The 60,948-nt window shown below is 47.7% G+C and overlaps 4 protein-coding genes and 1 long non-coding RNA gene across 6 annotated transcripts in view; 3 read left to right on the top strand and 2 right to left on the bottom strand.

Moving 5' to 3' along the window:
* Positions 1–700: 700 nt before the first annotated feature.
* On the bottom strand, positions 701–2,376 carry LOC120658937 (myb-related protein Pp2-like). Its single transcript, XM_039937049.1, has 3 exons — positions 2,099–2,376; positions 1,881–2,010; positions 701–1,775 (listed from the first exon to the last, which is right to left on the bottom strand). The coding sequence occupies exons 1-3, from the start codon at positions 2,226–2,228 to the stop codon at positions 911–913; spliced, it is 1,125 nt and encodes a 374-aa protein (XP_039792983.1). The 5' UTR covers positions 2,229–2,376; the 3' UTR covers positions 701–910.
* A 10,671-nt stretch (positions 2,377–13,047) lies between these two features.
* Positions 13,048–16,057, top strand: LOC120661391. The gene is made up of 3 exons (XM_039940243.1): positions 13,048–13,278; positions 13,760–13,897; positions 15,752–16,057. Exons 1-3 carry the CDS (start codon positions 13,188–13,190, stop codon positions 15,763–15,765), a joined length of 243 nt encoding a protein of 80 aa, XP_039796177.1. The 5' UTR covers positions 13,048–13,187; the 3' UTR covers positions 15,766–16,057.
* Positions 16,058–16,211: 154 nt separating this feature from the next.
* Positions 16,212–20,805, bottom strand: LOC120661390 (LRR receptor-like serine/threonine-protein kinase GSO1). The gene is made up of 2 exons (XM_039940242.1): positions 16,872–20,805; positions 16,212–16,776 (listed from the first exon to the last, which is right to left on the bottom strand). Exons 1-2 carry the CDS (start codon positions 20,305–20,307, stop codon positions 16,424–16,426), a joined length of 3,789 nt encoding a protein of 1,262 aa, XP_039796176.1. The 5' UTR covers positions 20,308–20,805; the 3' UTR covers positions 16,212–16,423.
* A 23,125-nt stretch (positions 20,806–43,930) lies between these two features.
* LOC120661389 lies at positions 43,931–47,692 on the top strand. The gene is made up of 2 exons (XR_005669877.1): positions 43,931–45,426; positions 47,288–47,692. It is a non-coding gene; the product is annotated as an uncharacterized LOC120661389 (long non-coding RNA).
* An 8,238-nt stretch (positions 47,693–55,930) lies between these two features.
* Positions 55,931–60,948, top strand: part of LOC120661388 (protein trichome birefringence-like 13) — a 5,912-nt gene continuing 894 nt past the window's right edge. The window contains exons 1-5 of one of the 2 annotated variants that reach the window (XM_039940241.1): positions 55,931–56,381; positions 56,957–57,134; positions 57,398–57,538; positions 58,105–58,225; positions 58,733–58,867. In XM_039940241.1, the coding sequence (XP_039796175.1) occupies positions 56,000–56,381; positions 56,957–57,134; positions 57,398–57,538; positions 58,105–58,225; positions 58,733–58,867 (957 nt within the window). In that variant the 5' untranslated portion in view covers positions 55,931–55,999. Of the gene's footprint in view, positions 56,382–56,956; positions 57,300–57,397; positions 57,539–58,104; positions 58,226–58,732; positions 58,868–60,948 lie in introns of both variants that reach the window. The other variant, XR_005669876.1, reaches the window with a different exon arrangement.

The following is a 60,948-nucleotide window of genomic DNA, read 5'->3' as shown; positions in this document are numbered from 1 at the left end:
AATTCGTCTATCTTTAATGCAGTCCTTTTATCACCAATACATCACAATATACATAACCAGATTGACAAACTGGAGATCTTGTAATAAAATATGACTCGAGGTGACCGTCTATATTTCCATGTGCACGTTAGCCTTAGAACTTTGTTTCGTGTGCATTGGTTGCATGGTTTTGTCCACCAATTTCCAGGATAAACGGAGATGAAATGTAATTTAAGTTGAATGCAAGATTACTGCAGCAAGGTCCATGACTCTGCATGCAATGCATGCAGTGTTTCTTGTGTTCAAATGTATGCATATCCTTTGCAAGATAGAAATAAAATGTCTACAAATTTGGATGTTGTGCATACATGGAGACAAAAGGTGTCATGGCAGGCATATGCAAGGTGCATTGTTTGTTGCAGCTAGAAACTTGTGTGCCTCTGCATAAATTGACAAAATTCAACAACTTTCCTTGCACTAAAAGGCTGAAACGTATGTGCTGCTGCCAACTGGTAACTGACTTGTTCCTCTTGCATGAGTTGACTGCAGTGCAAGAAAAAACTGCAGAAAGATAAGGATCGGAGTGCGTGCTCAGAAATGTGATTTCTGCTGCATTTCATCACCTCAGTTTTTGCTTTCTGAGATAAAATGTCAGATGAATGAATCAAGAGGGAGCTGCTAGACCACACGATCGAAGAAGAAGATATCAACAAATGTCGTCTGTAAGTATCAAGATAGATTTTCAGATAACTTTATTGAATTCTGAATTAGATCGAGTTCGTCACTCAGCTCAGCATGCATTTCTTGCTTGAAAAGGACGATCTGAATCAAGAACCCAGGAAATCGAACATCAAATAGGAAAGAAAGCATCGAATTAAAGCATTTAAGACAGCAACTACTTAGGGCCTTAGGGGTGAGGACGATAGTGAGCTTAGCAGTCCCATTGCAGCTGCTCCATGGCGTTGCCGGCGCCGCCCCCGCCTCCGCAGAACAACCCGCACGACTCCATCAGCTCCAGATCGAACGCCGTTGCGCCGGCGCCACCGTACACCGAGGAGACGTCCATCATGTCCATGCCCTTATCATGAGCTGCACCACCGTTCACCACCGTCGGCCGGCCGACCACTTCCCCCTGCACCAGCCCTTGTGGTGGCAGCAGCGGCTGCTGCTGCTGCTGGCCCACCTCTATCCCTGCACACATGCCGGACTCGACGGCGGTGGTCCACATTCCCGCCGTCACGTCCACGAAGGCGACACCCATGCCTTGGCTAAAGCCGTTGCCATTAGTCATGCCGGCGGCGTGATCCATGGAGGACGACGAAGAGGAGCCGTTCATGAAGTCCATGGAGGTGTGGAGACCTGCGGCATTCTGATCCCTGAAGCTCATCAGCACGCCACCGCCGTTGTCGGGGTAGGGGTATCCCGGAATCCCCGCGGCTGCCACCTGGTCAAGCCCCATGAGCACGCCGGCCGAGTTAGGGACGTCGTCGTACATTGCCGGCGCCATCTCCGGCGGCGGCGGGGCCGTGACGGTGTCGTAGGCGGCCTTGGTCGGGGAGCTAATGGTGAACGGCGTGGTTGCGCCGCCGTTGGTGATGGCACCATTGGAGTGGAACTGGGCAGGATTGCTAGGGTTTGCCCCGTTGCCGTGGAGGAGAGACCTGGAGGCCGGCAGGAGGTTGTGGGTCTTGGGGTCCAGGCCCTGCGCGATGAGCTTTTTCTTGATGCACGAGTTCCAGAAGTTCTTGACCTCGTTGTCCGTGCGCCCGGGCAGGTGCTTGGCGATCTGGGCCCACCTGTGAGCATGCGCGCAGAGACCAGCCATGGCGGCCGCAGATGAGTTCCATGCATCAACCAGTTCGCCGGACCGGAGCCAAGAGAGACGGCGAGCATGCCCTTACCGGTTGCCGAGGATGCGGTGGACGTCGATGATGGTGCGCTCCTCCTGCTCGGAGAAGGTGCCGCGCTTGAGGTCCGGCCGGAGGTAGTTGATCCATCGGAGCCGGCAGCTCTTGCCGCACCGCTGCAGCCCTGGTCGATTTGGCAAGAACACGACGCGCATCAGGGACACCGAGCAAATCCAATATTCCTCCCATGGATCACAGAAGGACGGGCCTACCGGCGTGCTTGGGGACGGCGCTCCAGCAGCTGTGGCCGTGGGCGGTGATGTACTTGACCAGCTTCTCGTCCTCCTCCGGTGACCACAGCCCGCGCTTCACCTTCTGCTTGCTGCAGCAGTGGTGCCCCATGGCCGCCCGACCGCTCCCCTCTCTCTCCTCTCCCTAGCAGTTTCCTCTTCTCTCTCTATCCCCTCTCCTCTCCTAACAGTGTATGTAAAGCCTGAAGCACACGCACAACAGCACACCCCTTTTGCTGGTGAATTGACCTTTATGCGTCTCTATGTGTCTCTATGTGTGGGAGAAGGAAACACCAAATAAAGTCTTGTGATCCCCGCAAAAAAAAAAAAAGTCTTGTAATCTGTCTCAAAAGGGCACTTAATTGTAATTAGGCAACTAAGCAAGCAGTATACTCCTCTAGTTCCTTTATTTTTAACCGAGAGGTACGTCGTCACTGTACTCTCTCTGTGTGGCCATAAGCCATTTTTCTCCTCATCAAAATCTTAATTGGGCACATGCATGAGTCGTATATAGTATACACAGATGCACAGTATGCCTCCATATATAAATTTATTTTGTTTGGTTTTGTAAATATATATAGAATGCTAAAATTATTGAGTGATCAAAGTGGCGACTTGGAGATTGCGTCAATGTCTACTGTACAGTTAAAGGGCATTTATTTGCCACTCAAAAAAGGGCATTTATTTGTAACCGGAGGGAGAGGAAGTTGACGACCGTAGTGACATCTTCTCGCTATTAATCTTGTTTTGTCTTCTCGCTCGCTTCTATATTGACAACCTAACAAACAAGAAAATTCAGAGGAATATCATCAAAATAATTGACATTATACATTCAAATTAAATCACCTGCATCTTGCAGTTAATTTCCGGTACTATATATTGACCACCTAGCGAACAAGAAAACTCGGTGTCGATCACATGTTCAAATAATCACTACTGGAAAACGGAATTCCCCTGTCGGTACGAAACCATTAGGGAAATAACAAATGCTATTGCCTAGGCAATCCTCTCAACAAATTAAGATCCATTTGAAGAACCAGCAAACTAACTGAAGTCTGAGAGACTTCTTGGAGCAACTTATTAGGAAATTCTAATTGCGTTCGACTATCTTAGAATGCCTTTTATACAAGAAAAAAACATTTTTATGAGACACAATTAATAAAATGTGGGAGCTTGCCGCTATGTTTGTACTCAAGAATTGTTTATTTCAACTTCTTTGTAAGTGGAAAATGATATTGGGTCTCAGTTAGGCAGTTACTGTAAAAGCCTAAATTAAGACCATACATGTTTTGCCGCGAGAATTGGAGGAAGCGAGGATGATCGATGAAGATCGAATTAGCAGCTAGGTATCATTGGCGTTGTTTGTACTCAAGAGCCAGCAGGAATCTTCCAATTCTTGTATCTTTGCAGCCCCTAGCTAGCGAGCTATAAGAGTACCAAACGGTCAGTGTTAATTGCAGTCTAGTAGCTAATCAGTTGCTAAAACTTGTGAGAGTCCAGTAGTCCCCAGTGGGGAGGATGCGTTGCAGGGAAGCTGCCGGCCGGCCTGGACTCTTGAAGCACAAGAGAGCGCTGTCTCACGGAAGCTTCTGATGTTCAGGTACTCATCGATCACTGTCGGTGCCGCGCCATTCGTGCAACTGGGTCGTTGTTGCTGCAGGTGCTACCGTTTCATGACAGTAGGGTGTAGGTGTCCTTGTTCCTTAACTGCTCTGTTCGTTGACGAGGTTTCACAAAACGTGATTCAGATGTGAACGTGTATGGCAGGCAGTTTCGGATTTTTCTCTGAAAGCTCGGAAATAATAGCTTTTCCCACGGGTTCTACGTTTCAGTATTTGGGCTCTGAGACAGAGATAGAGCCACGCAAAATTCAGAATTATTCCAGATATATTTGGTGCCTGATGAGACACTGCCTGTTTCCGCAGCTGGTACTAATAATACCATGCATAAAAGTCACTTAATTAATTAAACGTTTCCAATCCAGGCTTTAGTTCCTGGTTCCTCCATGAATCCTGGTATCATGAAGTCCGTGAAATTCCTGTAATTTTCTGCATCCAGCAAGTCGTCTGGAGACGCATCGATCGAGTATGGTGAAAAGGAAAGGAGAAGGTGGAATTTCCTATAACTGGACCGTGTGGATGTCTGCAAATGCTCGTATATATTATAGGGTGATCGACTCAGTAAGTCAGTAGTAAATCCGTGTCTCTAAAGTTACTTGCTTCTTCCAGCATTCCTCGTATATGACTTGTAAGAAACGAAAAAGGTGTATGAGTGGGTGGCAGCAACGGAGCAGCAGGTGTCGAATGCAACACTACATTGATCCGGTCAGACAACAATCTTGTCGAGCTTATGAATTTCTGTCACAATGACTTGGGTCTACTTTGATGGCTACATAACACATTGTTAATTTAGGTACCAGCTGCTATCAATGTAACTAAGGGTAGTAACAATCTTCATTTTCTTGTCATCAAGAACTAGAAATAGTAGTGGTAGTTATGCTGCATGAATTAGATTAGTATTACTGGTAGTTATGCAGATCATTACTCCTATGTGGCATATCCATCAGCATGCATGCTACTTTTATTCAAGTCTTTTTCGATAAGGGTTTTATTCAAGTCTGTACCTTACGGTAACATTTACCTGGATTTGATTTGAGGGGCAACATAAGCAAATATCAAGGAAGGCCTCTCACATAACTTATTATATTCCCTCCATTCCAAATTATATCTTTTTAGCTTTTCTAGATACATAATGAAAGCAATGCACCTAGAAAAAGTTAAATGATGACCTATAATTTGGGACTAAGGGAGTAATTCCACGAGTTGTCTGGGGAAAAATAAAGATGAAATAATGTTAAATACTCCCTCTGCATCCAAATATAGCTATGTTTAGGTTTGTTCAAAGATTTCTAACTTTGACCAACAATATTTCTAAATAATTTATTTAAATATAAAATGTTACATATTATGATATTTGTTTCGTGATGACTATGTCAATATCATTTTCATGCCATCAATCTTTATGATATGTTTTTTTTGCTATTCATAGTCAGTTAAAAATGATAGACTTAAGATAAATCTAAATATTTTGGGTCTTTGCCGAGTGCCGAGGCTTTGCCGAGTGTTTTGGATCTGGCACTCGGCAAAGGGTCTCTTTTCAGTGCCCAAGAAAAAACACTCGGCAAAGCGTGCGGCACTCGGCAAAGCGTGGGTTTCCGGCAGTGATAGCTATATTTTGGGTTGGAGGATGTAAGTACCAGGATTTTGCCTCTATTTACCAATTTCGATGAAGTAGAACAAACTCCACCATCTTCAAGAACTCTTTTTTTTTCTTTATGAAAAATTTACAAGTAGTGTAGTCCTCACAAAAAAGGCAAAATAGTATGGGAATACGTATTATATTTTGTTTGAAGTGTAATAATTCGGGGAAAACTAAATTAAATATGGATGTTCCTTATAAAATTAATTGACATTCGGACCCCCCCCCCCAACCTCACTCCACCTTCTTCAATCCAAACATTCTCCGTCTCTGCGAACTTCAATCATGTTTTGCATCTATCTAGTGAACACTAGCTCCATATATGTTAGTGTTTATTAGGTTTAGGTTAGAGAAGCCCACGGCGACTTCCTTCCAGCAAAGGAGGTGGGCAACAAGGTGGCGAGGGCACCACTAGCTAGGTGATGGAGGACGGTCGGTGGAATAGGTCATGGCATGGGCAACAAATCAACTACATGTTGAAGATTTCTATTATTAGCTTGAGGAGATTTGGTGGTCATAGATCTGGCGGTGAGAGCCGTCAAAGATGTGCAAGAGAGTGGATTGGGAGCGGCGGTGAGGTGGGCGAGCATTGTCACCAGAGCAATTGAGAAATGTAGGAAAAACAACAGAGGGATATATTGCAGTAAGAATAAAGAATGGGAAGTGTTGACGATGAAGGTCACCATTCATTCCTGTGGCGGTCAAGTTCAAACGTATTACGATATACCCAATAATATTGCGAGTATTTTAGCTTAAAAATATTCCTGAATAAATAAGGAGAAATCAAAAGGGCTTAAGTGTTTGACTCAACACCAAGAACAGGAAGAAAAACCCACAAACATCCAGATAACATGGTCCAATACCTGCCATGCCAAGTAGGCAAGTAGCCGATGTTCTCCCTTTAGTCTCACTCTCTGTCTCTCTCTCTATCCTCCTTTTTCCAAGTACCTTTCTCAATGTGTACCTTTCTTTGCTCGGGATCCTGCAACAGTGTGTGCACACAGCACACGAAACCTCTTGCGCCCGGCCGCAGCCCTATATCTTGCTGTCCCAGCCTTGCTAATAAACAAAGGCAGAAGCACAAATCTTGTGGTTTAAGCTGCCAGCGCGAGGAGAAAAGGGTTCCCTTTCTTCTCCCCATCAGCGTCACTAAAAGGGCATTGCTACGGTACTCCTATTACCTCCTAAGAGGTAAGAGGTTGAATAAATCTGGACCTTTAAATTTTAGAGGAAAGAAGCCAATTAATTAAATGTAAAAATGATTTTACATGCCGTTTCAGTTAGCATGCATGCATGGAGGGAATCTAGCGTGGGCTGGGACCCTTTTTACTCGGAGGTGGTTCATTTTCAATCTACTGCACGCATGTTACATTTAGTTGTTGTCACGTTAGAATAAAAAAAAAGTGTAAAAAACATGTCGTATTTTAATTAGATCTATTTTTTCTGATGACTTGGAGAAAAATTAGATAGACTGATTCCATCATATATGTACCCTTTCAAAAAGAAACAAATCACGCATATCTTTCAAAACAATTGCCATGTATATAACAAAAAGATGACATCCATGTGACATGCATATCACCTATCTATTATTTTCATTGGAAATAAAAAATGCACCTTTTGCTAATTACAAAATATTTCGCCTATAATAGATCTTAATTGTAAGATGACATGTTGCGACAGGCAAAATCAGCAAATGGGTGTATGACGTGATTTGAGCTAGGGATATGACTGGCTAGGTGAATTCTTTTCTACCTAATCCATGTCATGAGATAGGGTTTGCAAATGTCGTGTGATTAGAGGGGAAAAGAGCAAACGTGTGATGTGATTTGAGCTAGGAGATGATTGGTCAGGTGATGGGAAAAAATAGAAATATTAGATCTCAACTAATCATGCATGGAAGTTGGATCTAATTCTCTACTTTGGATTTAAAATAAAATTATAACTATTACCTCATAGGAGGTAATATAACCTTAGATCAACGGTCCACAGTCATTTCGGTGTACCGTAGCAAACCCCTCACTAAAAACGTCTCATCTTGCTGCAGGCATGCAGCGCCCGAGGGCCCCTACGCGATTTAATTTGCAGCTTTGTCGTGACGCACGCGCGCGCGTCTTGTGTGGGGTGCGACACCACGCATCACACTCAAAACATAACTGAAGGGTGGTGCAGCATGTGTGAGATATGTCGTGGAGGCCGCGGCCGCATACGCTGCAAGCCAGTCTTTATCCACCGAGTGATTTTGATCCAGTGGGCGAGGAAATTGAGCGTGTTGGGCCTCACCACAACATATCCATTTGGAAACACAACATGAGGTTGAGGCTCCAAGGAGTTTAGTGAATAAACCTATATAAGAGCAATCTCCAAGAGTTTTTGTAAATTTATTTGAATTTGTAAAAATAGAAAACTATAGAAAAAGCTCAATCCAACAGTATCTCCATCCACCTCTCTTCTGTATCTGGTTTTGTATCCGCTCCTCTCCGCTGGGCATTTTTGCAGTGCAGCATCGCTAGCCATCTTCCTCATCGCGCATTGCTCCTCTTTTCCCGTGGCCCTTCCTCCTCCCGCGCGCCTGGGAGTGCTGACGCCGCGCCTTGGGGGTACCGTGGCTGCGGGGCGAGTGCCACCGCCACCCTCATTCGCGCGCGAGCGCTGAGCCGCGTCGGGGAGCACTGCCGCCGGGCACGATAGAGCTCACCCGCTGCCTTGGGTCACCGTGCGCAGAGAGCTCTGCGGGCGCGAGCGAGCGCCGCTGCGGCCACGCCTGGGGAGCTCCGCCGCCGGCCACGTTCGCGGGCGTGCTAGAGACGGAGTCGAGCTCGGCGCGGCGGGCATGCTAGAGACGGAGTCGAGCTCGGCGCGGCGGGCGTGCTAGAGACGGAGTCGAGCTCGGCGCGGAGGTGTTGGGAGGTGGGCGGTGCTGGAGGCGGGGCCGAGCTCTCGCGGCAGTGTTGGAGGTCGATTTGGCGGCGGAATCACTCGATTCGCCGGCGGGGAGAGCTGGATTCACCGACGGGAGAACTCGATTCGCCGCCGCTGCCCCTCACCTTGTCCGCCGCCGCTGGCTGCTGCGACTGCGGATGGACGCGCCGTGAAGCAAGGGAGGGGATGAGGTCGCGAGGGGCCGGGCGGTTGCGGCAAGGGTTCCGCTCCCAGCCGTGGTGGTGGCGCTGCCGGCCCTGTCTGCTCCGGCTTCCACTTCTGTCGTGGTGTGTGGCTAGTTGTCATCGGAGGCATGGGCAAGCGGAGGAAGATGAAACGAGGGGGCATTTTACCTAGATTGTTGGATTACTCTATAAAATTAGGTGGTTTTCTACTTTTACAAAGAGGTACAATTTGTAAATTTAGCTAACAAAATATAAAAACTCTTGAAAATGCTTTAAAAGTAGTCCTTTCAAATTGACCTCTATATATCTCTATCACCCTAGTCAATTAGTCATGCCGATGCGCAATAACAATGTGTGATGTGCTAATTAAGCAGTAAAAAAAGGGGATGGCTGATTATTATGTGTGACATCCCGAAAAATCTACCAAGTTAAAACACGCGCTAAAGATAATCTTTCATCGTTGAGCTCAATCAACCCTAAACCCTATTTCAAGTGTTGTTCCATCTTTTCTCCTTTTTCCGCCGACCGTCCCATCCCGCGCCGCTCGGGGGCTGTCGCCCACGCGCGACCGCCGACCGCGAATATCGCCGGCACGCTCTTGCTCTCTTTCTCTCTCTTTCTTTCTCTCTCTCTCCTTTTCTTTTCTTTTTCTTTTTCCTTTTCCCTTTTCCTTCCTTTTCCTTTTTCCTCCTCCTCCTCCCTTCCTTCTCTCTCCTTCCTCCCTCTCCTCCCGCGCGCTCCCGAGCGCTGCTTGGCCCGCGCACGCCCAGCCCCGGCTCCCCGACCTCGCCCTCCCGCGCGCAGCCACAGCAGCTCGCCGCCGCCCACTCCCCGCGCGCGGCACGCGCCTGCTCCCCACGCGCGCCCACGCGTGCGCACGCGCGCGCATGCACGCGCTCACCGCGTCGCGGCGCACCGAGCCGCGCACGCCGCGACACCGGTTCGCCCGCGCGCGCGTCCGTGCCACGCCGCCCGCCCACGCGTGCCCGCGCGCCTGCTCCGCCCGCCCGCCGCCTTCCCCTCCACGCGCCCCATGCGTTGCACGCGTGCACTCTGAGCTCGCCGCGCCGCCCGGCACAGCGCCACCGCCTCGCCGCGCGAGCCCCGCTGCTCGCGAGCAGTGCTCGGCGTCGCTTAGCCACGCCGGCCCCTCCTCCACGTGCCCGCCGACGCCCTCGACGCCCTAGCTCCCACATCCGCTAGTGAGCAGGGCCACGTGCGCGCCGCGTCTTCGCCGCCGGCCGTCCCCACGCACTCCGCAGAGCTCGCTGCGCCCTCGCTCGCCACCACCGCCTCGCTCCCTCTCCACCACCTCTTCCGGCCTATAAGTAGCACCCCCACGCAGCTCACCTCCCCCACGAGCTCCACCGCCACCCCTAGCCCCTTCCCCGGCCTTGCAACGCCGCCGCCGCAACCGTCTCCGCCTGCCGCCGCCGGCCCTCGTGGTCCCGCCGCCTCGCTCCACCCCAGCTCGAGCTAGGTGGGGGAATCAAACCACCACCTCCTCCTCCTCTCCCTTTCCCCTATTCCGGGCCGCCACCGAGCCCCGGGCAGCCGGAATCGGCCGGCGCAGAGGCTCCCCCTCCCCCTCCTCTGTTTCCCGTGGAGGGGAGAGGAAGAGGGTGGCTTTTTGCCACAAAACCCTTGTTTAACCCCTAAACCTCTCCGTAGCCTATCATTGTATGCGCCAAGTAATCTCCAATCGACCTGAAACTTTACCACGCTATTCCTATTATAGTTTTGGCCATGCCATTAGGAAACCGTCCAGAAATATTACTCCTATCTTCATATCGTAATTGTTTCCGATTCGAGCTCAACGATAAAACTTTTATTTCTTTTTCTTGATTATGTGTTTGTTTGTACGCGTCGTAGATCACGGTGTGAACGAGGGAGAACCCGTCGACGAGCAGTACTGCGAGCAAGCGAACGAGGACCAGTTCTGCGACCCCGAACCCGAAGGACAGTGCCTCGATCAGGACCTCCCAGAAGGCTTCGAAGACGGCAAGTTCAATCCCGCCCTTTGATGCATGTTTTGTCCTAGTTTTTATAAACACAACATATTGGCTTGTTTTATAAAACTGCATATGTTTTGCCTGCTGAAAACATGATTGGATAGCCACTCCTTGATTTGTTATAACTATTCTTTGACCACCTAGATTAATGTCTGAATGCGTTTGGACGTTAATCGCTGCTAGAATGCTTAGGACCTTAAACACAATACAACCTGTTTTATAAAAGAAAAGTGTGTGAGTGTGTGGGAAGGGAAAAATGTGGGATTTCGAAATATGAGATTAGACGAGATGGATGTCACTTCTGTGTGAATTGCCGAATGATGTGCTCGTGCCTGTGTGGCAGAGCAAGGAAGGGAGATATCCATCTTGTCACAATTAAGGACCGAGTTGGTGTGTCATCTCACCTAACTCCACTATCGTGCAAACCACTCGACCGTTGTATGGGCAACGGCATAGCATAAACCCCACTAGTTAGTCTGATAGCCATCAGGAGAGCTGAGAGCAACGGGTGATCAAGGAGAAGGGATTAGCTCTGTGTGACTTATGCCCCGGTTACAACCTCTGTGATAGGTCAATGACCCCTTGGTGGATCCCGTGATGGCTAGTCAGGTCTAACTAAGGTGGGTAATGGCTTTGTTGGGATCTGCACCGACACTACGATGATCGAGCTGTGGTACCCCGCTTGTGGGTAAAGTTGCACACCTCTGCAGAGTTAAAATCTATTCGAATAGCCGTGCCCACGGTACTGGGCGAGTTACGGTGTGGTCACATAACTAGTGTTTCTTCTGGGAATGGACGGGTTGGCGTGAGTTGTTTTGGAAAAGTGTCCGGCAGTTGTGTTGTGTGCTACGGCGGATGAGGAGTCCGGTAGCAACTTAAAACTGGGATCCTGTGTGGATCAACTCTACGTGTTACTCGGTACCAGAAAACTTGTTTTGAAAATCCTTTCTTTCAAATGAACCCCTACATAAAAATTCGCTTTCCGCAAATTAAACCCTTGCCTTATCCTTGGTTTACCTTGTGCATTATATTCTGTTTATACACCCTCCGTGGGTGTGGTTGGACTTGCTGAGTACGTTTGTACTCACCCCATTTCTTAATTTTTACAGAGGAAGATCCAGACTTCGTTCCCGAAGACGTTGAGTAGAGGTTCCGTCGTGCACCCAACCTTGCCTGTGGATAGGGTCACCCGCAGGAAGTTCCGTATGGCGCAAGACTCTGATGACCCCCTCTTCGTAGTTAATATCGTTGTGTGGGTGTTAGTTATTATCCTCGCGATAGTGGCGCTTCACTGCCCACTTTCCGCGTAGAGTTGTACGGTGATGTACCATCTGATGTAATAAAAATATTATCAGCTTCCTGCGACTGATATTGTATCACTTTTAAGTCTTCTCTGATGAGGGAATGGTTCATTGTGACAGCTAGCTGCTGTGTCAAGAACTCAACATGTGTATCGAGCCGCTGTCACGATTTCTTGATTCCATTTTACCGGCACTGAAATGGAAGCGGGGTGTATTATCGAATGCCCCACGCTAAGCCACACACGTTACGATCACGAAGCCATGGTTTGTTGGTTGAGTAAGAATATAATGTAGTTAACACATGACACCTGTTCCCATTTTCTATTTAACTTGCACGTCGATATCTCATTGGTCTCTGCTGTTTGGACTCTGGTGCTCTACATCCAATCCAAGGGTCCAAATAATAAAAAAAAAGAGGCGCATTGGACATCAATTGTGCACAACTACTTTTTGTTTCCGGGACAATATATGTTCAAAACTTAATAAAAATATTTTAATTTTCTATATTCCTAGATAATTGTGTACAAATTAAGGTTTACCCGGATGTAGTTGGATTTTTTTTTTTTGGAGAAGGGGGAGCAGCTCCCAGGACTGAATTACACCAAACTACCATACCACAGGAATGCCCAATAATCGATCCATTTCTATTTTCTAATATACTTTTGGTGTGTTTCCCGAGATTTGTGCTATAGTAAAATTTTTATTTTGGGGAGTAGTAAACTAATAATATAACTAGTTGAGAAATGGTAGGGAAGTTGCAAAACAAAGGAAAGCTGTTGTGAATGCCACAAAATGATTTCAAATCGGGGTAACATGTACTTAGGCCCATGGGCTTCTTTCTTTCCGCCCGCATCTCTGTCAATCCCCGCGCGCACCGGCAGCCCACTGCAGGAGCTTGAAGGGTCTTGTTTGGTTTGACAACAAAACTAATGCATGTTTTCTGAAAAGAGAATCTCGCATGCATAAAGTACTAAATTATGTTTATTTGTAAAATCTTTTTATGAATGGGTGTAATTTTTCGTGACGAATCTAATTACGGTAATTAATTGATGATTAGCTACATTGATGCTACAGTACGATTCTCTAGTCGTGCGGTCAAAAATCTTATTAGATTCTTCGAGGTCACTAATATAGAGGTTCTAAAATTAGTTTTATAAACTGATTTTGTTTAACACTGTAATTAATGATCAAATTATTACTATTTCTACCGCGCAACAATCGTAGCGCGGACCAAACAAGCCAAGGTCCAGCAGGTAAGGCAAGGCCCTCTCCGCTCACGCATTCGCCACAGCACTCTCTCTCTCTCGCTCTCTCCGACCCTCGCCGTCCACTCCTCTCCCCCCGAGTCCCCGCAGCCGCGCCGTCCGTCCCGACAGGACCGGAGAGCAGAAGGATGCCGGCGACGCCGACGATCATCGGCGCCCTCCTGGGGCTGGGCACCCAGATGTACTCCAACGCCCTCCGCAAGCTCCCCTACATGCGCCGTATAGCCCCCTTCCCCTTCCCTCCCCTCTCCCCATCGCCCGTTCATTTCTCCGTTTCGTGATCTGTCTCCGCATTGCGTGCCGCGCTCCGTGCGCCATCCGGACGCTTGGTTCCGTCTGATCTGCGGTGGCTCCACCTACCCCGTGGTATTTCGGTTGGTTTGGGGGCCTTCCTTGGTCCTTGGAGTCCTAGATGCGATTTAGGTCTGTGGGTTGTAGATTTGACCTAGATGTTGGCTTCTCCTGACGTAGGCGAAATATATCTTGTTTGGAACTTTTGCAATTTCGGGTCTTAGTTCAGTTTATGAAGCTAATGAGATATCATTTCACTTGATTTAGCGGGTCAAACTGTCAACGTGATAGTCCGTTTGATTTCCAATTCCCCCTTAACATTGATGATTGTTTTATGTTGCTTTACATCAGCATCTGTTTATGTATGAGGATTCATTCTCATGCGGTTGTCATTCATAAATTGTTTTAGATCCCTGGGAGCATGTTTTGGGTATGGGTATTGGTGCGGTGTTCGTGAACCAGCTGGTAAAGTTTGATGAGAAGCTCAAGGAGGACCTTGACAAGATGCTTGAGCGCGCCAGGGAAGCCAATGAGCGGCGCTACATTGGTACTGTGCTTACTTGCTCTGATATTTCATGGTTGCAATTTTTGTGTTCTTTGTTTTGCCACACTGTTGCCAGTTTTTCTCACAATAAAAAAAATACTTTACACTCCCGCTCCTTGTTATGCGATGCTATTAGAAGAGTTGGTAGTGTTTCCTGATCTGGATACTGATGCTATTAGAAGAGTTGGTAGTGTTTCCTGATCTGGATACTAGTATATTCCTACAGTTGATTTTTGAATCCTTTCAAACACTCTTAGACATGCTATTTTATAATTTAGCTTTCCTAGTGGCAGACAAACTAATGCATCATCCAGGAGCTACGTTAGCAAACTTCCCTTTCAGCTTTGTTTGAAACAGAGGAAAAGCATATGAATTTCATGCATTTTTTTTTTGGAAAACCTTCATTGATGGTAGCAAGGATGAAGGGTGAACTTAAAACACTTCCCCCACAAAAATCTAGATTCATCTTCATCCTGGAACGTGTAGAGCTATGCTGTTTTCTGATTTGACTCAAACTGCTAAACTGTCGCTTGTTGTGTCTGAAATTGGATGCCTGAAGAATTTCATGATGGTATATATGAAGTAAGAGCATGATTGAATTTCCTTCCATTTTTTTGTGATGTGGATGTCCACATTTCTCCTAGCAAAAGTAGCACAAACAAGTTAGATTGGCAATTTACTCTTATTTGTCTTTACTGTGTTTTGCACAGTATCTCTTCAAACAAGAAATATCTTTCAAACCAATGGACTCAACAAATCTGTATTTTTCTTTGGCAAATTGTTTGAAATACATGTACTGTAGATGTAACCTTGCTTCTCAAGTAGCATGCTCAGTGGCCACACCATTGTGGGATCCCAAAACTTCATATTTGCTATGGGGATGGAGAGAGTTCATTGCTACCTTTGGCCTTATATATTATTAAATACAGTACCTGGATTAGGCGACATTCCTTAACTTGCAAATGCATTCTCTTGGTCAATGCCGAAATGTAATTCCGTATCTTGTTTTAACTCTCTAGAGATTTTGCACTGCCTCATTAGTGTTTTGTTGTTGTTTTTTTAAAAAAATTCCTGTTCTTTTTTTTCTTATAAACCTCCAAAAAATCATTGCATTTATGTATTACTGTCACTATGACAAGTGTTATCAACCTTATTTGTGACGGATTCTAGCTTACTACTTTCATTCTTTTTCTTCGTATTCATTCTGATTCTATCGATGTGGAGTCCTTAATAAACCAGAATAGATCGATGTATTTGTCTCTTTTTGTTATAATGTTCTTTAATGTCTGTAAACTTGCACTACATGATCTAACTTTGCCACACTAAGATAGTCGTACATAAGTCGATTTTATGGAAACCAAGTCCGGTGGCACCATTATATATCTGACAGTTTAATTGGTAACTGATGATGTGATAGTAGCTGAAAACTATGAATGTTAAATGGATTTTGCATTACTTAGAAAATCAACAAAATATCTCATAAAGCTTATGTCCAAATCAAAATAATGGAAAACATAAATTGCTGCTAAGGGAAACCAAATGAAGCCAGAATAAAATTTCGGAGTATGATTGCAGATTGGATGGTCTTATTACCAAAAAATGTGAAGAGAAGAGTAGCTGCAACAATGGGGGAGCATGACTAACCTATATCTGGATGATACTAATTTCTTGCTGTGAAATCGTATGTTTTTGCCATTTTGGTGACTGAAATACATGTGCAGTTGACCATTTAACAGGTGCTTATTTGTGTACACAAAGCTTTGGGAACAAGAAGCTTGACCACTTTTATTTTTTGCAGTCTTCATTCTGTTTGGTAGCCATGTGGCCTAACAACTTTTCGTTCCACCTTTTGTGCAGATGACGATGAATAGGTGTTCAAATTTGTTTGCCAGTAACCTGTATTTTTGCAACTTTGTTGTCAGTACACATGGTCAGGACTGCAGACCCCCATCGTCTTAGTTGTTGTCTCAGCTTCCACATTTCAGCTGTGGCCTTGTAATAAGAGTTGTTTCGCAATGGATTCGATGGTTTGCTTCTGTAAGAAATGTCAGTCATGGCCTCAGAATCTGATGGCTTACCTTCTCGGATGCAAAATTATTCAGTTATAATATGATTGTGCTTTTGCATCTCCGCCATTCTTCCTGTCTGGTGGCATTTGTTTCATGGATCTTTTTGTTAAACATAATGATTCTCTAGATTTTTATTTGCCAATCTTTCCTATTTAAAGGTTATACAATCATGTCAGTCCTGTGAGCACTCTAGTGCCGTCTCTCTCAGTTCTCAATCACATTACTGTTACAGCTACTTGCAGAATGAGTAACATGAAAGGGATCTCGACCATTTTCAAATAATTGTACAAGCGATTTCCATGCTCAGTAAAATTTATAATTAAACTAGGGGCATTCTTGACCTGATTCAATGGCGAACCCTCGAAAACACAACCTTTGTTGCTAATTTCATGAAAAATAAGCTAATTTAGGCATTTAGTTGAATCACGAATTCACGATACATAGAAAAGGCTTCCAAATCCTAACGTTTCTCGCCGGCGCGATAGTAATCGAGCGAAACGTGAAGCAGCAGATCGGAGACCTGCCGCGCCGTCGGCCTCTCCCCCGGCGCCGTCCTCGTGCACCGGAGCGCCACCTCCAGCAACTCCGCCATCGACGACTCCTCGCGCGGCGCCAGCGGCTTCAGAGCCGGGTCGAACACCTGCTCCCCGGGCGGCAACGGCGCGTCCATCCTGGACTGCACCCACCTCACCATGTCCACGTCGCCGCCGAAGGTCTTGTCCGTCGGCAGGAGGCCGGTGACCAGCTCCATGAGCACGATGCCCATGCTGTAGACGTCGCTCCTCTCCGTCGCCTTCAGGGAGTACGCGCACTCTGCGGAGGAAACGTGACGCGCTCTACAGTGTCAGGAACTGCATCTGCTAATCTGCAATTGCGTCTGAATTTTTCATTTCGGAGGCTGAGATTACCTGGAGCGATGTAGCCGTATGATCCGGCGAAGCAGGAAGCTGATTCGGTGCAGTCCTTGCCGGAGGCAGCCTGCTGGTTCTCGGCGACGGCCTTGGCGAGGCCGAAGTCGCCGAGGTGCGCCTCCATGTCGCCGTCGAGGAGCACGTTGCTGGACTTGATGTCCCGGTGCACGATCCGCGGCACGCAGTCGTGGTGGAGGTACTCGACGCCCTGCGCCAGCCCGGCCGCGACCTTGAGCCGCGCGTCCCAGCCCAGCACCCGCTTCTTGCGGCCGTCGCCGGCGCCGGCGCCGCCGTGCAGCCAGTCGTAGAGGCTGCCGTTCTCCATGTACTCGTAGACGAGCATGCTGCCGCCGCCGCCGGCGTCGTGGGAGGTGATGAACCCGAGCAGCTTGACCAGGTGCCGGTGCCGGACGCGGCCCAGGATCTTGATCTCCCGCGCGAAGCTCTTGTCGTGCAGCAGCATGTCGCTGTCCATGTGCGCGATCCTCTTCACGGCCACCGTCTCGCCGGTGGACAGCTCCGCTTTGTACACCGTCCCCGACCCGCCGGACCCGATCGCGAACTGATCGCTCAGGTTCGCCGTGGCCTCCATGATCGCCTCCCACCGGAACTCGCGCCGCGCCGAGCCCTTGACGACGAGCTGCCGGTTCGTGTTGCCCGAGCTCGACGAGAACGCCGTGCAGTTCACCTCCCGTGACCGCCGTCCATGGCGCCGCACCACCATCAGGGCAAGCAGGATGATCAGGAGCACAATCGCCAGCGTGACCGCAGCAGACACCAGCGCGATGGTCACGGAGCTAAGCGTTGACCGGTCTCCTCCGCTGCTGCAACCTCTCAATGGGCGGCCGCAGAGCCCAGCATTGTCGGCGAACACGCCCTGCGGCCACCGGGCGAACTCTGCTCCCAGCCTCCCTTCCAGCTGGTTGCTGGACAAGTCCAGCTGCACCAGACTGCTCATTCCGGCGAGCTGCGACGGCACTGCTCCGACCAGAGCATTGTGAGAGAGGTTCAAATCTTCCAGCTTGGAGAGTGAACCGAGCGATGCAGGAATGTGGCCACTGAAGTAGTTGCTGCTCAAATCCAACAAGCTCTGCAACTCTTGCAACTTGCCAATGTCCGGAGGGATCGGACCGGACAGGTAGTTCTGCGACAAATTCAGCTCATAGAGATTACTCAATTTTGCGATCGCTGTCGGGATCAAACCTGAGAGTTGGTTGTGTGCAAGATTCAGCACGTTGAGGGACACCAAACTGCCGAGTTCAGGCGGCACTGTTCCATTGATCTGGTTGCTGTCGAGGGAGAGCTTCAGGAGCTTGGAGCAGTTGCTGAGCTGCACCGGGATTGCTCCGGTGAACTCGTTGTTGGAGAGCGTCAGCTCGCCGAGCTGCGGCAGCGAGCCCAGCCAGCCCGGGATCGGCCCTGACAGCCGGTTGTGGCTGAGGACGATGAGGCTGAGCTGCCTGCACTGCGCGAGCGTCGCCGGGATGCTGCCGGTGAGCGCGTTGTTCGACACGTCCAGCAGCGTCAGCGCGGCGATGCCGCCCAGCGACGGCGGGATGGGCCCGGAGAGCATGTTGCTCCCCAGGCGCACGCGCTGGAGCGACGACGACCGGCCGAGCTGCGCGGGGATCCCGCCATGAAAGGAGTTGTTGGTGGCGTCGAAGGACAGCAGCCTCGCCGTGCCGCAGAGCGGCAGGAGGCTGCCGGTGAGCCGGTTGTGCGCGATGTTGACCCTCGTGCTGTTCCGGCACTCGAACATGCCGTCCGGGATGGTGCCGGAGAGCGAGTTGTTGTAGAGCATGAACTGCTGCAGCGAACGGAGCTTCCCGAACGTCTCGGGAATCGGCCCGGACAGAGCATTATCGGCCAGATCAAGGACTTGAAGCTGCTGGCACTCGCCGAGCTCCGGCGGGATCACGCCGGACAGCTCGTTCTGCCTGAAGTCAATGAACATCAGCTGCGACAGGTTCCCCATGGACGCCGGTATGCTCCCGTTGAACCGGTTCCCGAAGATGTCGATCATCTGCAAGCTCGCGCAGTCCCCGATGGACCCCGGTATCTCGCCGGTGAACTGGTTCTCGTACAGGTACAGTACCTCGAGGTTCCTGAGGCGGCAGATGGCGTCCGGCAGCCTGCCGGTGAGCTGGTTGTGATACAATGCCAGAGACCGGAGCTCGGTGAGGTTGAAGAGCTCCGGCGGCAGCTCGCCGGAGAGGCTGTTGTTGTTGAGCATCAGGTCCGTCAGGTTGCCGAGCTCACCGAGCGCGGCGGGGATGGCGCCGGAGAGGCTGTTGTTCGCCAGGTCGAGCTGCGTCAGCGCCTGGCACCGCGAGAGCCCCTCCGGTATCTGGCCGGTGAAGTTGTTGGTCGACAGCATGAGGTGCTCGAGGCTACTGGACTCTGCTTCATCGCCGACGCCGACGCCGCCGCACAGGTCGCCAGGGACGCTGCCGGTGAGTTGGTTGTCGGAGAGCACCAAGAAAGTGAGCTCCGGCAGCCGGCCGAGCTCGGCGGGGAGCGCGCCGGAGAGCATGTTGCCGGACAGGTCGATCGTGCGCACCCGCGAGAGCTTGGCGAGCGCGCGCGGGACGCGGCCGGAGAGGCGGTTGTTCATGAGGTTGAGGTACTGGAGCTCGCCGAGCGCACCGAGCTCCGGCGGTATGGCGCCCACCAGCGAGTTGTTGCCCAGGTTAAGCTTCTGGAGCCCCGTGAGCCTCCCGAGATCCGGTGGTATCGCGCCCGTGAGCTTGTTGCCGGCGAGCGCGAGCGCCTGCAGGCTCGCCAGGTCGGCGAGGCCCCGCGTTATGGGCCCCGACAGCGCGTTCTGCTGCAGGTTCAGCGCCGTGAGCGCGGCGAGCCGCGCGAGGCTCGTCGGGATCGGGCCCGTGAGGTTGCAGGACGCGAGGCCGAGCACGGTGAGGTTGCCGAGCTCCCCGAGCGCGTCCGGGATGGCGCCCGACAGGCCCGGGTTGTCGCCGGCGCGGAGCACCTGGAGCGCCGCGAGCTTGCCCAGCGACGCCGGTATCTCGCCGGTGAGCTGGTTGGAGTAGAGCAGCAGCACCTGGAGGCTCGCGAGCCCGCCGAGCGCCGCCGGGATGGGGCCCGTGAGCGCGTTCGTGGACAGGTCGATCGCCTCGAGCGCGTCGAGCCGCGCCAGCGCGCGGGGCACCGGCCCGGCCAGCCCGGCGCCGGAGAGGTTGAGGCCGACCACCCTGAGCCCCGCGTCGTCGCACGCCACGCCGGCCCAGGCGCAGAACCCTGCCGCGCCGGCGCCGCTGGCGTTCCAGCCCGCCAGGACCCCCTCGGGATCGCCGACGAACGCGCGCTTCACCTCCAGCAGCACGTCGCCGTCATCCGCCTCCGCCACGGAAGAGAGCACCGCCAGCGCCACGAGAAACCATGCCGACACCAGGAACCGCCGCCCCGCCGCCATTGCCGCTTCCTCGGCGCTGCACCTCACTGGCAGCCACAGCTTCCGCTACGTGTCGACTTGTAGGGAGGCGCACGAACGCGGCGGGCAGGCGTGCGGGTGCATGGGCGCATGGGTTCCCGAGCGAGTCAGCGTCGGGAAGCGAAGAGGCAGGCCTGCAGGACGAGTTAAAGGAGGTGGCGGTGTCTGCGTCGTGTCTCTCAGAGAGCAGAGGCGCCCTCCGTCTCAGTGCAATGGCAAGGGGGCGCAGGGCAGGGGGGCATTGAATGGCGCCGACCGCGTCGGCCTCTGGAAGGAGTTGGTGTGCTTGGGGAATGGCGGAGCTGCTCGGCCGAGCTCGATAAACAGAGGAGGAGAGAGAGGGCGGATTCGGCTGGCAGTTGAGGGAGTGAGTAGAGTAGAGCGGCAGGGCAGAGTAGAATGGGGCCGGCGAGAGAGAGAGAGGACGGGTGAGGTGGAGAGAGAGAGAGGGTCGGAGGAGAGAGATGGAGTTCGTAGAAAGAGAGTGGTTGGCCTCCCTTTTATGGGTGATGGATTCAGAATCCTTCCTGCCTTCCTCCCGCCATGGTTGTGACTTGTGGCAACGAAACGAATGAAGTGGCTGGAACGATTTGATATGCTGCATGGGGCCATTGCGGCGGAGGATTTGTTCATAAGTCAGCAAGATCAGTCAGTGTACAGTTTTATAGTATTACTATCTAGATTGGAAACTAGATCAGTTTTACAGTACTGTTACAAACTAAATAACTGTGTCAGATAAGTTTCATCGTTTTATGATGATGAAACTCTTCTCACATTCCATAAAACTCAATTCTTCTTTCTCCTTGTCATGTTAGTAAAATTGATGATATTTAATGCTATAAATTCGAAACCTTCCATGAAACACCATTGGGACGGGTCTTACTACGGATCGATACACAAGTCGTTTAAGTTTTGATAGGAATTCGTACAAACAAATACTTAATTCATTTTAAAGTTTATGCATTGATTTAGTTTTGTCCTAAGGTTAGTCTCAGTAGAAAGTGTTATCACACAATTAGCAAGATTGTAAACTCGGTAGCTGATGGTGGCAGGGTTGGGCGACGGGTGGCGGACGACGCTGGAATGCTGGTGCAGAGAGAGGTGGCAGCAGAAGGTAGAAGATAAAGGAGACTCATTGGATTTTAATTTAGGGGTCCAAAAAATTGAGTGAGGAAAGGTGAGATTTCACTCGAGTGAAAGATAGACACTCACTGGGAAAAGCTATACCTCACCCGAGTGATTTGGAAGCTCTCCTCACTCGAATTTTTCTCTCCAAATTCTCTCTTTCTTCTCAAACTCCGACGAGGTTAGGGTTCGGGTTAGGATTTTGGGTTGCTAGGCGATGGACGAAGACGGTCGGGCGGTGCTATGGCAGGGATGATGTTGGCGGGAGGCGATGGAAGGAGGTGTGGACGGGAGGGTCCGGCGCGGGCGGGCTAGGGCTGGAACCGTCGTTCCCATCCTACTGTGAGGGGTGCTATCTGGACCTGATCACGGGCCACCCGACCCGATAAGCCCGACCCAACTCGATAAACCCGACCCAACACACCCGAAAAAAACCGACCCGACCTAGCCCGGCCAAGTGATGGGTCGGGTACGGGTCGAAATATTTGACCCGAAACTCAAAAATTAAAAAGCTAATCCAACCCGAAAATTACACTCAAAATTGCGGGCCAACCCGACACAACCTAAATTCGACCTGACCCGACCATGTTATGGACTGGGGCATGAGCCAACATTTTTTAACCCGAAACCCGAAGTGACCCGACCCGACCCGACAGATGATCAGTTCTAGTGCTAACACATATCCATGTTGCAAGGGAACATTCGAAAGGAGGAAGCATTTTCTAATTTATTGCATAATAAAATAGTACTAGGAAAGAAGAATCAAGTTGATGGATGCACGGATAAGCAAGAGCAGCTCCATGAAATTGGTGAGGGAGAGGGCGTGCGTGTGTGATTGTCCATACGTCCGCGAAACAGAAATGGAGGGTACGCAACTAGGCCTACGCATGCAAACGGATGTTGTGCTTGAGAGTTAATGCACGGGCAAGCATATCTTTGTCCATTTGACATGTGACATGCTCGAGCTAATTGTACTGATAAATAAAAAAGACACGGAAAATAATACTTTTTCTGATAGAAAATGTAAGGCTCTGTTTAGTTCCCAAAATTTTTCACGCACTAGTAATTTCGAATGTTTGACCACTAATTAGGAGTATTAAATTTGGATAACTAACAAAACCCATTTCACAACCCCCGACAAAATCGCGAGACGAATCTAATGAACCTAATTATGCAATGATTAGACAATGTCATGCTATAGTAAATGACCTCTAATGACGGATTAATTAGGCTTAATAGATTTGTCTCGCGATTTTTCGTCCATCCGTGTACTTAGTTTTATAATTAGTCTATGTTTAATACTCCTAATTAGTGTTGTAAAAGTTTCCAAAAAATTTTGCCCAAAATTTTTTGGAAACTAAACGCGCAAGTCAAACAGTTTTAATTTTACCGAAAATAAGATTAGCATTTTTCTAGAATCATTATTAAAAAATATTTTTATAATATATATAACTCTTTTCATGCAAGATACTAATATATTTTATGGTAGGAAGTGTATAATTTTAATTTGTCCATTTACATATAATAGGAATGTAGGATGCATCTCATATCACGGGGCCATGAACAGTCTTGTGAGTTGTTTTTTTTAAGGTTCAATGGGGAGAGAGGATCCCCACCTGGTTCATTCATCAGAGTGGCCCCTAACGGCCAGATATAAAGTTTTACAGTATTTTAAGTTTTACATTGCCGAAGAGAAAGCACTACATCAAATATTGCTAACGCCGAGGTCCCACTTTGGGAGACGACAACTCCAGGCTCTAGCCTCTAATTTACAGCTTTGTAGAAATTGTGGGAGGGTCATGCTTTCCTGCCTGAAGACGATCCTATTGCGACGTTTCCAAAGCTGCCAACAGCACAGCAGAACAAAAGGCTCTAGTCTTGTGAGTTGTGACGATAGTATGTTGCTGTACCGTATCGTGGCTGTGGCTCTCACATCACGTACACCTAGGGGCTAGGACGTCAACGTTGCCGTAGGATACTAGTAGGTCCGTGCTACCCCCCGTAGACTCAACGAGCAAGAAGTATATAGTGACGTGACAAGTTGCAAGGAGCTACTCTCATAATATCTCCTGTTTTCTTCTCCTCTAAACAAATGGCACCCAAATGGTTACTCACACAGTCACTCCGAAATTCTCAGATCACCCCTACGGTTGGCCGTGCAGCTGAGGTGAAACTTGGCCCGGATGTCATCTCTTCCTGCCGGTGAAACTCTGGCCGGTCGCCGCCTTTTTCGGTGGGCTCCCGACGCCGGAAGGTTCAAAAAGGTCTGGCTAGCCTTTTGCGTTGGCGTGGCCGCGACCAGCGACGACGTGACGAACTATGATCTCGCACAGCGGCAGCCACCATGGCTGGTTTCCCTGTGCCCGTGCCGCAACGAGGGCATGCAGAACAGGAACAGGAACTGGTTCCCATGGCCCAGCCGGCAGCAGGAGGAATCTTCTGCCTGCTCTTTTCTCGAGCAAGGTGGGGTTCGAGTTCATGCGGCGCATGCAGCGTGCTCGTGGAAATGTCTTGCTCGGGATCATCAGGGATCCGGCCGGCAGCCGACGATCTTCCTCACCGCCGGCGAAGACGCATGCAGCGTCTGCAGTGAGGCCCGGCGCCGCCGCCGACTCACGGCGCGGATGCGGGATGCCGCCTCCCCGCTCCCCGCTCCTCGGCCTCGGCTCCGCCCCGCGCGGCGGCCGCTGCTGCTGGCAGCTTCAGAGTTCAGCTGCACGCCGTGGGAGTGGGACCCGCGCGGCAGGTTCCGTTGTGGGGCCCTCCCGTCGCGATCCCGGAGAGTAGTAGAGAGGGTCCCCGCCGACAGCGGGCCGGAAAGGTGCCGCGACGGGCCCGGCTCGGGCGAGCGGGGCCGGGCCGGTCACGGCGTGGCCCGGCACCAAGTCGTCAGGTTGCCGACCCGTCGCTGACGCCGTGGTCCCCGCCCCCCAGTCGCCCCCGCTGTTCCTTTCCCACGGCGCGCGTGGCAGTGGCATACTTGGATCTCGTCTCGCCACCGTCGGCTATGCACGGCGCCGGCGAGCTTCCTAGCCTCCGGTTATTCAACCAATGTGGAAATTCCAACTAGCAAAAAAAAAAGGTTAGGAAACGAAGGGCACGCATGTCCATTTCATCGTACTGGCACTGTCAAGAAAAGAGCACGCACAGCCGAGCAAAATCATCGCACCATGATTAAAGACGCAGGGCAAGAAAAAGTAGGTAAAAGGGGGCAAATGAAAGGGCAAAATCGTTAGCTCGGAACGGAACGCAAGGCGTCGTGAGCTCCTTTCTGCTCCAAAGCTCGCGCACTTTTTGGCCGGTCTTGCGCTCGAGTTCAGTCCAATTGGAAAGTGTTTCTTTTCGAATTCGATCATATACAGGCATACTGCATACATACCGATCCTATGATTGGATACATGAATTTTTTTTAGAGAAAAGGGATGTCCCCGCTTTATTTCAGCGAAACAAAGCAAAGTGCAGCAAACATGCTGTTCAGCCAATTTAGGACAGCGTATTCGAAGCGCGCCCGCTAAAACAACCCAGTGCTCACAGAGTCAGAGCTAGAAAAAACACCAAAAGAACTAGGAGTAACATCCAACGCAGGGAGCAGGTCTATTGGTGAAGAAAGTGAGCCATCAGGGGATTCAGTAACCATCTGCCGAACACGTGTAGAAGGCGCTCTCTCAGGCGATGCTCCCGAACTTGACGTAGCCTCCTCCGGCGAAGTCCACATGTGTGAGAACCCCTGGCTTTGGCCAAGCAGACGGAGAGGTTGTTGCATCATGTGTTGTAGCTTCGCCAGCGCTTGGTGCAGGGTGGCCAAGTCTCCATCCGCAAATAGAACTCGCCAGCTTTTCAACATGTTGTAGAGATTGTTTAGTAGCATCTTCTCTCCCCTCCACATTTTCCCCTGAAAACACATATCATTTCTAAACTTCCATAAGCACCACATCAATGCGCCCGAGAAACAATTCATAACTTTGTAGGTTTTATTGCTAATCCACCAACGGGCTATCGATTCGTAATCAGATCCAAGGGGTATATGAAAAATTTCAAACATATAAGCCCAAAGAACTTTTGCTACACAGCAATAAAAAAAGAGATGATGGACCGTTTCTTGTTCAGAACAGAACAAGCAAGAAGTATCTGCAACTTGTCTCCTCTTAGCAAGATTAATTCTCGTTAGAGTTTTGTTATTACATAAAAGCCAGAGGAAAATGTGGACCGGGGGGGGGTGGACACAGATCATACTACTGCCATCAAAGGCCCAAATGATTGAATCACAGTCATCAGTAAATGAAATAGACTCAGCAATAGAGACTAAATCTAGCCACTGGTTCATAAGCCTTGGAGAAACACTTCTCCTTGGATACATGAATTTGGGCGTCCTAATGGCAACAGCTCAACTGAGGGTTGTGTCCCGTACATATACTCCATGTAGGAGCAGTTTAAAAGTTTTAAATTCAAATTAGTATCTCATCAAAAAGTTCAACCATCTCTGGAATGTGTTTAACAAATAAAATCACCTCAACTGGCTCGTTTCAATAAAGAAAACAGTCGTGGTCCTTTTTACCTAAAGGGGATTTTTAATTTGGCAATTTGACCAACCGCACAATTCGTGGGCATCAGATGCAGAATACATTTGTCAAGACGATAGCATTCTTTCATTCTGGTTTAGATTTTGGACAAATTATAGTGCTCGTTGACTGCTTGTACACCTACTCACATTCATACAGAATTCTCATGTACCAGTTCTTTACGCATTGAAGAGGAGCTGGAAGACGTGGACAAGAGATTGGTTGCTAGCTAAACATTTCAATTCTCAACCCCCTAATATATTATATATATGTATAGTTTCTGTTTTGTGGTTACATGAAGAAACGGAGCTTCAGCTTCTAGTTTGGTGAGCTAATCCCCTTTCCCTAGCTTGCTTACAATAATGACCTAGCTAGACCATTGTGTACTTGCTAAAAACAATTGGGCTAGTAGCATCTTCGCTGCCTTTTTGTGCCCTGGATAAGATCCTTCCAAAGTCGTTCCCTTTTCTTTCCTGAGGAAACTACTTGATTAATATGCTAGCGTAGTAGTGTTTGACACTTTAGTCAAACCTAACGTCATATGATTTAATAAGTATCATAAGCCTGGTGCGTATAACCTGGATGACACACTCTTGAGACACAGGTCAACTAAACATGCAAGAAAAACTAATACTGGACTTGATGTAGATTTACTACTAAATAAGTACTAGTACTTTGTGGAGGCAAAATGGCGTGCAAGAAAGATGCCTGTTGCAGCAGCTACTGGACTGGTCACAGCGAATGTTACCTGCAGCACTTGGGGTCTGCAAGGAAGCAGAGGTGCCAGCTTTGCCCTCCAATCATAGTCATGACTTATGAAAATAATGGTCGATGATCAAACTAAGTACCATTCTACTAAGGTCCTGTTTAGTTCCCACTCCATAAACCCCGTAAACACAAAAAAAAACATCACATCGAATGTTTCGACACATGCATGGAGTACTAAATGAAGTCTATTTACAAAACTTTTTGTATGGATGGACTGTAAATCGTGAGACGAATCTAATGAGCCTACATAACCCATGATTTGCTACAGTGATGCTACAGTAACCATCCGCTAATTATTGATTAATCATGGATTAATTAGCATCATTAGATTCGTCTCGCGATTTATAACCAAGGTTTTAAATAGCGGGCTAAGGGGTTTAGCGGCTGGACTCTGAAAACAGCTAATAGCGGACTAAATGAGGCTATAGCGGACTATAGCGGCTAAATTACACGTGAGTTCAAATAGCGGCACCATGCATAAACAGCTATAGCGGTCTATAGCGGAAGCTATAGCGTGAGATTTAAAACTTTGTTTACAACCCATCTGTGCAGAAAGTTTTGTAAATAGACTTTATTTAGTACTTCAAATTAGCAAGATTCCGTTGCAAAATTTTTTTGCGTTTCATCTAAAGACACCCTAAGTCGTACTGCTGCCGGATGTGACTCACTGTAGTGACAACCAGGAAAACACACGGCAAGAACAAGAAGTGGTCCGTAGCTCGTGCAACAGAGTGCCCCAGCCGCTGTGCAGGCACAACATGATCTCTATCATCTACTGTATGCATCTAACAGCGCACATGATGACATGAATTAGGCCCAGACATGCCTGTGCAAGTACGGCGCTGCATCTAGTAGCTGCGCTTGGGTTGGGGGCAATGCAATGACCAGGCACCAACCATCTAATTCATCCTAACTACCTCTACCCATCACCCAAACATCAGGACGATCCGATTCAGATGGTTCTAACTTTCTACCTCGCTGCTCAGGCCGGAATCCCACCAGCAGATGGACGGTCATTGGATATACCTGGATCGACGTGATGGATGCGGGAACAGAAAAGTAACCCGCTGGCCGCTGATCGCTCCATCTCGCTGGCCGCGGTTCTGACCACACCCTCGCAGGGATCTTACTGCTGTTTCGACGCGGGCGCGGCCCGCTTGGGTTTGGATCATCCGGGTGTCGTTTGCATGGATGCAGCAGCGGCCTGGCCTGAAAGCCATGGCGTAACCGCACGACGGCACGATCACCCATTGGGGCTTCGGGAATATCTCTCTAGCTACTAGCTTAGGTAGGATCTTTGATCTTTCGATTTGCTTCTTCTGAAAATCTCGGAATTTTTAGCTGTAGGTTGCGTCGATTGCTGGCTGCATAGTGGCAGCCTGGCAGAACTATGATTGGTAGCTTAGGGGGGGTGCCCTTTTTCTCTCTGCCCTGTTTGCAGTGCCTTCTCTGTAAAATAAAAATTACGGTAATCTTAGGAATCAGGCGTTCAATGGATCGGACATCTGTTTCCACCATTTCAGTCTCCCTCCCTCCCTGCTTCCCCTCCATTGACGACAGCTGCGGGAGCTTGGGGCCGGCGGTGAGCCCTTTGCAGCGGCGGCGGCCGCCGTCGGCGGCCAGTGCCGGCGGCTAGCCTGCGTGCTTGCCCCCGTCTCGCCCTTGATGCTCCTAAGCACCTCAAGCACCTCCTTCATCGACGGGCACACCTCACCCTTCTGCTGCAGGCAGCAGAAGGCCATCTCGGCGACCATGGTCATCATTTTCTTCGTCGCTGGGTCGGCCTCGTAGCCCAGGTCGAGGTCCACCAGCTCCCCGGCTCGCCATCCTCTGTTTTTGCTAGAGTTTTGTAGCATGTTGCAAGCGAATGTTTCACGTGTTTCAAATATTTTAGAATAATATTGAAAGTGTTTCATGCGGATGTTGCAAAAGTAGATTTGAATGTTGTGATGTTGCACCTGTTTCACACACTTGTTAAAAGTGTTTTACCTGGATGTTGTATTTTCATCAAGAGATTTAGAATGTTCCATGCAACAGAAACAGATGTTGCAGCGGGTTTTTTCTCATCGTTGATGGATGGATAATAATTTTTCTCAATATATTTTTGATGTTGCAAATGCTGATTTTCGATGTTGCATATGTGAGTTTTTCTATGTTGCAAATGCTAGTTTTAAATGTTGCATGGACTGTCAGATGGGAGATATTCTCATCGTACGCCCGGACGTTAGCAAGTTCGTAAAAATTAGCCTAGTTAGAATGATTCACTTAATCTGTAAAAAAGCCCCGTTTGTAAAAAAAAAGAACCGTTTCATAGAGCTCATATTGAATTTAGCCTAAGAGTTCATGTGTGAGCTCTACCAAACATACCCTTTTAGAGTATCTAGGGTACCTTCGGCAGAAATAGGGTAGAGTGGCATCGATAGCAAAATATGCAAAACGGCAAAAGTGTCGTGTATTATTGTGGTAAGAAGGGAAAAAAAGGACTAAAAGAAGTTCGACATAAGTCCAGAACATAGTCATACTTTATATGACCTATAATTCCTGTCTTTTTCTTTGAACATTACCTCTTTTGTGCGAATAATACATGCTGTCCTTTTCTTATGATTACTGGTTTTGCGTATGAGGAGCAGCAGCATGGGCAGGTACTGTCCACGCTTTAGTGATATATAGATGCAACAGTGACTGCACATCGCTGGAAAAGAGAATTATCAGCAGAGTTTGTACTTCTAAAGATTCTGGGGACGATGCGATTGAACAAAAGTGTGGGACCGAAGCTGTCGACCAGAGGGGGGTGAACGGGAGCCGATCAAAATTTCGTCGAAACTCAAATTGTCGGCCTATATCCCAAAACCACCGCAAACCCTCGAACCTAGGTCAGCGAGAATAGCTATGAACAAGCTATCTCGAAGCAAAAGACCCGAGGCGCAAAACAGAAGCAAAAGCGAGAGAAACTTCTCAAATCGAGTCTGCTCAGGCACAGACCGGTCTGACCGGTCAAGCAGTTCAAACATAGGCAGACCGGTCTGACCGGTCTCGCCAACCGGTCTAACCGGTAACGTCCAGAAAACTCCAAAAATTCAGTTCCAAACCGTGAATCGAGAGCAAATCCCGTCCAAATTGGATGAAACTTGGAGGATGGCTTCGTTCCTACCCCAAGAGTGTATCCCCAAGAAATCTCACCCTAAAGATATCCATAGCACGATAATTTCGGGATGAGATCAAAGGGGGTGGGGTTTTCTCTAGTCTCCAAGAAATCGAATTTGAACGAGCTAGTGATTCCAGAGGGTTCAAGAACCAAGTAGAGGCATGGGAATCACAGTAAAGAACTCATGGACTCCTCGCAATTAAGTGCACCAAAAACGAAATCGAAATTTCATCACACAAGGCACAAAACGAGGAGATGGATTGATTCAAACCGCCCAGAGGGCACGAGGAGGTTAGGGCCTCCTTTCCCAATCAAATCCACAAGAGTTCTCACACAAACAAAATTCAAATCTACCCTAAAGAGATGAACAGGGGGAGAGGAATACAGGGGTGGCGGCCTGGGAGATAGAACAAATCACGGACGAAATACAAAAGCCACACTTGACCTAACACAAGTGAAGGGGTATTTATACCCGCGGGACCGGTCAGACCGGTACGCTGGACCGGTCAGACCGGTTGGTTAGACCGGTCAGACCAGTGCCAGGGACCGGTTGGCCTGCAGCACCCCCTGTACACGATCTCATCCGACGGCCGAGGTTTTTCTTCGAAACGAAGTCTTCTCCGCGATACCGCCGTCTTGATGAAGATCTAGTCCGCGGTTTTGGAGGGTCCGCGAAACCCGGGTAGGTGGCCGGTTTTGAGAAAACAGCCAAAACCTCACGCGCGGGAAGATTCCCGCCTCCATGCCGTGGCCCTAGACGCCGTTGCCGCCTCGGCCTTCTGACGGCCCTAGAAGCCGCCCGACGCCCGTGACCTCCTCGCCCGCAGCGAGGCCCTAGACGCCGTCGACGCCCGTCCGCCTCCTTGGTTTTGTGGCGCAAACCAAGAAACCCGCCTTCCGTCGCCGCTTGCGCCCTCGATCCAGGAGTGGACGCCACAGCTGCCGCCCGGTCCGAGCTCCGGTCCCGGCTGCCCTTCACCGCCGTCCACCGCACGGTCCATCGGCCACAGCACCTCCACGGCAGCTCCCCGTCGATACTCGACGCCCGTGTACCTGCAATCCAAAGACCAAGCGCACGATCACACCGCACGGTTGACAATTCACTCATCACAGGTAGGGTGGAGTACTCACATTCCTCAATCTCCCCCTTGATGAGTGCATTGTCAACACACCACAAACGAACCAAGAGAAGTGAAACCAGAGAAGAACAAAGAAGCACGAAAGAGAAGAACTCAAACAAGTGACGAAAAACTCAGAAAGGCAAGAACAGTCACTTACTCAAGCAAAGATCGATCCCCTAAGACAAGGGCAAAAGCTCGACGCAATCGATCAAAAGCCAAAACATGACTCCTCAAAGACAGAGATAACGCTCGACGCAGTCATGCAAGAAGCAGAGGGAAAACGAGGAAAACCAGGAGCCAAGAACAAAGCAGAAACTCCCCAAGTAAAGCTTTTCCCTCTCACAAGTGCAACTCTCCCAAAATGATGTACTCTCAAAGCCCTGTGCACAACAAGTTTTTCAAAAATCAAACAAGTCTCCCCCTTGTTCGATCACTTCTCTCAAAATTCTCCCCCTTGTTGGCACATGCACACATCAAGCCTACAAAGACCTAAAGCTCCCCCTGAAGCTGAAACTCCCCCTGAACAGATGATATGCAATGAATGCAATGCAGGAGGTGTAAGTGAAAGCATTCAGGGATACAAGGATATGAGCAACATCTAGTAACAAGCACGTGTGCATCCATAAACAAGACCTGCATCTAGCTCAACATGGTATATCAAATCAGTCTAGAGCTAGGCAAGTTCAGTTTAGGAGAAATAAAAGCATCACCCATGATCTAGCACTAACAAGTAAGGAATGGAAAGTAGTGCTACTCAAACTCATACAGGTGAGCTAAACTAGCCAAATCAAGTTGCCAACCTTCATTTTTCAATCAAATTTATATCATGCAACTCTTAATGCCAGGGGTTGAAAGCTTGTCATGCTTCACTTAGCAACGAGGCCAAGCCTATGCCAAAAGACAATCAGAAGCTTAAAGCACTCGTTTCAGTCATGCACAGCCTTGCCCGGGTTCTCACAAGTGCAGTGTGAGCCAACCCGAAAGCTCGATCAGTGCGACAAGCAATCCCACCTGGATCTTTTCAATCCATTTCAAGAACAGTTCAAGCAATTTTATCAGATTTAAATCATTTCAAGTAAGAATTGCTGAACGAAAAGGCACACTAGCATGAATAAGATAACAAAGCATATCAACACGCCCTAACATGCTAGTAGCCAAGACAGGGTGATCATGTTTTCAGATTTTCAAATCAAAATAGCTTAACTCAGATGATGTCATATACACAGTGGAGCAAGCTATACATGATCAGATTTATCAACTCACACTATCAGGCACTAGAAGGTCATAGCAATGCATACAAGAATGCTAGTGCAAGTGAGACAATGCAAAATGCAACCATGTATAATGCATATGCACAATGCAACTACCAAACCTAGAAAACAGAAAGAAGAGCAAACAAGACCTACAAAGCTAACCAAAGAAAAGTCAGCGATCAAAAGGGGTAACAAACCCCAAGCTCCCCTCGCAAGCGTGCAAAGGTGTCATGCTCTAGCGGTTTGGTGAGGATATCTGCGGATTGCCTCTCTGAAGGGACACGAATCAGGTCTATGTGTCCTCTCTCATGGTTGTCTCGCAGGAAATGGAATCGGATGTCTATGTGCTTGGTTCTGGAGTGTAGGACAGGGTTCTTTGCAATGCTAATGGCTGACATGTTGTCTACAAAGATGGGAACCCTACCAAAACTCAAACCATAATACTGCAAGGTTTGTTTCATCCAAAGTATCTGGGAGCAGCAGCTAGCAGCGGCAACATACTTAGCTTCTGTGGAAGAAAGCGCTACGCTAGCCTGCTTGCGAGAGGACCAAGACACCAAAGATGTACCGAGAAATTGACAAGTGCCGGATGTTGACTTGCGATCCAACCGACACCCACCGAAATCGGCATCAGAAAAGCCCACCAAAACCAGAGAAGGATCCGCAGAATACCAAAGACCAAATTCAGAGGTGAATTTCAAATACCTGAAGATGCGTTTCACCACCTGCCTGTGGGAGGTGCTTCCCGTGTCGAAGTCGCCTCCTCCTCAACCAAAGCTGGTGCCTCCTCAGGTGCAGCTGGTGAAGCCTGAGTCACCTCCTCGATCAGCCCCCGGGAAGTAGACGTGGTCGGATCGGGGCCGTCGTCATCATCCGAGCTCGTGGCAGAGATGGCTGGGTCCACAGCACGCGTGGTAGCCTCAGCGTCGCCATCTGCAGCTTCTTCCTCCTCATCTTCAAAGATGGAGGTGCCAAGCTCATCATCTCCTGCAACTTCAAAGACAGAAGAATTGCACGGTGCAGTCTCGTCGAAAGTGACTTCACAAGTCTCTCTGACGATGTTAGTATCAATAATCAGCACACGGTACGCTCTAGAGTGAGAAGCATAACCGAGAAAAATGCCGTCAGACGAGAGAGACTCAAACTTATCAAGATTTCCATCTTTCAGCACAAAGCACCGGCAACCGAAAACTCTGAGATGGTCAACACGGGGCTGGCGTCCAAACCGCAACTCATAAGAAGTCCTGTGCATGAAAGCATGCAAGAAAATGCGGTTGGACACGTAACAAGTGGTGTTAACCGCCTCAGCCCAGTATTTGCGAGGAGTCCTATGCTCATCGAGCATCGTCCTCGCCATCTCAACCAGCGTCCGATTCTTCCGCTCTACAACTCCATTCTGCTGTGGAGTGTAAGGAGAAGAATACTAATGTTCGAGCCCTTGATCACAGCAAAAGGCATCAAAACGAGCGTTTTTGAATTCTGTGCCATTATCACTGCGAATCGCTCTCGTGGCCTGGGATAGCTCATTTTTCAACCTCAAGATCAAGTCTCGAACAAACTCGAAAGCCTCATCCTTGGTTCTCATGAAAAAGACCCAAGAATAGCGAGAAAAGTCGTCCACAATCACAAGAACGTACCACTTCCCACCAACAGACATCACCCGAGAAGGACCGACAGTGTCCATGTGTAGCAACTCTCCAGGGTGAGAGGTCATCACCTGATTAACAGGTGGATGTGAAGTGGCAATCATCTTCCCGTGGCGACACGAATGGTAAACAAGGTCCTTTTCAAACTTCAATTTGGGCAATCCTCGGATCAGGCCAAGTGAGCTCAGTCTCGACAACAAATCAAAGCTCAAATGTCCAAGCCTCCTATGCCACTTCCACAAATCAGAAGAAGGACCAGCCATCAAGCAATGAGAAGGGCCAAAAGGAGTTCCAGAGAAGTCAACCAAGAAAACCCGATCGCGAGGTGTAATCCGGCAAACCAAATCTCCTCTGGAATCAAGAACACGCGAACAACCCTCCTTAAAGCAAACTTCAAACCCCTCATCAAGAAGTTGCGAGACAGAGAGCAAATTAAAACCAAGATTCGAAACCAAAGCAACTTCTCTCAGGGTAAAGCGATCAGAAACTCGAACAGCGCCAAGTCCACGTACCTTTCCTCTTCCATTATCCCCGAACACAATGTACTCCTTTGAGCGCATCGGGGTGAGGCTGGAGAACCATTTGTCATTTCCGGTCATGTGGCACGAACAACTGGAGTCCATGATCCACCTGTTCTCCAAGCCTCCGACCTGCACATCAGTAGTGAGATAAAGGGTGAGCAAATGTCTCAACACTGGGGTTAGCAAAGTGAGAAGCAAACCAGTGTCGAGCCATTTGCTCTACAGAAGGGTTAGCAAAACCAGACAAAGCGTATCCCCCGTCCCGTCAACCGCGTGACTGACGAACACCACCGCGAGGAAAGCGTGGAGCCTCAAAACCTCCTCCAAAGCCTTGGTCCCGTGGTTCATAGCCGTACTGAAAACGACCAGGAGCACGACCGGCAAAGCGGCCAGCCGCTGGAGCACGGTAACCACTACCGTCTCCCTAACCTCCACCTACACGGCGCGCCCTAGCATCTCGCCTATCACCACGCCGAGAAGGACCATGCACCCGAGCAGAGTACATGTCCGCGTTCCGTCTCTCCTGCTCTCTCCTCACAGCCCGCTTCCTCCTGAAGCAAAACTCCTCCAGGTGACCTTCCCTGTCACAGAACTCGCAGTGGTACCTCACCTCACGCTTGGGAGGTGGAGGCCTAGCCTGCGGACGGGCAGGAGCGGCCCTCTTCTTCTGGGTAACCTGGGCTGTGGCAGCAGGGAGCGTGTCAAGGGGGTTCCTCAGCGCATTGGGCTTTGGAACCCAAACCTGCTTCTGCGGAGGTGCTTTCGGTGGTTCTTTAAGCACACCATCCGCGGGGTCAACAAGCGAAGGCTGCGTGCTCGTGCTAGCAGTGTTTCCAGCAGCCTTGCCGATCTTACCATACAACCTGTCAAAGTCTGACTTTGTGTATGTGTAACCGACCCCAAACCCATCACCACGCTTGAACTGCTTGATCATCATGCCCAACTGCGGCTCACTAGCAGAAACCCAACTAAAAATCGCCCTAAGATAGGTATTCTCATTCTCCAGGTTGGCTTTCTCTACCGCAAGATTATCCAAATCAGAGATCAAACTAGGACAAACAGAGCAGTCAATAGGTGAGCTAGACTCTAAGACCTTAGTCTTTTCAAAAGACTTGATCAAAGCGTTCTTCTCCTCTAGCTCCAACCTAAGCGTGGGACAAAGCTTACAAGCACCAAGCAAAACTGGCCTAGACTTCATCTCCTCTAGCTCGCACACAACAGTAGCAAACTTAGACTGCAACGAAGCTAGATTAGACTTAAAGATAGGACACTCCTCGCATTCAAGCACATCGCTAACAATAGGAGCATCCTTAACCAGTTCTAGTTCATGCTTGGCCTTGGCGAGCTCATGAGACACGTCAGCAAGCGAAATCTTAGCAACATCTAAGTTCGCGACGTTCTCATCATGCTTGGCACGGAGAGCAACAAGATCGTTCATGTGAGATATGCAGCCAGCGCACTCATCCTCACTAGACTTCTCCCTAGCACAAGCCAGCTCAGCCCTAAGCTTTCTACGCTCTCTAGCTGCTTCCAATAGGCATAATCCTCGCCGGAAAACGCGGGATCTTACCAAGACTCGCCATGGTCGCCGAGTGGTTTTCGAACCGGTTAAGGTACTGAAAACCTCAACCAAGCTCTGATACCAATTGTGGGACCGAAGCCGCCGACCAGAGGGGGGGTGAATGGGAGCCGATCAAAATTTCGTCGAAATTCAAATTGTCGGCCTATATCCCAAAACCAACCCAAACCCTCGAACCTAGGTCAGCGAGAATAGCTATGAACAAGCTATCTCGAAGCAAAAGACCCGAGGCGCAAAACAGAAGCAAAAGCGAGAGAAACTTCTCAAATCGAGTCTGCTCAGGCACAGACCGGTCTGACCGGTCAAGCAGTTCAAACATAGGCAGACCGGTCTGACCGGTCTCGCCAACCGGTCTAACCGGTAACGTCCAGAAAACCCCAAAAATTCAGTTCCAAACCGTGAATCGAGAGCAAATCCCGTCCAAATTGGATGAAACTGGGAGGATAGCTTCATTCCTACCCCAAGAGTGTATCCCCAAGAAATCTCACCCTAAAGATATCCATAGCACGAGAATTTCGGGATGAGAACAAAGGGGTGGGGTTTTCTCTAGTCTCCAAGAAATCGAATTTGAATGAGCTAGTGATTCCAGAGGGTTCAAGAACCAAGTAGAGGCATGGGAATCACAGCAAAGAACTCGTGGACTCCTCGCAATCAAGTGCACAAAAAACGAAATCGAAATTTCATCACACAAGGCACAAAACGAGGAGATGGATTGATGCAAACCGCCCAGAGGGCACGAGGAGGTTAGGGCCTCCTTTCCCAATCAAATCCACAAGAGTTCTCACACAAACAAAATTCAAATCTATCCTAAAGAGATGAACAGGGGGAGAGGAACACAGGGGTGGCGGCCTGGGAGATAGAACAATTCACGGACGAAATACAAAAGCCACACTTGACCTAACACAAGTGAAGGGGTATTTATACCCGCGGGACCGGTCAGACCGGTACGCTGGACCGGTCAGACCGGTGCCAGGGACCGGTCAGACCGGTTGGCCTGCAGCACCCCCTGTACATGATCTCATCCGACGGCCGAGGTTCTTTCTTCGAAACGAAGTCTACTCCGCGATGCCGCCGTCTTGATGAAGATCCAGTCCGCGGTTTTGGAGGGTCCGCGAAACCCGGGTAGGTGGCCGGTTTTGAGAAAACCGTCAAAACCTCACGCGCGGGAAGATTCCCGCCTCCACGCCGTGGCCCTAGACGCCGTTCCCGCCTCGGCCTTCTGACGGCCCTAGACGCCGCCCGACGCCTGTCACCTCCTCGCCCGCAGCGAGGCCCTAGACGCCGTCGACGCCCGTCGCCTCCGTCAGTCCCGAGACCGATGCCCGTGCCTCCACGACTTGGCGTCTTCAACCGCCGTCCGCCTCTTTGGTTTTGTGGCGCAAACCAAGAAACCCGCCTTCCATCGCCGCTTGCGCCCTCGATCCAGGAGTGGACGCCACAGCTGCCGCCCGGTCCGAGCTCCGGTCCCGGCTGCCCTTCACCGCCGTCCACCGCACGGTCCATCGGCCACAGCACTTCCACGGCAGCTCCCCGTCGACACTCGACGCCCGTGTACCTGCAATCCAAAGACCAAGCGCACGATCACACCGCACGGTTGACAATTCACTCATCATAGGTAGGGTGGAGTACTCACATTCCTCAAAAAGAAGTCTCGAGGATATGATACCTTAGCTTGTAACAGGAAATTGACAAAGACAAATCATGAACAAGAATTACTCAAATTCGATATAAAATTTTTGTACTAATACATAATCTGCAGTGTGAATATCAACTTGTGGATTTTCTCTAAATGGTCATCCATTACCACTAATGTTCAAATATGTGCTGGGAGTTAAATGGTAAAATGTGACAGAAAAAAATTCAGTGATCAAATGGTTGGCCATCTCTGAAAGAAGAAAAAAACAATCAGCCTACACAGGTGCCAGATACTAGTATGATGATCAAACTGAGGGCGTCATGCTTACATTTTAACGCGCACATCTTCATGTGCTCTTTGAAAAGACATGCCTGCAAAATAATTTCCACGGCCAAACTGGACAATGACAGGTCTAGATTGAAGTAGACGAGACTGATAAATTTCTTACAATAATTCAAACTTCACATATATCCGATAATTCAAGGAACAGCATGTGTGCACGCATTCAACAATAGATAGGTAGTGACATCAAAACTTTAAACTTGTTGCCTTTTTTTGGATTTGGTTCCAAAACTATTGGGCCGTGTCAGTACTTTTAATGTCTCGAAGTTGAGCAAATTAGTAGCATGCCGTCTGGTCTTGCCTCTGCCTTGCTGGATTTTGTCATTTGCCGTAACGTCATGCAGAAAAAACAAGACTACTACAGGATACATCCCGGCACAGAATACATTGACCTGTTTTCATATGGCTGAATGCTGAAGAAACATTTTGGGAGTAAACCAGGCAAAGTGATACAGTGAAGCTGCATGCAAGATAAATTTACCGTACGTACTTTGGTACTAGGATTGAGATTAAGCTCGCACAAGATCCATTATTCTTCACACAGTACAACATGTATCAGGCCTTTTTTTCCTTCTCTTTTTACCTGCATGTTTTACACATTGGAATGGTTGAAACTGAAACTTCTGAATCCGGTTGACCACTCAGCATGGACATGAAGCATCTTCAGAGCCATTTCTCGGAAAAGGATATATTCAGACATCTTGGCTAGGTGTAAACGGATTCAAGAGGCGAAGTCAGAATTAGAACCCGTGACTGGAAACCGACAAACACATCTGATGGCAGTGCACTTTACACCCGGATTGCTCGTCTCTTGCGCTGGCTTCTGCGGCGAGAAATTCAACCCAGACGTGTGCAGCGCGCGCGCGCGCGCACACACACACGGCAGCCCGCAGATAGGAGTTTGCGGATGGGCTTGTAGCCCAGGGAGGAGCTGAGCCGGCGGGGGTTCGAACCCCCGTCCCGCACCTGGTCTCCAAAGAAGACCGTGCAGTGTGTACCTTAAAAAAAAAGAGAGGTTAGCGGGGTAGGACTCGGACGACGCCACGGGAAGAAACGCAGCGTCGGACACGGACCGGGAGGGACGACGCAGCAAGAGACAAAGCGCCCTGCTGACGGTGGTGTCGTGGCCCGTGGGTGAGTTGAGCTCTCTCAGAAACTCTGCCTGACAGAACACCGATGCGTTCCGTCTCTCTCTCTCTTTCTGAATAGTGGTTTTTTTAGGGACAAGATCAGCTCAGCTCTTGAGCCACTAGTAACAAGCAGCGACCAACATCGCAGCAAGGTCAACGCCTGCGCCCTTGTTCAGTGTGTTGTGCAGCCACGAGCGTACACCGGATTTATGTTGTGGCCGCTCCTCGGTTCAGCTGCCGCTTCAGCCACCGCTGAGGCGCTCAGACGATCGCGGGCACCGGGCAGGGCTGGCCGTTCCACGTCCCTTTCATGGTAGCGGGTTGGGGTAGGGCAGGGGAATTTTGGGGGACCTGCTCTGTACTAGTAGCGTGCGGCCGGCGACCTCCGGATTGTCAAAGCCCTGCGGTGCGGGTCGCGGCCTTCGTCGTCCACCGGCAGGGTCATTGTTCTGTTCACGGGCGCGCGGCAAGGGACGACGACGCGATGCAGGGAGGCAGGCGGAGGTTTGCGGCAGGAGCTGGACCCTGGAGGCGGAAAACCGTGGCTACTGTCCACGGACGATAGCCGATGATGGCGTGCAGGGTCTGGCGCAGGCCCCGTGAGCGGCGGCGACACCGCGTCGCGACGTGGGCGAGCCGAGCGCCTTTTTGACCCGGTGAGGAAGGCGACGAGGGGGTGCAGATTAGATGGATGGCGCTGGCGCACACACGCGCGTCAGGGAGCGTGGTACTTGGCCGTGCCGTGCCTGCAGAACTCCTGCTCCGGGGGGGTCGGGGTCGGGGTCGGGGTCGGCCTCGATCGCCGTGTTTACCTGAAGCTCCCCGCATTTGCATTGCAGTGTGGCAATGCTTCGGTGCGGTTTGGAGTTGCGAATCAGCCTGCAAGGGGGCCGGAGCGGAGCGCTCCTGGTGCTGACCCGCTGCCCCGTTTGCTCATCTACTGGATCGAGAGTCGACCCGCCCCTCCTTCAATTTAGCCGGACATGATCCCCGGAGCACCACGGGTTGAACCTCCTGTCAGTGGCTGCATACAGGGGCAGCGGCCAGCAGATCGATGTGCTGACGCGCGGCTGGTTCGCATGCATATGTGCTTATTTATTCAGTGATCAAACACAGTTTATTCTCATGGAAGAAAAGCATGCACAAAAGCTCATATGGATCAAAGAAGTTCACAGAAATAGCTGCTGCTCCGTTGGAACCGTTCCATTGCAGTCAGCCAACAAATAAAATAATGATGCAATAATGGAAAAAAAACAACTCTGGAAATTCAGAATATGATCGGAGCTAGTTACAGAGTTCCTGTCCAAGATCCAATCCATGCAATACATTATTTACTAATAAATGAAATAGGGTAACAATCAAATAAAATTTAAACCAAAGTACTAGGATAACAGACAGCAGCAAGGAAACACGGCACCTACATAACAGATTTGCGCAATATGCATCTACACAGGATAAGGCCCGCATTGAACTTGAGGTTTCTACCAAAATCTGAGCAAGCACATGTTCCAGATTTGAGCTAGTTTAACTCCTTCTGACCCGGTCAGTTCTGAACTTCATCAGATAGCATCTCGGAACTAAGCTAAATAAATGAGGATGTCCTGCCAGCTTTAGAACTAACGAGCTTGAATCACTTCGTGCACCATAGAAGCATCATCGGCTACAAACATACATAACACCTTTAACCAGATGGGATCATAAATATAAAAGCTATCAATTTATACAGTGTTTCTTGAATGCAGAACACGAGGCCCGGTACTCTGAAAAGAAGATACCATAAACACCATAAGGAGTCCTGGAAAAGAGCAGTATAACATGTGTTACTTTGAGTTTAGAACATGAAAAATTCCTATCAGCAGGAATGGTAGCAATGAATAAAATGACACTCTCTAGCAGGTTTATTTGCTGTTAGTAAAAAAGCAAATACAATTGTAATCTGAAGCTATGCAATGGTAGCAATGGTAAAAGCAGGTTTATCAGCAGGAATGGTAGCAATGGTAATCTGAAACTCTGCAATCAACAGCCATCCCCAACAGAAGCATAACCAAAATACAATTGCAGGTTGCCTTTATTTTGATCTACAGAACATCCTAACTGTAATTTTCAAGTGCCTTTATTTCGGAATCTGAAACTCTGCAATCAACAGCCATCCCCAACAGAAGCATAACCAAAATACAATCCTGCTAGGATCGATAGGTTCGTGATCCTTTTGACCATTTTCCTTTTAGGATCGACCTGCTTCGATCCATGGGCCAAATTGAGGAGCGGGCCGACTTCACTAAAGGGTAGACCCGAACCCCTTGCAGGGCGAGTTGCGAACGTCCCTTAGGAGATAGGAACACGAGGATGCATCATCTGATCATCATCCCATGGTCCCCGTATTTGGGCTACCTGCTCCGGATCGCGACGATCTGAGCCGGGTCAGAGCCATTTCGGTTTCACTTCCAGCTAGCATGGCGGTGGTGGTGAGGTTGGATCCTCAACGGCACCTCCGGCGCAATCGGCGGGCATGCAACAAGCTCGAGCGGCAGTCGCAGGAGCAGCGTGGTTGGTTGCGCTTGCGCCACTGACTGGTTCATTCAACCATGACGCCGCCGCCACCGGCAGCGCTTCCCGTATGATTGCTAGGTGCATGCGTGAGGTCACGGGAGGGAGTGGGCGGCGAACGAACGAAACGAGACGGCATGGCCGCCGTTTCCATGGGCCACTCGGTGATGGATCGGCCGGTTGTCCTCACACGGCTGATGTTGCTTGCATACTCATCCAGACATCCAGCGACCTACTCCCTCCGTCCAAAAAATGAACTCTCGCTTGCTGGGGAGTTAAACAATTTTAAATTTAACTAAATTTATAAAATATTATTAATATTTATATTGTAACATAAGTATCATTAGATTAATTATGTAATATACTTTCATATTAAATCTATTTGGTAATATAAATGTTAGTAATCTACATAACCTATATAGATGGAACCCACTAAAAATCATTTACATATATTTCTCTGCGACCACATTAAACCATGTCACTTCTATTTTCATTACCCGTCAGATCATCGGTGTTCTCTAAAATACATCCGTCCATGTATCATCCCCTCATCCTCCACTTACATTAACCATAATGATCATAATCCTCCATAAGCATCATCCATAATAATCATAACTTGAATGCCACTACTGATAGCTTTTCAACTCATCGTCCGACTTTTTTGCTCCCTTTCTGCAACTATAAAAGACGTCCATCCTCTCATAATTTATCAAAACTCTCTCTCAAATCCCGTAGCAACATGCGGAATCACCTAATTTTTTATTTAATTTTGATCAAATTTAAAATTGTTTTACTTTTCAGAAAGCACCTGTGTCGCAACTCGCATGTGGCCCGTGGTGCCTGTAGCTGTAGTTTTGCGATCCCTACTCTAGTCATCACGTCACTGATGCATGTAAAAGCAAAATCCACTTTGGGTTTTGTTGTGTATCCGTGTACAAGTAGCAACAGTAGGTTGCCAATTATCAGGAGGGTGCACGTCTTCTGACTCTTGTTGTTTTGTACCTCAACGTCATAGTCTCATAGAACATATCGGCATCGCGGCAAACCAACCAATGTGAAATCAGAATGGTTAAAGTCCACTCCCCTGCGCTTCGCTCTCCGCATCACACGGGAAAAACAGGACGCGTGGCGCGCCTGTGGTTCGGCTATTTTGCAAAAAAGCCCTCCTATTTTCTGAGAATGACAATAGAGCCTAGGTCGTTCGGATTGTACAGTAAACATGTTTGTAATTTTTTGCATACAGGTACTCATAACAATATTTATTTCTATACGAAGAAAAAAAATCAAGAATTCTACTATTTTTGCGAAACCACCCAAACATTTTTCATTTACCCCCTCCCGCCGCACCCGAACCCTAACCCCCTATCCCTCCTCCCGCCCGCTGTCCACTCTCTCCCTCCCTCCTCTCCTGCTCCCTGCCGCCGCCTCCCCTCCCCGTCTCCATCCCCGCCTGCCTTCGTCGCCTCTCCCCGCCGCCTCCTCTCTCTCTGCACCCGACGGCGCCTCCTCTCTCTCTCGGTGCCTTCTTCCTCGCGGCGCCCCTCACCCCTCCGCGCAGCACGGGTCGGCGTGGATCCAGTGCCTCCTTGCCGGTGGGGTTCCTCCCTTTACCCCTCTGTGCGGCACGGGCCAGCATGGATCTGGAGGGCCTAGTGCGGCTGCGCCGCCCACGCCAAGGGGAACATGCACGAGAGGCGGCGCGACGAACTGTTATGCATTGCTCCATGCGAAGACCTCTTCTGCGTTCGTCCACGCGAAGGCTCGCAGCGAGCAGTGGCCAAGTGGGCCCTGTGCCTCCGACACCCGCCACTCCAGGAGCGCCTCCGACTCCAGATCTGCGTCGAGGCATCGCCGGTGAAAGCAAGGCCAAGGTACGTCCGGGCCTTCCTTTCCTCCCTCCTTCCCCTTGGGTACCAACGCCATGACCTATAATCTCTCTCTCTCTCTCTGTTGCGACAGGAAGGAGATTTCTCCTCATTTAATTCATCCTCTACTCAGGCAAGTTATTTTGATCTAAAATGTCCATCCCTCCCTCCCTCTTTCCTTGCAGCAGGAAGGGGGGATTTCATTTTGATTGGATTCATTCTCTTCCTGAAAAAATTATAGATCTGAAAAATTCCTCATTGTGGATGTAGACTGCTTATCGATCTTGGATTTAGGCGTTAATTTGTTGTAGAAAATTGAAGCTCTGACCTTGTATATGCCAAACTGATTGTGCTAGGAACAGGTACTCTTGTTTCCTGTCTTCGTTTTCAGATGTATCTTAGTAAAAAAAAAAGGTAACTTGGATATATCTTTGGGTGGCTACTTATTTAGGCCTGCATTTTCTTTGATGGACAGGTTGCTTGCCTATTACTTTCTTCTTTCTATATAGTATGTGGGGTATCATTTAGCCCCTCCATCTTGGATCAAGTTCCCCTTTCCTTCACTGTGTTTGCACTTTAATGGTCAATAGTCTTAGCGTTCTATATTTGGGTTTTTAGGTACTGCATTTCCATTTATCTTTTTGTAGTATTTGTACTCAAGCTAGACATCGATGTGTGGACAAAGTAGACAAAGCTACTCATTCTGAAAAATGATGATATCAGTCATTATGGAACAGTTTGAAGGGCGAGCGCAACTCTATATTTTTCGGCATTGCAAATGATGAATTCAATTCAAATAATTTTGTTTGCTCCTTTGGCTTCAAATCTGTATTTTTTATTTGGTTGGTAAAAGATCCTAGGCAAGCAATTCTGCTGCCATGTTACAGTTTATTTACCTATCCTTTCAGCCACACTCCATTCTAAGGAATACTGATTTTTGCTAATTCGAACTCTAGGTCCAGCGAATAGACCACATGACCTTTGTTGGGTTGCTAAAAATTTCAGGTGTTGTGCCTTGCAGGGTACTATTGTCTCCTGTAGCCACTCTGGTGGACCAGATAGCAAGATTCTCTTGGTCTGCTTTGTTCTTAAGCATGCTATAAATTTTGTTAAATTAGATGTGAAAACTGGAGCGGCAATGCAATTTTATTTTTACCAAATAAATTAATAGACAATCTGTTTTGGAATCATGTTCTCTTCTGGCTGATAAATTAAATGGGATTTACAGTTACCGATGACCATGCATCTTTCTTTCTAAATGTCTTGCTCTTTTAGGTGTCTTTGCTGCTTTTTTTAATTGCCTAAACTATTTCAGACGTTGATCAGACATTTGTTGAGACATGTATCTTTAACTCCTCAGGTAATTGCAAAACAACTTGAGAATGATGCACACTCATGCTATGCTAATGGAACATTTAAATTAAAGAATGTTCATGCACCACATGGATATATTGTGAGAATTCCTGTTCTTAAAAATTAAATATTGTATAAGTTCATCCGGTTGAAAGCCATCAGATGAGCAATTGTATATGTTCAATTGGTGACTTCTTAATCTTTTGCCATTCACATTGGTGCACAGGAAAAAAACAGTACACAAGAAAGAGGTTGACCTCACTAAAATGATAATTTTAATGTTAGTTTGCCTGGAGACAATTACTCTATCGAATGAGTTTTGTTAATGTACACCGGGGCTCCAAGTTTTATGTGGTCTAGAATTGAACAATTTTTTTTGTGCCTTTACATGTTGATGACAAATTTACTATGATCAATGTATTTGTATGCAGCAGATTAAGGTGATCATGTTCTGTCCATTTGGTTCCGGAAGCTCATTACATATGCCTACAGTGGGAAGAAACTCTTATTGGTGTGTTTCTATTTGTACGTATGCCATTGAATACTGGATCTCAGCATTATATACTCAGAAATTTCTCCTTCAAAGTATCATGTCCTACATGTTGATTATATTGATAAGCTACAACATTATTTAAATTCTCTTGTTTGTAGTTCAATGAAACCAGTAAACTGTGTTTACAGTTTAATAGTAAATTTGAAGTAGTTGCTGAAAGATCCTTCTTGATTTATGGAAGGGCCTTGGGTTGCCATTTCATAAATACAGTTTATGGTTTCTCTTTCAGGTTAGCTGAAAGTTGTTTCTAAAATCTGGATACTCTTTTAAAAGAGATGTACTATGTCTGGTCCTGCATGAATGAACAAACTAGAGAAAAATAGAACCTAAAATTCTATTCATTTCCTAATTTATATGGTTACTAAATCAAGAACAAGAACTACCGGATGATCAGGCTTCTTGTCGTTTCCCTAAAACTTAGCTTGCAGCTAGCTAGATGAAGTTGTATGCTTCCCCCCCAACCCGTCAAAGTTGCTACATGTACATCTACTGTTTGTAACATCAAGTCGGACAGAGTGTTTAAAAAAATAATAATATTTTGAGCAAATGTGATTCCATGGTCATGGTTGTTCTTAGGAAATTTGATTTTTTTTGGTTTTCAGCTCTCTATTATTTCATATTGATGATTGATGTGGAATGTTCAGTTTTGATTCCTGAGAAGCATGGGTGTGAAGGGAAAGGATGGGGTTGAGTACCGTTGCTTGCATATGTACAATTCTGAACATGATAGATATGATGTTTGTTTATGATGTCATCTCATGCTTACACAACGCTTTGTTTTCCTGTTTTAGATTGAGATCAAGCAAATTGTTTCCCTCTTTGTTGGATCCTAGGAGCGGTACTACTTAAGGTTTTGATAGAGCTAGGTCTTGTTTACTGATTAAGCTGCAATAACTTAAGCATGAAAGATAAAATCTATTTGCAAGAGATGATGACTAAAAGCAATCAAGTTTTCTTCTGTTCCTCAAGGGCTTTTCGGTTATCAGTTTATTCAATATATTTGAGAGTAGTTTGAAACTTCTGTCAGAATATAAAATTTTCTTGTCTACATTTTAAATAATATATGATAGCGCACTGTCGGAGTGAATATTTCATCGGTTATTGACCATGTATCTTCATGTGCCGTTTGCCAATGCAGTTGATTATTCATTTCTATTTAGTTAATCTCTGTTTTGCATATTTTTTAGAGTCTTCTTCAGTGAGGGATGCTATACTGTAGAGATAACTTCCTTGTGGGCTCAAATTTCAATGGCAAAGGTCCTCCAATCTCCCTGTCAGCGCATGCTTCGAGATGCCATGAATTTTAGCTACCCGCAATACTTCTTTGTATTCGCTCAAGCTGGTGTGCCCGGATGGGTTTGTTAGGGATATGATCGGAATGAGTACAGGTTAGTTTCAAGTTTGAGATACCTAGCATAATGCTATCGGCAATAGTATTCATCAACTAAGATATGTTACATGCTAAGATATGTGCTCTGTATGCCTCCATTCGTCCGCCTAGATGGTAGGGCGCGCATTGCGCGCCTAATGTGGCATACAATCTAGCTTTTAAGGGGTAAAATCATTCGAGCTGCATGCTTAATTAGGTCATACCATAATCAGAATAATGCTTTTGTTAACTAAGCAATTAAGCATAATGTGACATTTTATGAGAAATAAAATCAAAACAAGCACATGACTCCAGTTCTATTTTGTTGATCTTTTTTAATTAGCAACCTACCTGCCTGTTTTTAGAAACCATTCAAGTAGCAGATCATTTAGAAATTGCAGTTACATCTCCATGACACATGTTAGACATTAATTTATTATCCTTTTGTAGTCCAAGCAGGGATGCATGAGCAGTGAAGCTCATGTTGATTTTGTCTCTACCAGTTGTGGCTGGCTTTTGTGTACCCTTTGTCTCCGGCAAGAAGGGTCCGATGCTTAGGATTTGGAGTCTGCATGGACCTCATCTCGCAAACTCATATCCTGATGATAGGATAAATTTGTGCTTGGATGTAGACATGGTGATCGGATGCGATGTGATGTCCATGATTGAGATGCCGGACAAACACACAGTGCATAGGGGAGCTTGGTGCTCGGATGTCTTCTAATATTCATTATTCTGATGCCGGACAGACACCTAATGGCTAAGATAGTTTGGTGCACAGATGTGCCGTAATATTTATGATTCAAATGCTGGATAGATACCTATATTAATATGTTGAAGATGTGCTTCCTCCTAGATATATTACTTTCATATTAAGATATATATAATTTGATTGTCACTTTTTATTAGCTTATGGTTACTAGCATTTGATTGTTGAAACTGTAGGGCGCGCATCGCGCGCCGGATGTTCTAGTTCTTATAAAGTCTTCTGCAGTTGGGTGCACAATAAAATAATCACATGGCTGCCTTTCTGTAGAATTTGTATACAATGGCAGTACTACAGTGAAAAATCAAAAACTCACAAATCCTACGTAGGCTCAAAATGTTAGTGAAAGAAATCATGCACGAAAAACCCAACGAAATCTCCAAGGCATGGCGTATCATTGCAATTCGAGAAGGGTTGACATGGAGACTAATACATATCACTATATTTATTTCAAAACAAACTATCAAAGGAGAAAATGATTAAATTTTATATTGAGCAAAAGGCTTGACAATGAATTTTCAAATAATGTGTGATGAAACTTAAAGTACATATGAAGACTGATAATTATGTTACCATTTCAATATCATAGCCGTGCTCCATGTACTTGAATTTATGAGAAATTGCGCCAAAGTACATATGAATTTATGTTTCTCTAAGCTGCTACAAAAAACATTTCTTGCGCCCCACAGAAAGTAGTCATTTTATTTATCATAAAGACTGGGAGAATTCATATGTAGGGTGAGAAATTTTACAATGATTGAAAAAAATAGGAGCCGTTCATCTGTTAAAATTCTACGGTGGTGGAGGTAGGAAGTACCTAGGATGAAGTACCTGGTACTTCCAAAATGTAGGATCAAGTATCAAAAAGTGGGATCAAATACTAATTTAATTTAATTTTTGATAAATAATTTCCATAGATCCACGGCTAGAAAAGAATTCAAGGTAAAAGTACCTGAAAGTACCCATTGATACTTTATAATCACTAGTCTATCAACCCGTGCTCCCGTACGGGCTAATTAGAATTAATATAAGAATGATGTCAATAATTATAATGATTTATCTCACGCCCTTTTCATCTAGGGAACATATCAGGTGCAGACCAAGCAAACTGTGTAAACTCCAATCTGGGCCACCAGATTAACATCCAAGGGACATGTGGGGATTGGATAATTTTATAATTAACCGCCCGCCCTTGGATTGGGTAATCACACTTTTACAAATCTCCCATTCCACTCCCTCTGCGCCTCCTATTGGATGTTGATCCGGTGGCTCAGATTGAAGTTTGCACGGTTTGCACGAAGAGATTGATTTGCACTCATATGTTTCCTTTCATCTATTAAATATTCTAACACATACTCTAAAATATATATTTATCATTATGTAGATACAATAAATTTATTTTGCATCACACCTCCATATGTATTTAATATATATTTAGTTGAACTATTTGTTTGTGAATTGGTATTCTTATCTCTTCCATCATACATGAATATATGATGACATATATCATGGGTAGTATTTTTATATAAATAATAATATTAATAATATATTAATTATGTAGAAATAGTAATTTAGAATTTTAAATTTTGTGCACTTTAATATATGTTATAATTGTATAATTTAAATTCAAATTTATGAGTAATTTAACTTTTAATAATAATGATATAATTGGATAATTTATATGCAAATTTAGGGGAGCATTTGTCTTATTTTTATAATGGCATAGGTGGGTAATTTACACAAAACATTAGGGGGTTACTTTAGAATTTTATTATAATGGCAAAGTTGGGTAATTTAGATACATGTTTAGGGGTTACTTTAGTCTATTTTCATAATGGCAAAGGTGGATAATTTAATAGAAAATAATAGATCCGATGATTATTATAATTAGAGTTGTTGGATTGATGGTTGGATGTTTCTGATTTTTGTGAGAATTTATAGGATTTCTCTTTTTTTCAGAATATCCACCTAGGATCCTAGGTGGCTTCTTGTGGAGGCTCCTTCGGAGCCTCCAATTAGTAATAGTAAGATTGTAAAAGAACTCATGTTCCAAATGTCCTTAAGGTTGCCCTGCCACATATTATTGGAGCAACAAAATCACGCCAAATAGTTTAAAAACAAAATGAAACCCTTTTAACCTAAAGCGGGTTAGGTCACTTCTCCAGGTCAAGTATTATTTAGAAATCACTAGCGTACCTACCGGCATTCTGTCCTCCTAGTTTAGATTTGAGGCGAATCATAGTGCTTCTAAACCTGCCCACACTCATCCGAATTATTCCCATGTAGCATTTCTAAACAGTAATGAGGATTTGGAGATGCAGAGGAATTAGTCGTCGGCACTGGACATTTCTATCCCCACTCAATATTTTTCTTCTGTGATTACATTACTTGTGGACGAAGCTCCAGTTCTGCAAGCTAATCCTATTCCTTCTCTCTCTCACCAGCAGCTTACTATAATAATGATCTAGCTAGACCATTGCGTACTTGCTGATGATAATTGAGCTAGTAGCATCTTTGCGGCCCTTTTGTGCTGACCCCTAGTCTAATGTCACTCTCCAAACTGCAGTGTTTTTCCTTGCTGAAGATACTTGTTTAGTGTCCTAGTGTCTGACACTTTAGTCAAACCTAACATCATCATACTGTATAGCATACAAAAACAAGAAGGATCACAACATATCCATCACGGATGCGTGACACCTCAACGAGTCTGAACCTGATACGTTTATGTGTAGCCTGGATGGACGATGACTGATGACACTTGCTCTTGAGACATAGGTCAATGCCATCATAGTGTAAAATAGTGGAACTTTCTGAGGCAGCAAAATGGCGTGCAAGGAAGAAGCCTGTGGGCTGAAGCTATTGGGCTGGTTGTGTGCTAACCTGCAACACTTGAAATCCGCAAGAAAGCCGGTCCAGTTGAGTGTGTTCTTTTTCTCAAAAAAAAAAGTTGAGTGTGTTCTGTTTGTATAGAAACGAATCTGCAATAATGTTACATGCTAGTACACTGTACACCTGAAAAGTGAAAAGAATATCTCACATAATATGAATGATACCTGTATCTCTGCAGCGCTTCAACCTTTGCTAGATATGATTCACTGTAGAAGCAATCTGAAAAACACATGCATATGGGCAGCGTATGATATATTCTTGTGCTCGTTACCAACTTGATTATTGGCGAGAAAAAGCTTTGCCGTTGAAGTACAAACACTCAATCAGTCGATCATCAGTGCAGAGATAACAAAGCACATGCATGAATCAGGCTTGAGGCCCATAAATGCCTGATGATGGCCAGTCACCAACCGGCTGATTGATCCTAACTGCTTTTTACCTATCAGCAAAAAAGGCAGCTATTCGACCCCCAAAGCTTCAGCATGATCCAACACAGGTGGTTCTAACTTTCTAGCTCTCTGTTTTGAATTCGGAGCAGATTGATGATGCAATACTTGGATTGACGCGATGGATGCGTGAACAGAAAATTAACCTGTGGATCGACTCATCGACGCAAGGATCTTACTGTTGCAAGGATCATCAGGGTGTTGTTGCATGGATTCAACAGCGCCCTGACAAGGATGGCATAATCACGGCCACTTTCAGGCTTTCAGAATCTCTACTTCATTTCCTTTTCAGGAATAGGAATTATCCGTTTAGTTTCCTTCTTTGTTCTTTTTTTTAAAAAAAAATAGAGTGCTGGAATATTCAGAATTTCAGACGATTTCCCGTAGTCAGTCGAAATGGCTTAAAGTTAAGCCATGCCACACATATTCTGGACTCTGGAGCTAGCAAAGCCATAACTCATTGCTGTCGTATGGTTACTGTTGCGCATATCAGAAGCAGCAGCATGAGTAGGTGCTGACGTGCTGTGCTGTCCAAGCCTTGGTGATACAAGTATACAACAGTGGCCGCACATTGCCGGATGAAGAAATCTGAACAGACTAGAGAATTTTGGAACAATGCCGTGTTGGACAAAAAGGCTCTCGAGGATATGATACCTTAAACTAGTAACAGGAAATCGACAGGACGTACTGGAGATGCCAAACACTGTAGATCGATGATGATCCAACAAGCAGCTCATGCTGACATTCTAACGCACTGTTTCTTCACCTGATATTTTCAAAAAAAAAACAGAGAGATAAAAAAGTCTTTCTTGCAAACAATGCACAAATCCACGGCCAAACTGAACAATGACATTGTCGATCGAAGTAGGCGAGGCTGACAGATTTCCTACAAAAAATGCAAACCCTTCTTGTAGTATATCGACATGTTCTTGGACAGATGGGAAAAGAATATGTACCGTGCATGTGTGCATCACCCAAACAAAAGGGATGCAATAGGCATCATGCATGTAGGATACTAGGATGGATACAGGACAGAGGCAGCGACATCAAAAAGGTTGAAAACCTGTTACGTGATTTTCATCTTGATCTGGACAGTGGCAGCCGTGACTTTGGGTCGTATGAACTGCAGGATTTTGGAATACAAAACGATTAGGACGTGTCAGTATTTTTAAGATATCGGAGTTGAACAGAAAAAGTAGCATGCCGTCGATCAGGTCCGCGATCTGCCTTGGTGGATTTTTGTCCTTTGCGCTAGCTTTTGATGTGGCAAGAACAGGAGCTGTATCATTCAGGAATCAGAATACATGCCGGCACAGAGTACCCTAATGAGCGAGTTTTGAATGTTCAGATGAAGAGCTTTGACGTCTTGGCATCATCGTATGAACTGCAGTAGCAGATAGCTGAAACGCTCGTTCCACAGACGCCGGCCCTTCAGAAGATTGTCACTTGTCAGAGCAAATTCAGATGAGGAAGCTGAGAGTACAAGTGCGAACGCCACCAGGTTGTAAATCCGTTACGGAGATTATTGTTCCAGTCAGCTCGATCTTGCATTGATCGGCATCGCTTGACCGCTGAACAGGTGTGCACGAGCATCTTCAGAACTCTGACTGCCTACATAAACAAGGTGCGAAGTCAGACATGTGAGCTGGGGCTGAAAACCACAGACGGAACAAACTCGCGCTGCGGCTGTGCGCTTTACATGTGGATCATTTGTCTGTTGCCGTGGCCTACGCGGCCGAGAATTCAACCTCCAGATGCATGCAGCCCACACCGAAACCAAAACGTTTGGGTGCATATGGTCTCTGCTGATAACTTGTATCTGCGTCTGGTGTCAGTCAGCAAAGTCATCGATGGTTAGATAAGAGTAGATCGAATACTGTTTGGTGTTCGAAGTTCAGGTATAGGACGGCTCCAGCTCCACTGAAAGAATCAAAGAAACGCGGCGTGCGGACGCAGGACCCAACGCAGCATGAGACAACGACGGTCGACGGCAGGGGACAGGACGGACGGGCGATCCAGCAATGCAGCAGCTCGTCGTCTTCAACTCTTCATCGTAACGTGTGAGGTCTCAGAAAGAAAGCCTGAACACTGACACAGCATCTCCGACCACTGCAGGTTTGAAGCATCAATTGATACTGCAGTAACTGCTGGCCACCAGTCTTCAGCGCGAATGGATGCAGGGAGTCCTGTACTCCTGAGTCTCAGTTGATGCACCTGGAGCGGTCGACCGTGGCCGGTACGGGCGTTGCAGACGCGGTTCGTGAACAATTGCATCTCTTGCCGGAGATGAGCAGGAGGGTGCAGGTCCAGCTAGTCAGCACGGCTGACATCGAAGAAGAAGAGAATTTATCGTAGCCAAAGGCAGCGATTCGTCTGGCTAGGACACAAAATGCATCATGGTGCAGAGGCAACTCGCATGCGGCGACGCCAGAGCGCACCCCGCGCCGCCGCCGCCAGGCACTCTCACTTCTCGAATCTCGACTCGAGAAGACAAGATGACTGCCGCCTGGATTGGATTGCACTAGAGCAACCGGCATCCTCGGAAACGCGGCAGCGGGCAGCCTCGACGGGGAACAAAGACGGCGCGGCGACTGGCGAGCATGGTCATGCTCATGCAGGGGAGGAGCGCGGCGTTGGGGCCGGGTGGTCGGCGGCTCCGGCTCCTCCACGAGGAGGCGAACTGGAAAGCTTGGGGGATATCCAGCCGCAGCCGCCGGGCATCCCGGCGGACGTCAGGACGCAGGGCGGCGCTGCTCGTCGTCGAGGACGCCGCCGTGCTGCGCGGCACGCGCGAGCCCAGGGAGGACGGTGTTTCGAATACCGACCGGGTGGACGGTAATTGAAATACCGTCCTCCCGGGTCTCCCACAGCCGTTGGATTCCAACTGTGCGTATGAGATCGACGCGTATGTTTCCCCTTGATTTGTCAGATAGCGTGCGTACCCTCTCCGTCAGTCCGTCTTCCTCCCCCAGCGCCGTTCCGCTCGACGGTGAGCCGCGGCACAGCCCAAGACGGCAGCTCCTCAGCAAGAGTGTCCGCGCCCGCGCACGGTCACTTGGTTGCGCGCGCGCAGACTCGCCGCCATTACAGCGTATCGAGGTTCGGTGGATGGAGGCGGCCACGGCGAGCATGCATGGTCTCGCCGGTGCCTGGTGGTGGGCCGTGAAGGACCACGACGGAGGGCTCCGGTTCCTGATCTGCCCGTAGGAACGGAGGCGGGGCCGCCGGATTCATCCGTGGCGAGGGCACAGGACAAGCGCGTGCCGAGGAGCGAGCGTGTTCCCCGAGTGCGGCCAGATTGGCAGTAACGGAAGCCGGGAGGTGCCGCCGGACCCTTGGGGTAGTCGACGGTGAGCATCGGAGTCGGAGACCCTTCCCACACTCGCAGGGACCGTTGCTCGATCGCTTGCCGTTCCCCTCCACGGTTCACCCCGCGGTGTGCTACGGAGTCCGGACTCCGGCCGGAGAGCCGTACGTGGCATAGAATCGAACGACAGGCTAGGCAGCCGGCGACGGCGGCCGCATGAATCTCTTCCGAGTTCGGACAATCGGACCAATCCTCTCTTCTGCTCCGGCGTCTGCGCGCCGGTTCCCATGGATATACGATCCGTCGCCGGCGTTAGTAGTGACTCATGAGAGGCGCTCTAGTACATGGCGTGGGACTGTGTCCGGCCGCTGGCCGCCGCCCGCCGGTGCAAGTGTGCGACGAAGCAACCACCTCCGTGTCAGCCAAGGTTGTCAGGGGTGGATGTGGATGCGTGTGTTGCCACAATGGCATCTGCGATGGGATCCGTTCAGTGCGCGCTACAAAGTCCCGCGACGCGTGCTGCGGCGCGTTGGTTCCAGGCGTTGCACTTGTAAACTCTGAATTTTCGGGTGAGAAAAACAGACACTCCTTAGCAGTGTCCACTATCCAGTACCTGGCGTATATTCCATTCCAATGATAGTAAATCTATAGTTACAAATTATGATAGATCCACTCACCCTCTCATTTTCCTTTTCCTTCCTCTTCTCTCTCCCTCCCGGATCCAGTACCTGGCGTATATTCCATTCCAATGATAATAAATCTATAGTTACAAATTATGATAGATCCACTCACCCTCTCATTTTTCCTTTTCCTTCCTTTTCCTCGGGATCTAGGTGTGGCGGCGGTGGGGTGGCACGGACCGGCGAGGAGGCGCGGCTCCGACGGGAAGGCGCCGCGTGGTGGGGAGGGCTGTGGCGGGGAAGGCTCGGCAGCTAGGGATGATGCAGGTATATTTTTATATTTTGTTGCAATTGTTTTTCACCCAAACCTTTTTTCTTTTGGTTTTGGCTGAAAAAATTTCTTCAAAAACTTTTACAACTTTTTCTTAAAATTTATTTTTAAAATTTATTTTTAAAATTTATTTTTAAAATTTATTTTTCTTTCAATTTTTTTACAATTTTCTCTTTCAATTTTTTTTCTTTTTCTTTTTTTCTATTTTCTATTCAAAAATTTTTAATAGAAAATGATAAAAAAAATTACAAGAAATAAAATAGTCAGAAGATCAATCGTAGGGAATCTCTCCCTATAGTCGACCGTAAATTAGCCCTCCATATTCCATTCATCTTCAAATATTGACACCATCAATTTTTCCGGAAAACCACTAGATTTGTCATCCAAAGTACTTTTAAGCATCATTATATGCCTATCTATTTGCACAAATATTTTAAGACGAACAGTTAGTAACTGGCGTCAAACATTTAAAACTGGAGGTAGTAGAGGAAAACAGATCTGCATCTCTTCTGAAAATGAACAGACGATTGAAAACAATGAAAATTCATCTAGAGATGTGCTTTGACGTTTGAAAAAGAAAAACTGGAGCTTGGCACACTCATAGTTTATGGAATCTGCCCAGCCTGATATTTACTTGCCTGCTAAGGCCCAGTACATAAACCTGTGAAATACTGGGCTTTTCTGTCTGTTCCTTCTGGCCCAGCTAAGCTTCTCTCAATGCGCTTCTTAGAAATTGGGTAGGTCCAGTGATCTGCTTCATCCTCGCTCGTCCACCTCGCCGGAGAGTCACGCCTCCTCCTCCCATGGCGCCGCCGCCGGCGAGGAGCCCGGCCTCGGGTCCACGGCGGCGCGCCCTCCTCTTCCCTCTCCTCCTGCTGCCACTGCTTCTGCTCCTACTCCACCTGGCCTCCTCGCCCTCGCCTCGGCCCCTTCCCGCGCCCCGCAAGCCCTCCCAGGCCTGCGACTACTCCGCCGGCGAGTGGGTGCGCGACGCCTCCGCGGGGCCCGCGATCCGCTACGACCACACCTGCAAGGAGATCTTCAAGGGCTGGAACTGCATCGCCAACGCCAAGGCCAACGGCCGCGACCTGCTCCGGTGGCGGTGGAGGCCCACTGGGGCCGGGTGCGACCTGCCCCGGCTCGACCCGCGCCGGTTCCTGGAGCGCCACAGGGACACCAATATTGGTTAGCTCCCGTTCCCGTTTCGGTACATCTGAGAAATGCCTGAGAATTGAGATGCGACTTGCTGGTGACAAGGTGGTGTCGCCGGTAATTTTAGAGGCAATCGATTTGGGAGCTAAGGGTTGTCGGCTGTGTAGACTGTTGCGACGATGCATTGTGCTCGCTGCTTAGCTGTTGAATGTCAGCACGCGAGTAATGTGGCTACCTTTTGCATACTTTGCTTTGTTTCAACCATGTGGTGGTCTGGTTGCAGATGAAAATGGCCTCGGAAAAGGAGCAGATTGATATGCATTTGTCAGTCATGTATAGGGTCAGATAACCTAATATGTGTAGGTGTAAGATCTATTCATCTTCTAGAGTTGTAATGGCTGCTTTGTAGTGGGCTAGTGGCATGCTCCATTGTTCCAGTTCTGCTACATGCTTGTGATTAGCATTTGCCCTAAGGGAGAAGGAAGGTTTCCAAGCTTTTAAATTCTGAGGCAGCATTCGAATTTTCTGCTTGTACCAAGCTAATGTATTTGGAGTCTCTGGAATGCCTTGTTGTGCTGACAGTTGTCCGATGCCTTTCTTTTTTACAGGATTTGTGGGCGATTCGTTGAATCGCAACATGTTTGTCTCATTAGTATGCATGCTCAGGGGAGTCACTGGTGAGGTTTGCAAGTGGCGTCCTGCAGGGGCAGACCGTGGTTTCACCTTTCTCCGCTATAACCTCACCGTGGCATACCACAGGACAAATCTTTTGGTACGCTATGGTAGGTAAGAAGTGTTATTTCATTTAAGAAGTGTTATTTCATTTTTGTTAACACAAAAAATGGTTATTTTGCCTTGGAATATACTCCCTCCTTTCCAAATTGTAGGTCGTTCTGACTTTTCTAGAAAAGCCAAAACAACCTATAATTTGGAACGGAGACGAAACAAATTGTAGGTCCCCTACTGATTCATAACTTTTTTATAAATAGTGGTACTGTTTCTCATCAAATTGATCATCTTTGATCAAACCTATATCGCTCATTTTACAGGTGGTCAGCCAGTCCAAATGGAGGCCCTCTAGAATCCCTTGGGTATAAGCAAGGTTACAGAGTTGACGTTGACATTCCTGACCAAACATGGGTAGAGTCATGTAGCTTCCATGATGTTCTAATTTTCAACACTGGGCATTGGTATGTCAACATCATTATTCATGAACAATCTAAGCATCAAATCAACATTTTATTGCTTGATGCCAAATTAAAGGGGTTTAATGTTATAAATTCTCAATGTAATTAGTTGACCGATCGACAAGTCATGTTGAAGTTCTGTTCTTTTTCCCCTTAAAACTTTTCCATAGCACACTCAACTAGTTATTGCAAATGATTTATATTGATGGCAAGTTAACAGACACCAGTCACTACTGATAGTTGCTTACATGACTTGGTAGGTGTCTCTTAATATCTTTTGGCTGAGCCTATTAGTGATGACGAGATTGTGGTGTTCGTAAATCTTTGGCTTACTGTATATCTTTCACTTTGAGAGAGCATTGCGTCATCATGAATTTTAGCCACAGATAACATGTTGGTTTCTGTATGCTTTGATATACTACATAAATTTTGACGCTATGTAATAGTGAGGGTCAACCAACCACCGCAGATATCTCTTGATTTTTAAGTTTCTTTTATCATGATTGTAGTGTCATGCAGCTGATGTTTTGTGTCACTGGTCTCATTTTTGCTTTGCTTCATATACATAGGTGGTGGGCACCCTCAAAGCTCGATCCAATACAGTCACCAATGCTGTTCTTTGAGAAAGGGAAGCCGGTTTTACCTCCTTTACTGCCATCTGCTGGACTGGATTTGGCTCTTCAACACATGGTATGCCTATAGCTTTGTTTCTTCATGTTTCTGTAAGTATCCATGCTGATATCTAATATTTATGTTATGCATGCCTGAAAATCATATGTAACTGAATCGTGATGTTCTCTTACTATGTAATTGGCTGTCATTTCCTGGGGAAGGGTGGACCTGGCGCAGTGGTAAAGACTCCACGTGTGGCCTGGAGGTCCTTGGTTCGAACCAGCCTCTTTGCAGAATTTTAAAGGAATTTTGCAAGGGTAAGGCTGTCTAGAAATTCCCTTCCTCAGACCCCACTTTGTGTGGGAGCATTTGCACTGGGCACACCATGAGACATTGATATTCTCTTTCAACTAGTTGAAATGTTTTTGTCAGTTTTCCGTCAAATAATCTTTACCATGTGCAATTGATCTGAATGGCTTTATGGTTTTTGTATATCTTGAAAAGAGAGGAAATTACTGCCGATCTGTCTATCACAATCGTACTCTACTTATATATCTTGTGCTCTGGATAAATAATTTCTGTCAGATAACATTTGTGAACAAAGCAATGGGACCCAATGCGTTGAAATTCTTCCGCACTCAATCTCCTCGACACTTTGAAGGTGGTGATTGGAATGAAGGTGGATCTTGTCAACGTAAACAGCCCTTGTCCTCAGAAGAGGTACTGAGACTCATTACATGAAATGCTTAAATAGCAAATTTTCGTCTTTTCCTGCATGATTTCTGTTCCTTGCCTTGTTGTTCCAACTTCATGCACATTATCCTGACATATAATGTGAGTGCTGAAACACGTCCGTTCCCCATGTTCTTGTGTTACCTGGTAGGCGTAGAACAAATGGTAATATAGAGAATGAGAAAAGATTTATTGAAGATCATAATATAACTGCACGATAGTATTGTTGTAAGGAACATGGCACCATTTATGCCATTTCAAGTGATTTTGGTGATCGAATGACAACACAACACTTGGACTAATATGATTGTTAAGATGACCATTCTCAGGCTTTTAGGTTCAAGTGATGACAAAGAGAAAGAGAAGATAAGCATAGCAAGGCCCGAAGGGCTGCCCCTACGGGGGTTCCGCTACCCGGTTAGCGGACGGGGGTCGAGGGGGAGCCGCCCCTCGCGGGTCTCAGGGCAGCGCCCTGAAAGCTCTTCGGATCAGGAGCACCGGAAGAACCGATGCCTAAGCATCGGTGCATCCGACGCTTGTCGGAAGAACCGGCGCTATGAAGTTTGGTGCAGAAGGGAATCAAAACCAAGTCAGCCTATAGGCACCGGTTGAACCGACGGGTAAAAAAGGGGGCATCGGTGCATTGGGCGTCCTATGTTCCAGAGACGATGTCAAGACCCCAGGAGAAGATTCTTCAGCACCGGTTGAACCGGTGAAGCATCGGTGCATACCATCGGTGTAATGACGTCAGCTGTCAGGAGAAGATTCTTAAGCACCGGATGAACCGGTGATGCATCGGAACAAAGCATCGGTTCAACCGGTGGTCACTGCATCAGCTGTCAGGATTTCAACGGCTACTTCGGTTTTTGAGTGACCGGAAGAACCGACGCTACCCCTGCCAGAGGCATCGGTTCTTCCGGTGATACGCAGATTTTCAGCTGACCGTTGGAGCAACGGCTACAAGACTTGGTGGCCTATATATACGCCTCACCCCGGCCATTTGAAGTGTGCTGGAGTTGCTGGACATCCCACACACACCTAAGAACATCTCCAACCACCATAGAGCTTCATTGTACATCATATAGGCTTAAGCACACTTGTGAGAGTGCTTAGTGCTTGTAATAGGGATTAGTTCTTGCGAGAGCTCTCTTGAGAGAAGTCTTGCTGCGGCAAGCAACTTGTGATCCGTCGTGTGACCCTCCGTCTTGGTATGGAGTGGCAACGACACTTTGTGCGGGGGAAGAGGAGGCCCCCTCCTTGGTGGAGAAGCTACGTAGTGGATTACGGTCGGGTGACCGAGAGAGACGGTGGCGGTGCACGAGACTCGGTGTCTTAGGGGCACTTGCCTTTGCTTGCCGGCATCGCCTTGGTGGCGTAGTGCAAGACGGTGATCGGAAGAGCCTCGGTGTCCCGTGGACGTAGGCGTTTGTGCCGAACCACGTTACATGACCGTGTCTACTCGGGAGTTTGCATCCCTCTTGCACTTACATCTTTACTTACCGCATTACGTTTCCGCATTTACTCTATCTTGCGTACCTTTACTTTCCTAGTTAGTTTGATTAGGATTGGCTAGGTTGCAAGTCTTTTAGGGGTAAGTAGAGAGTAGCATAGATAAACCTTAGTCATAACTAGCATATATAGAACGTGTTAGGTTTATCTTATGCAAGTAGTTTGAGCCCTAGGTTAAAAAGTGTTTAGCGACCCTATTCACCCCCTCCCCCTCTAGGGTCGGACATCCCGGTGATCCTTACAATTGTTTACTAAAACCATGTTACACATTAATAGATTGGCTTATTTAATTTATGCTAAAGCCCAGTTGGACATGTTACGGTGTGAGGTTCTGCAGCTGTTTGGATGAACCCTCTATGTTGTTAAGGCAAAGAGGAATTGTAGATCTGATTGGTGCAAGCTATGCTTTTTTCCGTGCACTGTTTCCTCTGTGTATTTTTTACTACCATTTCAAGCGCAGTTTCTGTTTCACATAAAAGGATAACAAAGATTAACATGGCAACCAAAAGAAAATGATGTAGCTTTTGTTGTTGTACTCTGTGAGACAGCATTTCCACCAC

This window comes from Panicum virgatum, chromosome 2N (genome assembly GCF_016808335.1).
Source record: "Panicum virgatum strain AP13 chromosome 2N, P.virgatum_v5, whole genome shotgun sequence".
Classification (NCBI taxonomy): Eukaryota; Viridiplantae; Streptophyta; class Magnoliopsida; order Poales; family Poaceae; genus Panicum; species Panicum virgatum.
Note: the sequence above shows the minus strand (reverse complement) of the source record. Positions and strands in the feature narration are given on the sequence as shown.

Excerpts from the sequence above, each read along its gene's own strand:
- LOC120658937 (XM_039937049.1), bottom strand. The coding sequence starts at position 2,228 with ATGGGGCACCACTGCTGCAGCAAGCAGAAGGTGAAGCGCGGGCTGTGG. Across the intron at positions 2,011-2,098 it reads CGCCGTCCCCAAGCACGCCG|GGCTGCAGCGGTGCGGCAAG; the intron begins GTAGGCCCGTCC and ends CAAATCGACCAG. Across the intron at positions 1,776-1,880 it reads CACCGCATCCTCGGCAACCG|GTGGGCCCAGATCGCCAAGC; the intron begins GTAAGGGCATGC and ends GCATGCTCACAG.
- LOC120661391 (XM_039940243.1), top strand. The coding sequence starts at position 13,188 with ATGCCGGCGACGCCGACGATCATCGGCGCCCTCCTGGGGCTGGGCACC. Across the intron at positions 13,279-13,759 it reads CAAGCTCCCCTACATGCGCC|ATCCCTGGGAGCATGTTTTG; the intron begins GTATAGCCCCCT and ends AAATTGTTTTAG.
- LOC120661390 (XM_039940242.1), bottom strand. The coding sequence starts at position 20,307 with ATGGCGGCGGGGCGGCGGTTCCTGGTGTCGGCATGGTTTCTCGTGGCG. Across the intron at positions 16,777-16,871 it reads ATACGGCTACATCGCTCCAG|AGTGCGCGTACTCCCTGAAG; the intron begins GTAATCTCAGCC and ends TTTCCTCCGCAG.